General features: G+C 51.8%; 1 long non-coding RNA gene across 1 annotated transcript; it reads left to right on the top strand.

Annotated features, from left to right (window-relative positions):
* The first annotated feature begins 38,746 nt into the window (after positions 1 to 38,746).
* Positions 38,747 to 41,353, top strand: LOC136993071 (uncharacterized). The gene is made up of 2 exons (XR_010885352.1): positions 38,747 to 38,862; positions 40,186 to 41,353. It is a non-coding gene; the product is annotated as an uncharacterized lncRNA (long non-coding RNA).
* The last annotated feature ends 29,564 nt before the right edge of the window (positions 41,354 to 70,917 follow it).

The following is a 70,917-nucleotide window of genomic DNA, read 5'->3' as shown; positions in this document are numbered from 1 at the left end:
TCCAGGTACCAGTGGGAAGTTTCTCTGTTTCCCATGATGAGAGCTGAATACAGCTGTGTCTGAAAGAGAAGATCCTTGTGAAGGATTCATCTGCCCCAGCCTTGCCTCTTGAACAGAGGTGTCTGTATCTGAATCAGTCGCACCAGCTGCCACTCCAGCAAGGCAGGGAAACAGTCAAGTGAAGGCAGGGGGTAACTTGACCCTTTCTAGATGTCTCTGTCCCAATGAGATAGACCCTGCCCTCATGCCAGTTTGCCACCTGCGCCCTTCCTGCAGGCACTGCAGAGGGAATGGGAAGTGACTAGCTCTGATGCACACATGCTGCAGCAGATTATGTCCACACACACACACACACACACACACACACACACGTATGTTTGTATTTTAGATGCCTCCATCTCCCAGTGGGAGCATTCTTTGAGGCGGTGGAAAACTGGCATTTCAGCTGCTCTAAGCATGTGCCCTTGTGCACCCAAAGAGCAAAAAACCCTCTGTGACTTTGTATAGGGTCACGGGACCTGGTCTGTCCATGAGTCTTGCCCCTCACTGCCCTGCACTTGCACCTCACTCAGATGAAGGACAACCACACACACAAATTCCTCTAAGAAAGTAACTAGACTGAGCTGGGAGTGGGGGAGTTCAGTTTCACAGTGAAGATTTCCAAATTCTTCGCTCTCAGCCCCGAGATGGAGAGAGTGATGAAGAGTGTGACAAGGTTTCTGACTCACATGACCAGACCAGGGACTCTCAGATCTTACAGAAATGCTCCAGGGAAGCTGTGCTTTTCCAGAGGGCAGCTTGCAGCTTGACAGCACAGCCCCGAGAAGCAGTCAAGAGTCCTAAAGTTGGACTTTCCTAAAAGGAGAGTCAGCTCATTCCCCAACCTGATGAAATGCATTGCCAGGAGCCTCACAGGTTGGAAGGGGATTGGGGCTTCTCACTGCCAGGAAGGGAACACCATGCAGGACACACAGGGCTGGTGTCTTAACTGCAGCTGAACACCCCCAGAAGTCCTGAGAGAAACCTCAGCAAGTCCCTTCATCCCCACCTCAGCCTACAGACAGCACCACCATCACCTTCTTGGCCTCATGAGGGTTTGCCTGACCTCCTCCATGCAAGCACAGAGATACCCCTGGACAGGGCCCTGCCTGTGGGAGGTTTGTGGAGGGCAGAAACAAGCACACAGAGGGTGGGAGGGGGTCTGTGAGCACCGACCAGGAAAAGACATTGGGACAGAGAAAGAGCTGCCAGCAGGGACAGCTCCAGGCAGTGGAGATGGGCAGGCAGTGAGAGGGAAGTGCCAACAGAAACATTATGGGTGGATGGAGTTGAGCAAGTCATGGTCAGGCCCTGCAGTGCCAACACCTCCCTCAGGGAGCTCAGGTCTCCCCTGCAGAAACCTCCCAGTAGCAGGGCACTGCCCCAGGATATCTCTGTGCTTGAAGGTGCTAAGGAGCAGGTCACATAAACCCTGAGGATGCCAGCAAAGGGGAAGCTGATGCTGTCTATAGACTAAGGGGTGGCTGGAGGGACTTTCAGAAGTTCCTAGCTGACACATTGGCTGCTCCTGGAAACTGTTAATGAGTCTCAGTCTGTTGTCCAAGCCTGACAGCTCCCTTTCCATTTTCCCCTTGCCAGGTGGTAGGAAATGTAAAGCACCATGCCAGGAAGTTGGCTTCTCTTTCAGGAAATCCCTGCCTTCACTTTCCTTTTGAAAAGTCCCCTCGGAAAAGTCCTGTGCATGAGCTAGAGCTATGAGCAGCCCTGACCCATGCAACACCCTCTCAATGGGAGAATGAACCTGCCCTGACAGAGGTCACTCCTCCCACCCAGAGCTTCTCCTAACAGTGCCATGATGAGCTCCCTTGGCAGGCTGAGTGCTGACCCTCGCAGGCGGTCACTTGCAGTCACTTAGACAGGAACACAGCAACCTGGGGCACAGGGACAGTGCTCTGAATTAGTGAGCACAACAGAGGTGTGTCTGCATGGGAGCTCCTTGTCTAAGCTCCTGTTGTAATCACTGGAGATGGAGGGTGGGAGTCAGCTGGTCACACACAAACACCTGGTGACAGCTGAAGAGACAGAGGTGGTCTAAGGCTTGTGCCAGTGTCTGCTTGTTCTGATGGAGCAATTATGACACCCACATCCTTCTAGAGCCTGAGGTGGGGGCCAGGTGGGAAATTCCCTTGGCCATCTGAAATGGACCTAGTGCCTACTGCAACTAGAGCTCCACTCACTATGAAGCTGAGACACAAGCAGATCTGTACAATGCAAACAGCAAATGCAATTCAGTGCAGACTCTAGATTCAGTATCATAAAGATAGGCCATAGGCAGGGCCATGGCCGATGCCTGTGGTGTCCAGCACAACCACAGGTCTCTAGCAAATACAGCATAGGACCTACAGGAAAACCGTGTCCTTTTGGAGTGGTTGCTGGGAAAGCACCTGAAGGCCTCTCAGGTTTCCTACCAGGGCCCAAACAACTGAATCCCACCACTGCCTTCAGGCAAAGTCCATCCCATCTACATCCAACAGTGTTGCATAGATGGGAGGCACATCACACCAAGGTCTCTGCTCTAGTCTCTGCACTCTCAAACACTTCCAGCTATTCTCTCCATGAACAACTTCTCACCCCCAGATCATGTGAACAGGGACTGTGCTAGTGGAGTCCACAAGTTGGTTGGATCCCAGGACATCCAGGCCCAGGGATTTTTTCAGCAGCACTTGTCCTTGCTGGAGATTGGTTCACCTCTGTCACAGGCCCCATGGTGCCTCAAAGTCAGTTCAGGCAGCAAACGCCTCTCCTGCCATTTCTGCCAGCCCAGCACTGTTTCTGCCTGGCCTTGGGCACTGCAGGCTTTCCTCTCTTAGTGGGAAGCTCATTCCACTATTACGTTGCCACCTGCTATCTATGCCAGTGTGTCTCTGCTCTGGAGTAGGGCCACTGCACACACGGTGTCCTTGGCCCTTGGTAATATGTTTCACCATGACCGGTCTGCACTCTGTGCCACAGTTGAGGCTCTGCAACCAAAATATACACAAGTGCATGCAGCCTGGGGCACAGGCATGAGCAGATGGAGATGCAGAAACAGGATAAGGGTGATGCTTTCCTGGATCTGGAAACTGTAAATGAGGAGGAACTGATCAGGGATGGGGTAGTGTCAGCCTTGCCTACAGTGATCATGAGAAAGTAGAGTCCCAAATCCTGAGGGGAGTGAGGAAGGACACTAGCAGAGTACAGACCCTGGACTTGAGAGGAGCAGACTTTGACCTGTTCAAAGGAGTGATGGGCGATCCCACGGGAGGCAGCTGTCAAGGGCCCAGGAACTCAGGAAAGCCAGCAGGACTTTAAAGACAGTACCTGCCAAGCACAAGGATGGTCCATCCCGTTTCTCAGTAAAACTAGCAGATATCTCAGGGGACCCACTTGGCTAAACAGGGACCTCACACCTTAGCTCCAGGGTGATAGGGCAGCATACAGAAGGGGCAAGGAGGGAGAGGCAAAGGAGGCATTTAGAAATATTGTCCAGGGTCATAGGCTTGGTGTTAGGGAAGAAAAAGCTCCCTAGCACTGACACTTGCAGGGGATGTCATGGGCATGAAGATGAGCTGCTACTGCTTCCGTAAGAATCAAAGAATAAAAAAGAAAATGTGGCCTCACTGCTAAATGGGACAGGGAATCTCACAGCAGCAGCTGCAGATAGGTTTGAGCAAATCAACCCCTTACTAGCTTCTGTTGCCACAAGCAAGGTCTCCTGGGCTGTGTGTTGAGTGGGGACTCCAGAGGAGAAAAGCAGCCACCAGTGGACAAGGCTAGTGAGGGATTACTTGTGAGAACTCAAACTATACAAGTCAATGAGGTCGGATGGGCTGCAGCCAAGAATGCTGTGAGAGTTGACTGCTGTCCCTGCAAGGCCACTCGCTCTCATCTTTGAAAGGTTGTGGAGATGGGGTGAAGTCCCAGTGATGGCAGAAAGGCAATTGTTACATCCATCTTCGAAAAAAGGCCACAAAGGCAACCTGGGGAGCTGCAGGCAGTTCAGCCTCCCTTTGGTGAGGAGAGAGTCATGGAATGAATCCTCTCAGATCACATTTGTGGACACATGAAGGAGAAGCAGGTGCCTGGGAACAGTTAGCATGGATTTACCAAGGGTAAATTCTGCCTAACCAACCCAGTTTACCTCTATCATTAAAAAAAATTGTATTTGCAGATGGAGAAGAGTAAATGTCCTTTACCTAGACTTTGCAAGGTGTTAGATACCATCTCCCACAATATTCTTGTATGCACGTCAGAACATTACAGACTAGATGAGCAGACAACTGAATAGGTAAAAAGCTGCTTGAATGACCAGAGGGTGGGAGGGCAGTGGTGAATGGGTAGTACTCTTCCTGGAGGCCAGGGAAAAGTGGAGCACCACAGGGTCTCTCCAGGAACTTGTCCTGTTTATCAACTCTTATTAGTTACACGGAGGATGCAACAATCATCCTCCTTGTAGATGACGCCTAACTGGAGGTGGGGGTGTGGAGGGGGGCAGTCCTATGCTTGAGGGCTGCCATTCAGAGGGACCTAGACAGGCAGGAGGAATGGGCTGTCAGCAACATCGTGGAATTCAACAAGGACAAATGCCAGGGCTTGAACCTGCTATAAACCACTGTGTCACAGGCTGGGGCCTGAGTGCCTGGGCAGCAGCTCTGTGGAAAAGGACGTGAGGGTGCTGGGGGACAGGAGGCAAAACATGAGCCAGCAGCATTCCCTGGCAGCAAAGAAGGCCAGAAGCATCGTGGGCTGTATGAGCAGGAGCACAGGCAGGAGGTGGAGGGAAATGGTGATCGCCTTCTAGTCAGTATTCATTAGACACCATCTAGAACCCTGCATCCAGGTTTGGGTTCCCAGAACAAGACAGAGGTTGATAACTGGGAGCGAGTCTGGCCGAGGGCCCTCACAACAGTCAGGGAGCTGCAGCACTTGCTTTGTGAGGATGCATTGGAACTTGTTGCCCAGACAGCGCTGTGCAGTCTCCTCCTTTGGAGGTTGCCAACACTAGACTGAATGAAGCCCAGAGCAACCTGCTCTGACCCCAGAGTTGACCCTGCTGGGAGCAAGGAGATTGGGCTGGAGAACTCCTGAGGTTCCTTCCACCCTGAAGGAGTCCATGATTCTTCCCACTCTCAATCTTCTCCTGTGGATGTCAGGGAAAGCGCGCAGGTGCCCTGTGACAGTGGAAGCAGGCCAGCTTTCTTGTCCTCCTCCAGTCAGAATTCTTCAGATGCAGGGCTTCTTGGCAGGAATCCCCAAGACAGCCCTGATCACTCCTTGGCTTCACTTTTAGTTTCCTTTTTTTTTTCTTTCCCTGCTCCTAAGTCTGTCTCTTTTACCATTCTGATCCCGTCCCCTACTGCCCACACCACCCCTGCTCACCCTTAGCTCATTGGCCCTGGTTGGTTTGTTTGTTTATTGTTTGTTTTGTTTTATTTTGTTTTATTTTGACACAGAGGAGCTTCAGTCCAGAAGAAACTTGAGAAATTCAGGTGATTTGGACAACAAATAGCTCTTGAAGATTTACAAGAGAAGTGTTAACTCCTGTGCCCAAGTGGGAATTCTCCTGTCCATGAGGAGAGGTTGAGGGACCTGCTTTTCTTTATCCCACTGAAGTGGAGGCAAAGGGCAGTAGAGTAGGAGCCTGATTGCATGAAGGGTGGTTTCAGAGATGATGGAGCTTTCCTTGTTAGGGGGAAAGAGCATGAGAAGGGGAAAGAGCTGCATACTGCATCTTGAGAGGTTCAGAGTGGACTTCAGGTCAAAAGAATGTCACTCGTAGGGCAGTGCTGAGGTGCAACACGTCACCCAGAGGGAGTCTGTGATCAGCCCCTGGCTTTGTGTTTCAAGGAAAAGCAAGTGAGGACAGGAAGACATCAGGAGAGGCAGGGAGATCCCAGGGTGAGAGCAAGGTGGGGAAGCAGCTTGGGTGTGTACATTCTGCAGGGAAACAGGCACAGGTGTGCGAAAGCACAGGACAGCCTGTGGTGGAGACGGTCGAGGGCACTGCCAGGGCTGAAAGCTCCCAGCACAGCTAGGTCGTTGTCCTTTTGGCTATGGCTGGTGTCTCTGACACTGAGGCCCCCGAGAAGATGCCATTCCTTAAAGCACTGTGGCCTTGCTGCCTCCTTGTCCCTTGGGAGACCAGAAAGTGCCATATCATGGTCCTACACCTAGCATTGTGCACCTCCACCCTCAAACTGCCCCCAGGAAGAGCCCTGAGCAATGTGGGATGGAAAGCATCACCCTGCCCAGGGACTGGCTGTCAGTGCCTGGTCTGTTTGATAACACACATCAAGGTTGACTTGGCATCACAGACACCCTCACATTGCCTTTGCCTACCTGCAATCAGGCCTCCAACTTTCAGCTCTAATCAGCCCCAGGGAGCCTTTGTTGATTATGGCCCTTGGTGGGACCCATTATGCTCCAAGAAACTTAGAATTTTCTTCTGACTTTAACTTCTTGAGAAGTTGCTTCAGCCTCCTGTCAGTATCTGAAGTTCATGGGCTCAGCCACAAATACACCGTGGGGTCATTAAAATACAAAAAAAAAACCCTAAGACCTCTTTCCATAACTTTCTTCAGTTTGTCAATTATTGTGTGGTTAACTGGAAAGTTTTCAGGAGTGTATTGAAATTAGGCAGATTTCAATGAGCACGCGAAACGAAAGATGTCTGCTTCTTAAGCTTTTTTCATTCTTCAGTTCTCAGAATAAGTCATACCCACATTCTCCAACTGATATTGATTCGGAGTGTCTCCTAATGAAGTCAGGGCATGTAGGCAAAACAGTATTTTTGACAGGAGACCTGTATGGAGAACCTTCCTCCCCAGCTCCCCAGCCCTGCCATTTCCCTCAGCAGCCACTGGGGACTTCACATCACTCTTGTGAAAACTGAACCTTTTGCCACTCAAGGCTGTAGCTGACTGTTACAGCTCATGTGCACCAATTCCCACCTGCTTTCCTTCGAGAACTAGCTGCAAGCAGACACAGAAGGGTTTGTCTTAACAGCAAACAAGCAAATTATAATTTGGAACAGTTTAATAAAAGATACAAAAAAGCACTCCTCCACATTATGGTAAGTCCACGCTGCCTCCAGTGAGGTCCACTGCCCACAGGGCATAATCTTCCTTGAAATGTTTTCCACAGAAAGATAGGAAAGGATAGACCAGAAACACAGCAAAGGAGCTGGCTAAAGAGACAAGGAGGCTGCTGAAAGATGAGGCAAGCTTCAGACTCCCAGCAGCTCAGAGCAGCAACTGGAGAGTTGAGAGGTACCTGAAAGAATAAAGAGCAAGGGGAAAAGGAAAACTCTGGAAAATGCCTATGACCAGAGAATCTGATGCAAAGATGCCTTTGGAAATGACCAGTTTAATCAGGACATGTGGAAATATGTGAGAGAGCACTGAGATTTCATCCACAGCCTAATAGACAGAGCAGTGGAAACACAAGGTCAAGGGCAGATCGATATTTCTTCTCCCGCCATTAATACCCTTCCTGAAGATTTCCACTCTTTCATCATGTTCATTGAAGTAGACTAAAATAATCACCAATGGGCCTTCTCTAAGCACTGAAGGAAGACTGATTCCAGCATTACAAATTGTCTCTTCAGAGCATGGTTATGTGCAAGAGGTGGAAATGTCCGACTCTGGAAGCCCCGATTCCCATCTCTTATCTTGGCAGGACTCGTAGAACGGGGCAAGAAGGGAGCTCATTGACAACAAGGAGGAGGCTGATCTCACCCCAGGCCAGACCGCATCAGTGCAGATGTCTCTGTCAAATCCAGGTCTCTGCACTTCCCTTTCTCATCCAAAGAGGGGACTAAGTTGTCTCAGCTGAGCTGTTTTGAGATACATTACCTAATGACAAGCTAAGATCCTGCAGGAGCCACCTCCAAAACTTCCAGCACCACATGGCAACACAGCTGCCCCAGGGCATCTCAGGCAGCAATAGCCTCTCTATGTGGTCAGATGAATCAAGCCCCAAAAGGAGATTCTAGTCATAAGTTGAGATCTTCTCAAAAAATAACTCACTGCAACAATTGACAAGAAATGCTCGTTTCCAAAACTTCACACAGTTTTTACCATTGCCAGATATTTTTTTCTTTCTCATTAATTGGCAGCACCATGTTCATGCACTACAGGAATTAGCCTGTCTGTGCGAGTATATATATACATGTGTATGTATGTATATACACACAGTATTCATCAAAATACATTTGCTACCAACAGTCTGAATGGAGAAACTGTGTTTGGAGGAACTGCTTTATTTAAACTGTCATGTTTCAGCTCTCTTCTTCTGCCTCTCTGGCCTTTCCTCTTCCTCACCCTCTTCTCTCTGTAACAGAGATCTCCAGGGAACAGTGCACTGAATCACAGCACTTAGGGTGGACAAGACCTCTGGACGTCACCTAGTCCCAGCCACCCTGGTCAATGCAGAAGGAACTAGATGAGGTTGCCCAGGGGCTCCCCCCACTAATGCATTGTCCACAAGGGTGCTGAGAGTGCGCTCCATCCACTGTGCAGGCCATTCATAAAGATGTTAAGCAGTCCTGCCCCACATGTTGATCACTGAGGGATGCCACTGGTAACCAGCTGCCACTTGGAACTTGTACCACTGATGACAGTGTTTCAGCCTGATGGTCCATCCAGTCTTCCACCTGCCTTATGGTCCATTGATCCAGGGCAGAGCTCAACAATTTGCCTATAAGGAGACTCTGGGCGACTATGTCCAAGGCTTGCTAAAGGGAAGGTTCACAGAATCCCTGCAAAATCCCCCTTGTACATGCAGACATTCATCTTATGGCAGAAGGCAATCAGGTTGGTCAGGCATGCTTTCCATTTCCCCTTGGTCAACACATGCTGCCTCTTCCAGGCCTTCTCCTTCCTATGCTTGGAGATGGTTTCCAGGAGGATTTGCTCCATCACCTTCCCAGGAACTGAGATGAACATGACCAGCATGTCATTCCCCAGATCCTCCCTCTTGCCCTTCTGGAAAGTGGGTGTGATGTCTGCCTTTTCCCAGTCATCAGGAACCTCCCTGATTACCCTGATGTTTCCTAGACAATTGGGAGCAGCACTGCAGTGACTCCAGGCACCTCTCCCTGCACCCTGGGGTGCTTCCCGTCTGCTCCCATGGACTTGTGTGTGCCCAGTGGGCAAAAGTCCTCCCCACCTGCATCATCCTCTACCATGGGTGAGGCTTTGCTAACATGGATGCTGCCAAAGGACTCGGGGACCAGGGAGGCCTGGCAGTAGACAAGACCAGGAAAAGACAAGGTAGAAGAGGCAATGAGCTCCTCAGCCTTTCCCCTCTCTTTGTCACTACATCCCCTGCCCCACTGAGCAGGGAGAACACATTTTCCTTGTGTCACTGCCTTGTGCTGCCAGCATCCTTGCAGAAGCCCTTCAGGTTACCCTCCCCATAACTTCTCCGATCCAGCTCCAGCTCCAGCTGAGCTTTGGCTTGCCTAACTCCATCCCAAACAAGATGAAATCCTCTCTGCTGCAGTCCAGGGTGGTGACTCTGTTATTCCTCCTACCTCTCCACCATCTCACAGTCACTCCAGTGACAGACAACCTCCACATTCACATCCCCATCTTATTTTGTTATTGCTTCAGGCAAGAAACCAAGGGGAGGATGGCACCATCTGCTTAGAGGCACAAACTACAGAGGTACAGAAATCACACCGCAGAAAAGCCTGCATTTCTCCCCTCACCACTGAGGGGACCCAGCCAATGGACTTTCAGGTGGTTAAAGGTGGATGCAAAGAATTTCCATTGTAATGTAGATATTCCTGAGGCAGTGCCTCCCAGGCTGCCCTTACAGTCAACAGGGAGGAGGAGGAGGTGTTCGCCTGCCTTCTTTTAGATGGTCACATAAAGCACAAAGGACTCCTGTCCCAGAGACATTTGCTCTGTCCTTGAAATGGGCCCTGAGATCATAGGCGTTCAGGATAATTCAGGTTGAAGGGACCACAGGAGGCCTGTAGTGCAACGTGCTGCTCAAAGCAGGGTCAGATAGAGGGTCAGAAATCAAAAAAATACTCCTGTCAAAGGATTTTGGGGGTGATAGAGAAGGAAAAGACAGTAGAGGGTTGGCAGGGTGATCTCATGGACAAAATGTTTTTTCCCCTTCTTCCGTGAATGAAATGCTCAGCTCTCCAGAGAGAAGAAACTGGGACATAAACTTTGCCACTGACATGGAGGTGGAGAAGCTCCTGAGTCCCTTACAGACAGAGGCTGGTGCAAAGGACACCACCCCAATGGCACCACACCCCCAGGCATGCCTGCCTTGCTGCTGGGCACCCTCCAGCCCCAGGCAGGAGGTCGGCGGGGAACAGAGTAGGGCCTGCAGCCCTAGCCACCCAGCAGGTGTGGTGGGACCCTGCTCCTCTAGATGACACTGAGCTCTCCTGCATTTCCCCAGTGTGAAGCCTGCGTCCCGTGCAGCTGGGAATACACCCCAGCAGAGAGGGCCAACGTGGGAAACACAGTCCTTGTTCCAGGGTGTGAAGAGAGAGTGGAGGGCAGAGGGGGATCTGCTCATGCCCTGGGCAGTGATTCCCTCCCTGCAGCCAGTACAGCCCTGCTGATGCCCTGTAACCTCTGAGTCCACGAGATGGGACTCTGATCTGCTCTGGCTCTAAAGATTTCTCAGCCCTTAAGACCCAGGATGCAAAGCACCAGTCTGGGGACACCTAAGCAGTCAAAGTGGCTGAATGCCTGGTGTGTTCCTGAGAACATTTCTGCAGTCTCCCGGCACTGCTTTGACTCCTGTTGCCCATGGAGCAGAGACTCCTTTTGAGGATGAACTTGCTCACTGTGTCACTCTGAGCACAGGCTTGACCAGGCAGTCCAAATGCCAGCAAGGCCTCAACCCCACAACAGTGTCCCCTGCCCCTCACTCTGCCTTCCAGCCCCTTCCTCCTAGAGCATTTGGGCTGGGAGGGACTGCTGGAGATCTCCAGGACCACGATCTGCTCTGAGCTGGGCTAACTTCACAGTTAGATCAGGCTGGTAGGTGCTTTCTCCAGGAGAGTTTTTTTAAGATTTCCTGTCCCCTGTCCCAGTGCTACTCAACTACCATGGTTATTTCTTTTTTTCGTTAAACTCCTTTGAAATTTCTCTTACTGCATCTTCTCCTTGTTGTCTCTTGTCCTTTCATCCCCTTCAACCCCAGCCAGGTCATGCCACTGACTATGACTGAGGACAATCACAGCCTCACCTCCAAGCACAGCCTTGCTGGGATCTCCTGGGACCACGCAGGCAGTCTGTGGTGGCCAGTTGCAAGCAGAGCTATGTGCTTCAGGTCCCTACATGGTCTCAGAAGAGAGCATATGGAGACATAACATGACCCAAGGCAGAACCTGTGGGCCGATGCCAGGGCGTGGCCAAGGGCAGCAGGCATGAGAAGAGAAGCCCTCCAGCAGCTCCTTTCCACACCCTCGCAGGGAGTGATGCACCTGACAGTGATTCTGAGAGAGGACGGTGACACAGGACAAGGGGCACTGTGAGCTTCATTGCTGGGCACCAACTATCTGTGCTTGGTCTGGGATTCCTGGCAGGTGGTACTGGTGACTGTAGCCCTTGAGAAACCCTCAACCCTGCTAGCAGCTGTGAGTCCCCTCCATGACTTTTGGGAGCTTCTGAAGTGTCGTGGCTCCCATCAGCACCTCATCCCTCCACTGGCCCAGCCCTGCTGCCTTGCACACAGCCCCACAGCCCCACTGTGCAGGCATCACACAGGACAGGGTGCGTTGTGGGGTGGGGAAACATCCCCCCAGCATGGTCCCCATGACAGCCCTTGGTGCCCCGTCTCCCACAGCCCTCCTGCCTAGCAGCCTCCCACCACCCCCCAGCCCCTGTCCAGCCCTGGTCCTGTCCCCCTAGGGTTAGCAGAAGGCCATGCTCCAGGGACTGCTGAGGTCTGGAGTGCACAGAGAGGCCAGGCAGGGATGGCCATCCCGCCCATACAGGTGCTGAGGCCAGAAGGCAGATGGAGCTGGTCACAATCAAAGATCACCCCTCACCAGAACCGTGGGGAATGGCTAGTGCTGGAAATGACTGATACAAGAGACTGGGTGTGTGAGGAGTTTCCTGGGGCAGTTTCTCCCCTCTGGTCATGCAGCAACAAGCTGGCCTGGATCTGTGTTCTGACAGACCATCTTTGAGGCCCCCCCCATGGGAAGATGATGGTCTACAGGCCCAACATATGGCTCCAGCACCTCATCTGCATGCTCCCTGCCAGCCCTGCAGAGGACCCAGCAGAGGGCTCGTCCTCCCAGGGCTCACAGCTGGACATCCAGTCTTCCAGCTGGGCATGGACCCTTCTCTGGGGGTGACTTTTGGGGTAAGGACCTGTTGGGGCCCTTGCGGTACTTCAGAACAACAATCTATATGAAATATAGATTGTTGGAACTACACTGTTTAGGATTAGTTGCTTAGCACAACTTGCTTAGCATGAGTAGCTAAATTTGCTGAAGCCTTAGGCCTCAGGCTGTAGCCGCTGCTACGTGCTTTGAAGTAGTTTACCAAGGACACTGGTGCAGCTGGGAGTGATACATCCTGAGAAAGTACAGATAAACTAGCAGAAGCCAGTGGGAACCAAGGTTAAGGGTAAGATAGCTTTGCTAAACAAGCAGTAAGGTACAAGGCATGACCGCTGCGTGCGTGATCGGTGCAATGATTGGCTACCTGTGACATAATCTGTATGAACCACAAATCAAGGGCCAGAGCACCGAATACCTGTACTTATAAAATGGGCAAATTGCTGAATAAAGATGGAATTGAACCTGCATTCTGTGAATGCGTATGATTCATTCCCGTCACTCCTGCGGACCGCGACATCTGGTGACCCTGACGTGATACTGCGGAGGAGAAGCTGGCTTTGCTAAGAGTTCGAGTAACGGGAGTGGATACCGCCCGGGAGGCTCGTGCCCGGGGAAAACGAGCCTGGCCGTCTGAAAAAAGACGGGAAAAGAAAAGTCGTAGCTACGCAACTCTTCTGACCGGTGAGTCAGGCGCCCTTGTGAGGCGGCGGGCGGTATGGGAAACGCTGTATCAGCGGTAGAAAAGGCCACGTTAGAAAAATTATTACAAGTGGCAGCACAAACAGAGCGCCAGGTGGAGCGCCAGGCGCTGGTGGACTTGCTGTTGTGGGGAAGGCGGCGCGGTTTGTTACGGGAGTCCAGCCAGGTCTTTAGCGCGGAAGCCTGGAAGAAGGTTGGGAAGGAACTGTGGGAATCCATCCAGAAAGGAGAAAAAGAGGCCAGGCGTCTGGCCAAAACATATCGAGACGTGCGGCTCATGATCGAACAGCTGCACGGGGAGGCACAGGCGACCGCCGCCATACGGAGGGCACTGCGGGCAGAGCCCTCTGCGGCGGCACTTTCGCCGGGGAGTGAGTGCGCGGAAGGAGCGGAGTGCGCGGTGCCCGGAGCGGAGTGCGCGGTGCCCGTCTTTGATACACCATCCTCGGGGGGGCCCTCGGTGATAGATGAACCCTCCCCGCCATGTGCGGCACCTCTCTCTAAGCTAGAGCGGGAGGCTTGGGGGACTGGCACAGGATATGAGGACTTGCCACCGTACAAGAAAGGGGACGTTGCTGATGCCTTTGCCGCCCCCCCTGAGCCGTCCGCTCCCCCCATGGAAGTGGATCCGGCCGCTGTGCCATTACCTGAGGAGGAAAGCGTTGATCTGACTGAATATTCCAAAAAAATGGAGGAACTGTTGGAGGAAATGAGGAGGCTGGATAGGGGGTCGAAAAAGGCGCATGTGAGGGAGGCGTATAAGAAGGTGCATCAGGCCATAGTGGATGGCCTGAAAGCGGTTGAGGAACGGTTCTCCGGGGATCCTGCCGGCGGATCCCAGGAGAACCAAGAGATCGCCCCCAGAGACTGGGTGATTACCAACGTACTCAAAGGGACGTGGTCCCTTGAGCAGGCGGAGCAGCATCTGCAAGCCTGGAAAAAAAAACCCTTTAACACAAAAGGAGTATCGAACGATTTTGGACCGTTTACCGAGAGCACCGGAGAAAGCCCTGCCACCTAGGGACCCTGACTTTGACATGGCAAAAAGGTGGCGCGGGATCATTCAGAATGCTGAACTGGTTGGAGACATGCAGTTTTTCCCTATAGTAGCCCCGGTCGTGACCACGGGTCAGGGACAGACGAGGTGGGAGCCTCTGGATTGGCAAGTGGTAACAAAGCTGCAACAGTTGGTAATGCAGTATGGGATAAACAACCACCAAGTGCAAGCGCAGCTGAGAGCCCTGGTGAAATATCAAAACCTGGTGGTGAGCGACATCCGCGCCCTTGCCGAACTGATTTTGGGGCCCACCTCTTTGCTGGTGTTTTTGAATAAGTGGCAGGAACTACAGAAATTGGTAAAAGAAAGTGGAGTTCAAACTACTCATACTATCACATTCCTAGAAGTGCTTTCTACTACGTATATGATGACTCCCTGTGACTGGAAAGCGTTAATGAAAATGGATTTGACTAACACTCAGTATGCTGTGTGGCTTTCGGACTTTCGAGACAAATGTCCCGTACAGGCGGTTGATAACTTGAATAACGGACAAGGAGTAGGCTATAACCAATTGGCTGGAGAGGGGCTGCATGCGAATCCAGCAACCCAGACGGAATATAATAGAGAAACATATGAGAGGATTGCAAAGTTCGTTTTACAAGCCTTGCGCGGACTGACAGGTACAAACGCTGATTCAAGTTTGTCATTTGCAAAAGTATTACAGGGCCCTACAGAACCGTACCCTGCATTTGTTGATCGGTTATATGCAGCAACTGAGCGGCAGATTGAGAATGAGGAGGCTCAGGCACTGTTGCTGAGGCAGCTCGCTTTTGAGAATGCGAATGCTGACTGTGCGAGAGCCTTGCAGGCGATTAAGAACCGAGCAACTTGCACTATTGCAGAGATGGTGCGGGCTTGTCAAAATGCAGGCTCTAAACACCACAGCACCGAATCCCTTGCCGCTGCGCTGGCGGCTCAGAGGTACGAGCAAGGGGGAACAAAAAAGAAAGAAAAAAAAAAAAAGAGGATGTTCCCGTTGTGGGGCAGCACCGCGCTGGGGGGGGCGCGACGCGGCGGCCGCCCCTCAGCGCCAGCACCAGCACCGAGCTGCTGCCCGGCCTCCCCGCCTCCCCCTCCCGCTCCTCCCCCCCCGCAGTAGCGAGCGAGCGAGATGGCGGCCGCCAGGGCTCGGGCTAAGCACGAGCAGATCCTGGTGCTCGATCCACCCACCGACCTCAAATCCAAAGTAATGCTACAACCTTTTGACTATGACCCTCAGAGATAATGGCTCTAATTCTCTTCCTTCACTTCTTGTTGTAATTGCAGCCAGTCCAACTGCAATTAAACGATATTGTCATGCTTAATGACCTACAAAAAATATTAGGAGCCATTAATTGGCTCTGACCAGTGCTAGGACTTTCCACGGAACTGCTACACCCCCTTTTTGAAAAGCTCAAAGGGGACACCTCCCTAACCTCCACCCGAACTTTGACACCTGAAGCGAGAAAGGCACTCCAGTTATGTGCCCGTGCTCTGGAGGACCGCCAGGGTTGGCGACGTGACTTCTCATTGCCTTTTTATTTAGCTCTGATTGCCAACAGCTTCCAGCCTTTTGCAGTATTATTTTGATGGGATACAAAAAGCACAGATCCCTTGCACATTTTGGAATGGATTTTTCTGTAACATACTCCACCGAAAACCTTATGGACTCTTACAGAAATGTATTCTAAGCTTATCATTAAGGGACGGGAGAGACTGCAAACCATGAATGGCTGTGACCCTGAAGTTATTTATATCCCAGCCACTACAGACAACTTGAACTGGTTAATTTCAGAAGATTGGGGTTTTCAAATCGCCCTTGCTGATTTCACTGGACAACTTTCCATTCATTATCCTCGGCACAGGTTATGGGCAGAGGCTGGCAGCCTACCCCTAGTCACTCGACGCCGCTGTCGCCCTGTCCTGGTTCCTGGTTTAACTGTCTTCACCTTCACCGATGCTTCGGGCAGATCTAAAAGGGCTGCTATCATGTGGCAGGACCCTGTCACGCAACAATGGAGAACAACCATACGTACACAGGAACGAGGGTCGGTACAGGTACTGGAGATGGTGGCCGTCCGTACGGCTTTTGAACTTTGTGCCAATGAACCTGTAAATGTAGTTACTGATTCCTGTTATGCCGCGGGCCTTGTGCAAAGGTTAGAGGCCTCCTTTCTCCGCGAGGTCTCCAATCCATTGCTCTGTGCAGAACTTTATGCTCTTTGGACTCTTATTAATCACAGAAAGCATGACTTTTATGTTTTACATGTACGCTCACATACGGACCTGGCCAGACCCATCGCTGAGGGAAATCGATGCGCTGATGCTGCAGCCATGCCAGCGGTGGTACCCAGCCTTCTGGAACAAGCCAGGCTGTCTCACTCCTTCTTTCATCAAAACACCTGCTCGCTGAAAAGGCAGTTTCAACTACCCATCCAGCAGGCCAGAGACATTATTCTGTCTTGTCCAGACTGTCAGCAGTTCGCCCCAATGCTTTCGAAGGAAGGGGCGAACCCTAGAGGTTTGAAGGCTAATGAATTGTGGCAAACAGATGTTATGCATATTTTGGAATTTGGTCGCCTCAAATATGTACATATCACAGTCGACACCCATTCTCGATTTCTGTGGGCCACCGCCCACACTGGTGAAAAGGCTAGGGATGTGACTCGTTATTGGCTTGCCTGCTTTGCGGTCTTGGGGGTGCCAACAACCATCAAAACGGACAACAGCCCAGCCTATTGCTCAGGCCGTGTACGTCAATTCCTCAATACATGGGGCATCTCTCATGTAACAGGCATACCCCACTCCCCAACCGGCCAAGCCATTGTTGAGCGGTCACACCGCAGCCTGAAAGACATGCTACAAAAAAAAAAAAAAAAAGGGGGGGAGACACTGCTCACCCCACAAGAATGACTACACAAAGCGTTATATGTCCTTAATTTTTTGAATTGTGGTGAAACAGGTCATAATAATTTCGAACGTCAGCAAGCCACAGACATGAGATCAATACAAAAGCCCCAGTTTTGGTCAAAGACTTGGTTTCCGGCCAATGGGTGGGACCAATGGAACTGATAACTTGGGGGAGGGGACATGCTTGTGTTTCTACAGGAACTCGGTTACGATGGGTGCCGTCGCGACGTGTATGACCTTATGCTGCCTCATCCTCGGAGCAACAAGCACGCCCGTCGGACCAGGCACCTGGAAACGTGGCAACATCTGGGGGACTCTTGCGAATGTAACCAATACGGACACCTTGTTTATCAATGACGATGCCATCAGACCCTTTCCACACTTGCTTGATCAGACTTCCTCTTGATATACAGCGCATGGGGTCTCTTTACAATGATACTGTGTTAGCAAATTGTAGTGCGCCAGGTGCACTTCAGCCCAAATGGTGGTGCGATGCAGAATGGAGACACAGGAGTGGAATATTTCCACGTGGTATAACAATATGCACAATGTACACAATTTTCCTGCCTTGCCACTGCAGCCACAAGAACTTGACTTATTGGGAATTACACAGGCTGCAGTCTGCTTTTATCTAAATTATACTGCAAGGGCACCTACCGAAGGGGGTGACGTTGATGTATCTCCCTCAGGCATTTATGCCAATACACCTGTATGGTGTAATCACACCACCTCAGGTCAAATAACACCTGGACCACAACCCATAGGGTTGGCTGCTAAGATATTCTTAATTTGTGGTCAGAGAGCCTGGAAAGGCATACCAGGTAAAGCTGTGGGGGGGACCATGTACCTTTGGACTTTTGACGATATTCCATCCCGAAAAATGGGCAATTGATGGAACGGTCCATCTTTGAGCAAAGCGATCCACCCACAGCTTTACGTTAGGTTGCGATAGCGACGTAGAATTTTGGAATCCAATGGAACGTGTTTTGAGTAGTATTTTCGTAGGAGTAGGAACTGCTCACGCTTTATCACAGCTTAACAAATTAGGATGTTGGCTTGCAAAAGAAGCAAATGCTACTAGTACTGCTTTAAGTGCCTTATTAACAGACGTACATTCCGTTAGACATGCCACTTTACAAAATCAGGCTGCAATTGATTTTCTGCTATTAGCCCAAGGCCATGGCTCTCAAGACTTTGAGGGAATGTGTTGTATGAACCTAAGTGATCATTCTGAGCCAATACATACAAGCATTATGAAGTTGAAGGAGTTAACAAAACAATTGCAAGAAGATGATGGTGAAAACTTGTGGGGACTGTCTGATTGGTTGAATATGCTTGCTATAGGGCCTTGGTTAAAACGCATACTGATTCTAGGACTTGTTATAGGTTTTATGTTTGTTGCAATACTAATCTGTGTACCATGCTTGTTGAGCTGCGTGTGAAGGATGATTGACCAAAGTATGAGACAAGTCATGACCCTGCAGATCCATACAGCCTTAGCTCTTCAATTATTAAAAGAAGGGGGAGGTGTGGAGGGTCATGACAGGGTTAAACTGGTGGAAAGTTGCAGGTAGGAAGCAACAGGAGCCTCAGACAAACGTACCCAAGGACACCGGTGCAGCTGGGAATGATACATCCTGAGAATGTACAGATAAACTAGCGGAAGCCAGTGGGAACCAAGGTTAAGGGCAAGACAGCTTTTCTAAACAAGTAGCAAGGTACAAGGCATGATCGCTGCATGTGTGATCGGTGTAATGATTGGCTACCTGTGACATAATCTGCATGATGATTGGCTTAGCAAAATGTATCTGTAAAACTGCTGAAGCAGCTAACCTTTTAGTATAAATATGCTTAGAAATAAACAATAAAGGTCTCAGGACACAACCTCCTGAGTCCATGCCATCATTCGCTACACCTCTGCACCCAAAGGACAGCATGTTTGGGGGAGCAGCTTGGAAACAAGTGGGGGTGCCATTGCCACCCCACAAATCCCTGCTGACACCAAGCATTTTCCTCTGAGCCATGGGGGGCAGTGATGGTGCGGTCACTTCTGAGTAATTAACTGATTGAATAGCAGCAGAGCGGTGGCTGGAAAGGTGCTTGTGAGGTCACTTCCAGGTGAACAGTTGATGGGGCAGCAGCAGGTCCACAGCTGGGACATGTGCTTTGGAGCTCACTTCTGCCTGAGCAGCTGATAGGTCAGCATTTGGCTCATGGCTGGGGAAGTTATAGTGAGGTAACTGCTTTATCAGGGGGTTGTAGGCCAATGACAGGCACGTGGCTGTGAAGGTGACTGTGAGGTCCTCTTCTTCTGAGTCCCTGATAGGCCAGCAGCAGGCAGATAGGTGTGGACATTGATTGGGAGGTCTCTTTTGCCAGACTACCTGACAGGCCGGCAATAGAAAATGGCTGGGGAAGTTACCTTGAGGAAACTTGTGACTCTGAAGCCCATAGGCCAGCAGCAGGCACATGCTGGGGTAATGCGCTTGTGAGGTCGCTATACCTGAGCAGCTGATAGAGCAGGAGAAGGCACATGGTTTGGATGTTGGTGGTGAGGTCACTTCTGGGTTTGCTGAGTGTGCCCAGAGGAGGGACTGACAGCTGCAAAGCTCTACAGCAATACAGAAATGCAACTAACAAATCAAGCAGAAGTAGATGATAATATTCCACATCATGTGACACAAATGTTATTCCACTCCATCACCATGAGTTTGTAGTGCTACATTTCAAATGAGGCTGATGTTCACTGGTAAACGTAGACATGGAGTTTGACTTTGCACTTCTTACAACCTGCTACGCGTGGCCAGGGAGTCCAGCTTGATTTTTTAGGCTGCTAAATGAATCTAGCACTGGTGTGAGCAGTGAAGTTAGTAATCTCTGATTTCCAGTGTTCATGTGCTGTAGAAGTTCTGCCCCATCCAAACCCCAGGGACTGTGAGATTTTTCAAGGTCTGAACAGCATCTCTGTGCTCTGATTCTTTGACGTGGGAACTGAAGAGGACCTGGGCTGTGCCTGGCTGTTGAGAGGAAGTGCCTGCTGCAAGGCCTTGGAGGACTAGAAGCAACTGGAAGGACTGGAGAGTTGGTCTTGGTGTGTTTTGGGGCCCTTGCAGATCACCTGGCTGCTGTCATGTGTGGTCATGTGCCCTGTGTGTCCCTGCTGCAGATGCCCATGTTGGCTGGCAACCTTCTATGAGGTGTCGGGCAGTGGGTGTGGCATATCCCAGTGGTGGGGTGGCCTGTGGCGGGGACGGGGATCACTCCAGTGTCTTGGTGCTGCAGGCAGGAAGAGGTGTCTGGAGAGAGCAGTGCTGTGCATGGGGAGACCTGCCAGGCTGGGGAGCTGGAAGCACTCAGAGGTGAGAATGTGCCTTGGCTCGCAGGGCCCAGGCTGCCCTGGTGGCATGAGCCAGGGGTGCCAGCAGCCTGCTGCCTTCTGTGCGCTGAAGTTCAGGCCTTGAGTTTCCTCAGCTCTTGCAGGCTCTGCAGGCAGGATCCAGACTAAAGGACAGGGAGTGTTTCTGCTTGCTCTGAGATGAAAACCAAGTCTGCTTTTCCCCTGCTTTCATCTCATTTACTTTTCCTAGTCAGAGCTTTCCTCTGCAGCAGTGTTTGCTGAGGGAGGAGGAGGCTGTGGGGTTTGCTCGTGGCTGGCTGGCTATTAGTGTGCTGGCAGGTCTTTGGAGGAGTGAAGGCCTTCTGGTGAGGTGGTCTTTGGAGACTGGCAGGTATGTTCTTGGGAGATGAGCTAGAAAGGTCTGATGCCTTCCTGTGCACAATCTCCCTAGACAAGGAGTCCGTTTGAGTAGGCAAGGCAAGGCCAGAGTGCCCTGTAAGGGATGCACAGCCCAGGTCTCTCTTCCTTCTTGTTGCAGTTTTGACAAGTTCCTCCACTGTCCCGCTGTAGTGTGACCATCCTGTGATGCAGCAGGGAAATGACAGAGCAGCCCAGGTGTAGGCATGAGTGTGCTAAGTGTGGTGTCGTTAGGTGCTGCCACTGTTGACATGGGCAAAGCGCTATTTTTTGCCTGATCTTTAGGTGGGTATGAGGAGCCCCACTTAGCTCTAGATGCATTGCTGCGAGTAGCTAGTTAAGAGAGTGGTGGTGAGCACAGCCATCCTCCAAGGAGGCTCCTGGCTTTTTGGCAGGCATTTTAGACCCTGTGTGCTTGAAGCACATGACCCTTGGTGTTTTCTACCTGAGCACTTTTAGAGTTTCTGCTGCATTTTTGAGGGGAGATTCCTAGAGCTTTTGCATTGTGACCACTCTTTTTCTCCAACTCGTGCCCCCTGAGGCCCTCATGGCATAGTCTGCCTGCAGCCTTGGAAAATCCAGGTGCTAATGAGAGGAGCATTGGGGGTCATTGCTTGCTAAGAGAGAGCAGTGGTCCTTCCTGCAGCCTGCCCCCTGGTGCTGGTTTAGAGGAGAGCTCCTTGTACCAAAAATGAGGACTAACAAGTTTTGCTCTGCCACACTCCAAGCTCCTTCAGTGGGTGACTTTGGTGGTGCTCTCGGACTCTCCCTGTGCCATGGCATGTGAGACCGTGGAGGCCAAGTCTTCACTGGATTTTCTATGTGTCCCACGTACTGCTGAAGCCTGCTGGCTTGTCTCAACGCTTTGCCTGGGCAGTCCTTGCTGAGAGAGGGGAATGCAAATGCTTGAGAGCAGCAGAAGCCTTGGTCCATTTTCCTTGTTGGAAGCCTGCTTGTGTGGGACTGGTGCCCTGGCCCTGTGCATGCTGGTCAGGGTGTGTGTGTGCTGCCACATGGCCATTTGTGATCCCCCTGAGCAAGAAGCGAGAGAGGGGGAGTGGTGCCGAAATTATTCAGACTCCTCCATTCAACTGCCAAAAGGGAGACCTCATTAGGGAGGCTGGTTGGGTGAGTGCCTTGAGGGCATGTGAGGCAAAAGTGAGAGGCAAGAGCTGGCGTGCTGAGCCCCTGGGAGAGCACTTGCTCTCTGCTTCCTGGAGGTAGAAAGTGAGCCTGAGCAGGGCTGTGCGTGGCTGTTGAGAGGAAGTGCCTGTTGCAAGGCCTTGGAGAACTAGAAGGGATTGGAAGGTCTGGAGAGGTGGTCTCAGTTTGTTTTGGGGCCCCTGGGGGTTCCCTGGGTGCTGCCTTGTCAGGTCCTGTCCCCTGTGTGTCCCCGAAGCACAGCTGCATGTTGGCTGGCAACCCTCTATGAAGTGTGGGACAGGGGTGCAGCGTGTCACAGTGGTGGGGTAGGCTGAGATGGGGACAGACGATGGCCCCAGTATCTTGGAGCTGCACACAGGAAGAGCTGTCTGGAGAGAGCAGCGCTGTGCATGGGGAGTGCTGCCAGGATGGAGAGATTGGGAGCACTGTGAGGTGAGGAGGTGCCTTGGCTTGCAGGGCCCAGGCTGCCCTGGTGGTGTGAGCCAGGGATGCTGGCAGCCTGCTGCCTTCGCTGAGGTTCAGGCCTTGCGTTTCCTCAGCTCTTGCCAGGATCCGCAGCCAGATATCCCACATAGACTGTGAAATACATAGAAACATGCAGCTTAGCGTATTTGGAGCATAGGAGGTCGTCTTTCAGAAAGGGTTCCTTGCTGGAGATTCTTGAAGTTAACACTTCTGGGATCTGTTCAACCACAAGTTTTGCTAGGCTAGACGTGTAGCAGTTGTCCTTTTCTCCTATTAGCAAAGTCTAATGGGGGATCCCACTCGTATACGTAGTTGGTGCAGACAGTCTTGTCTTCTCATGTGCTTCAGTAAAGCTGTGAAGCTGATCGGGCTGCTTTCCTCTATCAGTTGTGAGAGCTCGACACCTCATGGTGCGACTTGCTGTGTGCAAAGAGCAAGGAGTGGCAAGAAAGATTGTGGGCCGGGATTGGTTTGAGGGCACTGGACTTGTTGAAGACACAAAAACATCCTTTTTAATAGTGTAGGCCTTATTCTAGAAGAAATCTTTGGAAACTGACAATAAAAATGAAACAAGAAAGAAATTAAATAAATTATCTAAAGCAAAAAAAAATATTTTGTTACACTTTTCAACATTTGAAACTTCTTTGTGTTCTTACTGCCTTTTTATGTTTGGTTCTTTTTTGATACACTGGTCTTTTGGGGAGTTTTTTTTTTTTTTGAAAGGGAAAGTAAATTTCAGAGCTAGGGTGGGATGCAGTGACAAGGTCATGGATGGCTGGTGACATTGCAGGTGCCCTGGTCCCCTCTGCACAGCGTCCCTCTGCAGCTCCAAGGAGCTCTGGTCTCCCGCAGGTCCCCTGCGAGAGCTGCCAGGCCCAGGCAGGTCCCTCAGAGACACCGCGGCCTCTCCAAGTGCCACTGGGTGCTTGTGGTTGGACCCCTGAGCTCTGCCTGGAAAGGTGAAGAACTGGTTTCAACATTTCAAAAATATGAACACCCTTTCATCAGCTCAAATAATTGGCTGATTTTAGTGTCAATGTTTTCCTATGATGAGAGAGTGGAAAACTTCAGGAAGGGTATTAATCTGGGGAGAAGAAATATCGATCTGCCCTTGACCTTGTGTTTCCCCTGGTCTGTGTATTAGGCTGTGGATGTAGTCTCAGTGATCTCTCACATATTTGCACATGTCCTGATTAAATTGGTCATTTCTAAAGGCATCCTTGCATCAGACTCTCTGGGCATATGCATTTTCCATAGTTTCCCAGGTTTCCTCCTCCCCTTGCTCTTTAACTATTCAGATAATGCTGAACTCTCCAGTGGTTGCTCTGAGCTGCTGGGAGTCTGAAGCTTGCCTCATCTTTCAGCAGTCTCCTTGTCTCTTTAGCCACCTCCTTTGTTGCGTTTTGGTCTATCCTTTCCTATCTATCTGTTGAAAACATTTCAAGGAAGGTTGCGTCTTGTGGGCAGTGGACCTCACTGGAGGCAGCTTGGACTTGACATACAGTTGACAACTGTCTTGTATCTTTTATTAAACTGTTCCAAATTTTATTTTTGTTTGTTTGCTCTTAAGGCAAACCCTTCTGTGTCTGTCTGCAGCTAGTTCTCTAAGGAAAGCAGGTGGGAATTGGTGCACATGAGCTGTACCATTCAGCTACAGCCTTGAGTGGAAAAAGGTTCGATTTTCAAAAGAGTGATGTGAAGTCTCCAGTGGCTGCTGAGGGAAATGGCAGGGCTGGGGAGCTGGGGAGGAAGGTTCTCCATACAGGTCTCCTATCAAAAATACTGCTTTGCCTACATGTCCAGAATTCATTAGGAGTCACTGTGGATCAGTATGAATTGGGGAATGTGGGTGTGACTTATTCTGAAAACTGAAGAATCAAGAAAGCTTAAGAAGCAGACATCTTTCTTTTTCAGGTGCTCATTGACCTCTTTCTCTTCTAAATACACTCCTGCAAACTTTCCAATTAACCACACAAGAATTGAAGAGCTGAAGAAAATTATGGCAAGAGGCATGGCTCCCTAGGGTTTTTTTTGCATTTTAATGACTCCTCGAATGTATTTGGTGCTAGGCCCATGAACCTCAGATGCTGAGAAGAGGCTGAAGCAACCTCTCAAGAAGCAAATCCCAAGTTTCTTGGAAAGATAATGAGTCCCACTGAGGGCCATAATCAAGAAAGGCTCCCCAGGGGCTGATTAGAGCCGAAAGTTGGAGGCCCTGATTGCAGGTAGGCAAAGGCAATGTGAGGGTGGCTCTGATGCCAAGTCAACCTCGATGTGTGTTATCGAGCAGAGTGACCAGGCCCTGACAGCCAGTCCCTGGGAAGGGTGATGCTTTCCATCATGCATTGCTCAGGGCTCTTCTTGTGGGCAGTGTGTGGGTAGGGTGCACGACGCTAAGTGCAGGACCATGATACGGCACCTCCTGGACTCCCAAGGGACAAGGAGGCAGCAAGGCCACAGTGCTTTAAGGAATGGTGTCTTCTTGTGGGCCTCGGTGGCAGAGACACCAGCCATAGCCAAAAGGACAAAGACCTAGCTGTGTTGGGAGCTTTCAGCCCTGGCAGTGCCCTCGGCCATCTCCACCACAGGCTGTCCTATGCTTTCCCACGCCTGTGCCTCTTTCCCTGCACACTGTACACACCCAAGCTGCTTCCCCACCTTGCTCTCACTCTCCTAATGTCTTCCTGTCCTCCCTTGCTTTTCCTTGAAACACAAAGGCAGGGGCTGATCACATACTCCCTCTGGGTGACCTGTTGCAACTCAGCACTGCCCTTCGAGTGACATTCTTTTGACCTGAAGTCCAGTCTGAACCTCTCAAGATGCACTTTGTGGCTCTTTCCCCTTCTCATGCTGTTTCCCTATACTAAGAAAAGCTCCATCATCTCTGAACCCACCCTTCAAGCAGTCACAGGCTCCTCCTATACTGCCCTTTGCCTCCACTTCAGCAGGCTAAAGAAGCCCAGGTCGCTCAATCTCTCCTCATGAATGTGTTTTTTTCCACTTAGGCACAGGACTTGACACTTCTCTTGTAAATCTTCATGAGGTATCTGTTGTCCAAATCAAAAAAAAAACCCAAAAAACAAAAAACAAAAAACCCCCTAACAAACAAAAGAAACCGCACCAGCGCCAATGAGTTCAGGATGAGCAGGGGTGGGGTGGGCTGTATGGGACAGGATCAGGGTGGTAAAAGGGACAGAGTTAGAAGACATGGGAAAAAAAAAACCAAGGAAATTAAAAGTGAAGCCAAGGATTGATCATGTCTGTCTTGGGGATTCCTGCCAAGAAGCCCTGCATCTGAATAATTCTGACTGGAGGAGGACAAGAAGGCTGGCCTGCTTCCACTGGCACAGGCAATCTGCGTGCTTTGCCTGACATCAACAAGCGAAGATTGAGAGTGGGAAGAATCGTGGACACCTTCAGGGTGGAAGGGACCTCAGCAGGTCTCTAGGCCAATCTGCTTCCTCACAGCAGGGTCAGCTCTGGGGTCAAACTAGGGTTGCTCTGGACTTCATCGAGTCTGGTCTTGGCATCCTCCAAGGCAGGAGACTACACAGCCTCTCTGGGCAACCACTTCCAATGCTTTACCATCCTCGTAGTGGAAAAGCTTCTCCTTATCTCCTGCATGAACATCTCTTCTTCCAACTTATGCCCATTGTCTCTTGTCCTCCCACCATGCACCCTGGTGAAGAGCCTGGCTCCACCTCCTTGTAGCCATTGGAAGGGTGCTATGAGATCCCTCCAAAGCCATCTCTTCTCCAAGTGGAACCAGCCCCATTTCCTCACAGAGCAAGTGCTCCAGCTCCTTGACTACTGTGAGGGCCTTCAGCCAGACTCACTCCCACTTATCAACTTCTTTCTTGTTCTGGGAACCCAAACCTGGATGCAGGGTTCTAGATGTGCTCTAATGAATACTGACTAGAAGGCGATCACCATTTCCCTCCACCTCCTGGCTGTGCTCCTGCTCATACAGCTCACGATGCTTCTGGCCTTCTTTGCTGCCAGGGAATGCTGCTGGCTCATGTTTTGCCTCCTGTCCCCCAGCACCCTCACGTCCTTTTCCACAGCTCTGCTCCCCAGGCCCTCAGGCCCCAGCCAGTGACACAGTGGGGTGTTGGTTTATGGCAGGTGCAAGCCCTGTCATTTGTCCTTGTTGAATTCCATGAGGTTGCTGACAGCCCATTCCTCCTGCCTCTCTAGGTCCCTCTCAGTGGCAGCCCTCAAGGATATGGCTGGGCCCCTCTGCAGTGTGGGGTCATCAACAAGCATCTTGAGTGTTGCCTCTTCCATGTCACTAATACAGTTGTTGGGCAGGACAAGTTCCTGGAGAGACCCGTGGTGCTCCACTTCTCCCTGGCCTCCAGGAAGAATACTACCCATTCACCACTGCTCTCTGAGCCTCTGGTCATCCAAGCAGGTTTTTACCCATCCCTCTGTCTACTCTTCTAGACTGTAACATTCTAACGTGCAAGCAAGAATATTGTGGGAGACAGTGTCAAACAGTTTGCTAAAGTCTAGGGAAAGGACACTTACTCTTCTCCATCCACAAATAGAGGGGTTTTTTTAATGATAGAAGGCAATCAGGTTTGTTAGGCAGAATTTACCCTGGGTAAATCCATGCTAACTGTTCCCAGGCACCTTCTTCTCCTTCATGTGCCCAGAAATGTGATCTGAGAGGATTCATTCCATGACTCACTCCTAACCAAAGTGAGGCTGAACTGCCTGCAGCTCCCGAGGTTGTCCTTGTGGCCTTTTCTGAAGATGGATCTAACAGTTGCCTTTCTCCTGCTATCCCATCCCTGATCCATTCCTCCTTCTTTGAAATTTCCAGATACAAGAAAGCATCACCCACATCAGCCCATCTGGCAGCTATGTGAAGAAGTTGTCCTTGATTCTCTCCAGAAACGCCTGGCCTGCTTGCAAGCTGCTGTTTGCCCTTGCAGTTCATGTGAGGGGGATTAATGTCCCCGTGAAAAGAACCAAGGCCTGTGATCCACAGACTTGCTCACGTTGCTTAAAGGAGACTGCATCCACCTGCTCACCCTGATTAGGTGGTCTGTAGCTGCCATCATGATGTCACCCCTACTGTGATGCTCACCCACAAGCACTCACCCAAACCCTTGTCTCTCCCATGGAAGAGCTCCACACATCCGAGCTGACCCTTCCCACAGAAGGCATCCTCCCTCCTCATCTTCTCTGACAGTCTCTCCTGAAGACATTGTACCCTACAAGCACAGCCCTCCAATCATATGAGTGATCCCACCACATATCAATCATTCCAATGATGTTTCAGTCCTGTGACAGCTTGTACATCTCCATCTGCTCCTGTCTCTACCCCAGGCTGCATACATTTGCATATATTAGGGTTGCAGAGCACCAGCTGTGCACAGAGAGCAGATTGGTTGTGCTGCAACCTGTTACCAAGAGACAAAGACACTGTGTGTGCAATGGCCCCACTTCAGAGCAGAGCCATGCTGGCCTAGATAGCAGGTGGCAATGTAATGGTGAAAGGAGGTTCTCAATAAGAGGGCAAAGACCTGCAGTGCCCAAGGCCAGCAAGAACCAGAGTTGGGCTGTGCAGGAATGCCAGGAGAGGGGTTGGCTGCATGAGCTGATTTGTAGCAGCATGGGGCCTGTGACAGAGGTGAAGCGATCTCCAGGCAGGACAAGGTGTCCCTGAAGAAGTCCCTGGGCCTGGGCAGCCTGTGATCCAGGCACCCTGAGGTCATCATTAGCCCAGTCCCTGTTCATATCACCTGGGGGTGAGAAGAGGTTCAAGCAGAGAGGAGCAAGAAGGGTTTGAGAGTGCAGAGACTAGAGCAGAGACCTTGGTGTCATGTGCCTCCCATTTATGCAGCACGCTTGAATGCAGTCGGGATGGACTTGGCCTAAAGGCAGTGGTGGGATTCAGTTGTCTGGGCACAGGTAGAAAGCCTGAGATAACCTGGGTTGTCTGCCCAGCAACCACTCCAAAGGGGTATGGTTTTCCCATAGGTCCCATCCATGCAGTTGTGCTAGAAACCCCAGGCATCTGACATGGCCCTTCCAGCCGATTTCTATGTCATTACATCAAGTGTGTGCACTGAATTACATTAGCAGTTTGCACTGTAGGCATCTCCATGTGTCTCAGCATCATAGTGAGGGGTGCTCTAACAGTAGTGGGCATCTAGTGTCATCTCAGATGGCCAAGGGAATTCTCCACCTGGCCCCCACATCATGCTCTAGAAGGATGTGGGTCTCCCAGTTGCTCCATGAGAACAAGCAGACACTGGCACATACCTGGGACCACCTCTGTCTCTTCCAATCTCACCAGGTGTTTGTGTGTGAGCAACTGACTCCCACCCTCCATCTCAGGTGATTACAAAGGGAGCTTAGACAAGGAGCTCCCATGCAGACATCTGTGTTGTGCACACTTCAGCTTGGGCAAAGGGAATCCCACCTGCTGTGTGTTTGTGGAGTTCACAGGAGTTAGCTGAATCCCACTGCATTCCAGGGGCTTCTAAATGGGCTTGAGATGCCCAGACTGACTCATCTGAATCAGCACCTGAACCAGGTGTCAATCCCTTCTTTTTCCTTTCTACATGTCCTGTCTAGGTAAGAGATGGGCATCGGAGCTTCCAGAGTGGGACATTTCCACCTCCTGCAGACAGCCATCCTCTGATGAAACAATCTGTAATGCTGGAATTGGTCTTCCTTCAGTGCTTAGAGAGGGACCATTGGTGATTATTTTAGTTTATTGGAGTGAACATTTCCCAGGAGGAGGGAACACAAGGGACAGACAAATTCATGAGCTCAGCTGGGCCTCTGCTCCTGAGCGGGGCCAAGCTCTGGGGATGGAGGGAGCTCATGGCAACTGGGCAGCACAGCCCAGAGACAGCTGTGTGCAGGAGCAGCTCCTCTGCAAAGAGCAGTAGGGCTCTGGGCACTGCCTGCTGCTGCTGCCATGAGAGGAGAGAAGGTAGAGAGAAGTGCAAGGCTGTGTGGAGTGGGAGGAGAGAGGAGAGCTGCTTGTGGGAGAAATCTTCACAGCCCCTGACATGGTAAGTCTCTGGCTGCAGGGCAATGCTACTGAAGGGGCTTCCTGGAGAGGTCTTCTGAACCCCTCCCATCCCATAACTGATAGGCTTTTTAAGGATTGCTCTGCTGGCACATCCAGTGCATAGGCAGAGGAGGAGATGCTTCAGAGGAGGGATTCCCTGCCACACCATCAGAGGGACAGGGTGTGCAGCTCCATTCTGCTAGGGGTGCCTGCAGGGTGTGAAGCCAGGGAGCACACACAGGTCTGTGCAGGGCTGTGATTCAGAACAGTGTCCCTGCACCCCAGGGTGCTGTGTGCCCGGGGCAGTGACTGTGCTGTCTGCGAGGATGAGCCCTTAGCCTGCCCATGGAGCTCCCCACAGCACTGTAGGGAGAAACTCTGGGTGAGAGGAGCGACCACTAACAGGGTAGGTTCATTCTCCTCTTGAGAGGGTGCTGTGTGGGTCAGGGCTGCTCACAGCTGTAGCTCATGCACAGGATATGTGCAAGGGGTCTTTTCAAGAGGAGATCAAGAGAAAGGCCACTTGAAAGGGAAGGAGCTTTTCTTCAGGTATCTGCACTTTCAGTTTCCTAATTTTGGCAGGGAGAATGAAGGAACAAGTTTTCTGTTTTGTCAAGGATCTGGGACTCCTAAACCTTCACTCTGAGAGATTAATAGGTCAGTGGGAAAGCTCAGGAAGCCATTTCATCCCCAATTTCGCCAGCAGGCAGCATCAACATCACCTTTGTGGCCTCATAGGAGTTTACGTGACCTGTTCCATAGGATGTGTGTGCACAGAGATGCCCCTAGACGGTGCCCTGATCCAGGAGGTTTCTGCAGGGCAGAGCTGAGCACCAAGCGGGTGGGATGGGGTCTGTGAGCACTGAGTGGGAGAAGATGTTAGAACAGAGAAAGAGCTGGCAGCAGGGACAGCTCCAGGCAGCAGGGATGGGCAGGGAATGAGAGGGAACTGCAGGGCATGAGCCGCCTCCTCTGCAGCCAGACCTCTGGCAGAGGACAGGGGCATCTCTCCTGCTATGAGCCCATTTCATGCAGTCTGACAAAGGGACTGAGAGTGTCTGCCCTGCGGTGTCACTGCCTGTGAGGTGGCACGCCTAGCTGGTAAAGGTGAAGGCTTTCCTGAGTTCCCTTCTGTTTCTCTCTTCTTGCCTCCCTTGGCAGCAGGATCATGGTGCTGCTCCTTGTTTACCCTCCTGTCCATGATGCTCCTGTTCTTGTTCTTGGGCTCTCCGGGGTGGGAAGTGTCAGCTGCAGTTCGGACATGGATGCTACAAGTTGTGCGGCAGAGGGGTCTGCATGGGAATGACATTGCCCCAGCCCCCTTCTAAACTGTGGAGCTCCAGGAAATGCAGTCTGTGGGGCTGGGAAATGAGCGGATTCTCCTGAAAGGAGAGCCCATCTTCAGTCCTAAGGTTCCTTTGACCGTTTCCCTGTGGTGTCCTGCCAGGCTGCATGCTGCCCTCTAGAAAGGCACTGCTGTCTCATAGCACCTCTGTGATATCTGAGAGCCCCATGAGGAAGGTGCAGAGATGCTGAGAGTATGGAGATGGTGGTGGGAGGCTGTATGTGGGCATCTGAAAAGAGCCCTGTGTGTGCTTGGCTAGAAGGGGAGTGTGGAGAGCTCCCTCAGGTGCCCAGAGAAAGGGCGAGAAGTTTGGAGCTGTGCACTTTGAAACTGGGGGCTGTTTTTTTCTAGGGCAACATATATGAGTGTGATCATCCTCCAGCTGAAAGAGTTGCAAGCACCGGCCAGCTGGGAATGAGACTAATAGACAGAGTAGCTGGCCTCGCTCTGCAAGAATGACAGTGGATGCTTTTCTCTCATGACACAGTAGAAATGCCAAGGATTTCTACCTTGGAGGAACACTCCCCAGGGGTGACAACAACATCTGAAAGAAAATAAAAAATCCCTGAAACTGTTCCTCAAACCTCATTCTTTAGAATTCAGAGTGAAGATGCTGAAAAGCCATTTTATGATGAGTGGATTTCACCTGACAGAAATTGTGTGAATGTCAGAGCTGGTCACCCCCATTCCCCTCTGCCTACTGCTTTACAGCAGGACTGACTGCTCCGGAGCCCATGGGCAGAGGACCCTGTTCCTCACAGCACACTCAGCCAGGGGAAAGTGGAGCTCAAGCAAAGGAACTTTCCTCCAAAAGGTCCTCTCAGTAAAGGGAGAGGCAATGTGAGGGCTTGTATGAGAACTACTAACTTCTCAATGTCTTTTCTTCTTTGCACAGTCCCCCATGCCCGGAGATAGCAAAATGTCCAACAGCAGCTCCCTCAATGAGTTCCTCCTCCTGGCATTTGCGGACTCATGGGAGCTGCAGCTCTTGCACTTCTCACTCTTCCTGGGCATCTACCTGGCTGCCCTCCTGGGCAACGGCCTCATCATCACAGCCGTAGCCTGTGACCACCACCTCCACACCCCCATGTACTTCTTCCTCCTCAACCTCTCTGTTCTGGACCTTGGCACCATCTCCACCACTGTCCCCAAATCCATGGCCAATTCCGTGTGGGACACCAGGGCCATTTCCTACTCAGGATGTGCTGCTCAAGTCTTTCTGTTTGTCTTCTTATTTTCAGCAGAATATTATCTCCTCACTGTCATGGCCTATGACCGCTTTGTTGCCATCTGCAAACCCCTGCACTATGGGACCCTCATGAGCAGCAGAGCTTGTGTCAGAATGGCAGCAGCTGCCTGGGGCAGTGGTTTTCTCCATTCTGTGCTGCATACTGCTAACACATTTTCCATACCACTCTGCCAAGGCAACACAGTGGACCAGTTCTTCTGTGAAATCCCACAGATCCTGAAGCTCTCCTGCTCAGACACCTACCTCAGCGAAGTTGGGCTCATTATGGTTGGTGCCTGTGTAGCCTTTGGGTGTTTTGTTTTCATTGTGCTGTCCTACGTACAGATCTTCGCTGTTGTGCTGAGAATCCCTTCTGAGCAGGGTCGTCACAAAGCCTTTTCCATGTGCATCCCTCACCTGGCCGTGTTCTCCTTGTTCGTCAGCACTGACATGTTTGCCTACCTGAAGCCCCCCTCCCTCTCCTCCCCAACTCTGGATCTGGTGCTGGCTGTTATGTACGCGGTGGTGCCTCCAGCAATGAACCCTCTCATCTACAGCATGAGGAACAAGGAGCTGAAAGATGCCCTGAGGAAAGTGATTTCATGGACCTTTTTCAGCAGAGGTAACATTGCCATTGTTCTCCACAAATGACTCCCCCTGTGTCCCGTACCAGGACTGAGCTTTGTTTCTTTGTTTGTTTTTATGACTATTATTACTGTTTTTATTATTATTTGTCACCCTGTTGCTGCACAAATTCTTGGATTCATTCCATCTTTACTGAGACTGCTCTGTCTCAGCTGGTGCCCATATAAAGTTGTGTCCAACACTGGGTCAGAGCTGACTCCATCACAGTATCTCTGTAATAAAGTAGGTTCTTGCAGGTGCAGTGCCTGTACACTGGGCTCTTCCTCCAAAGCTGCTGTCCCTTATGCCATGTCCCCAGCACATTTCCTTCAAACAATCCTGCCTGCACTGTGTGGTGGTCCTTACCCCAAAAGTTCTCCCCCCCAGAGAAGGCTTCTTGCCCAGCTGGAGGACTGGATGTCCAGCTGTGAGCCCTGGGAGGACGAGGCCTCTGCTGGGTCTTCTGCAGGGCTGGCAGGGAGCATGCAGAGGAGGTCCTGGGGCCATCTGCTGGGCATTTAGACCATCCTCCTCCCAAGGGGTCCTCAAGCAGGGTGCCTCAGTGCAAAGATGCAGCCCAGCTTGTTGCTGCATGAACAGAGAAGAGAAACTGCCCCAGGAAACTCCTCACACACCCAGCCCCTCATACCAGTCATTTCCAGCACTGGCCATTCCCTCTGGTCCTGGAGAGGGGTGATCTCTGAGTGTAACCCACTCTATCTGCCTGCTGGCCTCAGCACGTGTGTGGTGGCAGTGGCTGCCCTGCATGGCCTCTCTGTGGGCTCAGACCTCATCAGACCCCAGAGCATGGCCTTCTGCTGATCCCGGTGGAAAGGATCAGGTCTGGGCAGGGTCTGGGGGCTGGTGGGAGGCTGTCAGGCAGGAGAGCTGAGGGAGACAGGGCACCAAGGACTATCATGGGGACTATGTTGGGGGGATGTTTCCCCACCCCAGAACACACCCTGTCCTGTGTGATGCCTGTACAGTGGGGCCATGGGGCCAGATGCAAGGCAGCAGGCCTGGGACAGTGCAGGGATGGGGTGCTGATGGGAGCCATGACACTCCAGAAGCTCCCAACGGTCATGGAGGGGACTTGCTGCTGCTAGCAAGACTGTGGGTTTCTCAAGGGCTACAGCCACCAGCACCACCTGTCAGGACTCGCAGACCCTGCACAGATGGTCTCCCAGCAAAGCAGCTCATGGTGCCCCCTGTCCTTTGTCACCATCCTCTCTTAGGAGCACTGCTGGGTGCATCACTCCCTGCGAGGGTGTGGAGAGGAACTGCTGGAGGTCTTCTCTTCTCATGCCTGCTACCCCAGCTCTGCCCTGGCATTGGCCCCCAGGCTCTGCCCTGGATCATGTTATGTCTCCATACATTCTCATCTAAGACCACATAGGGACCTGCAGTGCATAGCTCTGCTTGGAGATGGCCACCACGGCCTGTTGGCGTGGTCCCAGGAGATCCCAGCAAGGATGTGCATGGTGGTGAGGCTGTGATTCTCCTCAGTCAAAGCAGATGGGATGCTCTGGCTGTGGGCCAAGGGAAGGAAAGGACAAGAGACAACAAGGAGAAGATGCAGTAAGGGAAATTTCAAATGAGTTGAAGGAAAAAATAAAGAAATATCCATGGTAGTTGAGTAGCACTGGGGCAGGGGACAGGAAATCTTTGAAAACTCTTCTGGAGAAAGCACCTACAACCTGATCTAACTGTCAAGTTAGCCCAGCTCAGAGCAGATCGTGGTCCTGGAGATCTCTGGTGGTCCATCCCAACCCAAATCCTCTAGGAGGAAGGGGCTGGAAGGCAGAGTCCTGGGCAGGGGACACTGTTGTGGTTTTGAGGCCTTGCTGGCATCTGTACTGCCTGGTCAAGCCTGTCCTCAGTCACACAGTGAGCGAGTTCATCCTCAAAAGGAGTCTCTGCTCCATGGGCAACAGGAGTCAAAGCAGTGCCAGGAGAATGCAGAAAAGTTCTCAGGAACACACGAGGCATTCAGGCCCTTCAACCGCTGAGGTGTCCCCACACTGGTGCTTTGCATCCAGGGTCTGAAGGGCTGAGAAATCTTTAGAGCCAGAGCAGATCGCAGTCCCATCTCGTGGACTCACAGGTTACGGGGCATCAGCAGAGCTGTACTGGCTTCAGGGAGGGAATCACTGCCCAGGGCATGAGCAGATCCCCCTCTGACCTCCCCTCTCTCTTCACACCCTGGAATAGAGACTGTGTTTCCTGTGTTGGCCCTCTCTGCTGGGCTGTATTCCCAGCTGGAGGGGATGCAGGCTTCACAAAGGGGAAATGCAGGAGAGCCCAGTGTCATCTAGAGGAGCGGGGTCCCACCACACCTGCTGGGTGGCCAGGGCTGCAGGCTGAAGACCATACTCTGTTCCTTGAAGACCTCCTGCCTGTGGCTGCAGGGTGCCCAGCAAGAAGGCAGGCATGCCTGGGGGTCTGGTGCCATTGGGGTGGTGGCCTTTGGACCAGCCTCTGTCTGTAAGGGACTCAGGAGCTTCTCTGCCTCCATGTCAGTGGCAAAGTTCATGTCCCAGCTTCTTCTCTGTGGAGAGCTGAGGATTTGATTCTCTGGAGAAGGGGAAAAAGGAAACCCTTTTGTCCATGGGACTTGTACCACCCTGTCAACCCTCTACTGCCTTCTCCTTCTCTGTCATCCCAGAAGTCCTTTAGCAGGGGCATTCCTTGGTTTCTGACCCTCTACCTGACCTTGCTTTGAGCAGCACATTGCACTACAGGCCTCCTGTGGTCCCTTCAAGTTGAACTATCCTGAAAGCCTATGATCTCAGGCCCCATTTCAGGCACAGGGCATATGTCTCTGGGACAGGAGTCCTTTGTGCTTTATGTGACCATCTAAAGGAAGGAAGGTGAACACCTTCTCCTGCCTGTTGACTGTAAGGGCAGCCTGGGAGGCACTGCCTCAGGCATATCTACATTATGCTGGAAATTCTTTGCATCCACCTTTAACCACTTGAAAATCCATTGCCTGGATCCCCTCAGTGGTGAGGGGAGAAATGCAGGTTTTTCTGCTGTGTGATTTCTGTACCTCTGTAGTTCATGCCTCTAAGTAGATGGTGCCACCCTCCCCTTGGTTTCTTGCCTGAAGCTCAGGCTGGATGGGGATGTGAATGTGGAGGTTGACTGTCACTGCAGTGACCATGAGATGGTGGAGAGGTAAGAAGAATAACAGAATGACCACCCTGGACTGCAGCAGAGAGGATTTCATCTTGTTTGGGATGGAATTAGGCAAGCCAAAGCTCAGCTGGAGCTGGATCTAGCAAGAGATACCCTGAAGGGCTTCTGTAAGGACGCTGGCAGCACAAAGCAGCCATCCAAGGAAAATGTGTTCTCCCTGCTCAGTGGGGCAGGGGACATAGTGACAAACAGAGGGGAAAGGCTGAGGAAGTCATTGCCTCTTTTACCTTGCCTTTTCCTGGTCTTGTCTACTGCCACGCCTCCCTGGCCGCCAAGTCCTTTGGCAGCATCTGTGTTAGCAAAGCTTCACCCATGGTAGAGGACAGTGCAGCTGGGGAGGACTTTTGCCCAGTGGGCACACACAAGTTCCTGGGACCAGACAGGAAGCACCCCAGGATGCAGGAAGAGGTGGCGGGAGTCACTGCAACGCTGCTCCCAATTGTCTATGAAATATGGTAATCAGGGAGGTTCCTGATGACTGGGAAAAGGCACACATCTCAGCAGTTTTGCAGGAGGGCAAGAGGGAGGGTATGGGCAACGACAGGCTGGTTATCTTCATCTCAGTCCCTGGGAAGGGGATGGAGCAAATCCTCCTGGAAACCATCTCCAAGCATAGGAAGGACAAGGCCTGGAAGAGGCAGCATGCGTTGACCAAGGGGAAATGGAAAGCATGCCTGACCAACCTGATTGCCTTCTACCATAAAATGAATGCCTGCGTGCACAAGGGGAAAGCAGGGGATTTTGTGAACCTTCCCTTTAGCCAGGCCTTTTGCACAGTCCCCCAGAGTCTCCTTAGAGGCAAATTGTTGAGCTCTGTCCTGGATCAATGGACCATAAGGCAGGTGGAAGATTAGATGGGCCATCAGGCTGAAACGCTGTCATCAGTGGTACAAGTTCCAAGTGGCAGCTGGTTACTAGTGGCATTCCTCAGTGATCACCATGTGGGGCAGGACTGTTTAAAACCTTTATGAATGGCCTGCACAATGGATGGAGCGCACTCTCAGGACCCTTGTGGACAATGCATAAGTGGGGGGAGCCCCTGGGCAACCTCATCTAGCTCCATCTGCATTGACCAGGGTGGCTGGGACTAGGTGATGTCCAGAGGTCTCGTCCACCCTGAGTGCTGTGATTCAGTGAATCTTTCCCTGGAGTGCTCTGTAAAGAGAGAAGAGGCTGAGGAAGAAGAAAGGAGAGAAAGGCAGGAGAGCTGAAATATGTTGATTTCAATAAAGTAGTTCCTCCGAACAAAGTTTCTCCATTCCGAGTGTTGGTAGCAAATGCTTTTTGATGAATAATGTGTGCCTAAATGCATGTACACTCGCATAGACAGGCTAATTCACAGAATCACTGAATGGTTGAGGTTGGAAGGAACCTCTGGAGATCATCTAGTCCAACCCCCCTGCTCAAGCAGGGTCACCTAGGGCACGTTGCACAGGATCGCGTCCAGGTGGGTTTTGAATATCTCCAGAGAAGGAGACTCCACAACCTCTCTGGGCAACCGGTTCCAGTGCTCTGTCACCCTCACAGTGAAAAAGTTTTTCCTCATGTTCAGATGGAATTGTCTGTGTTTCGATTTGTGCCCATTGCCTCGCGTCCTGTCGCTCGGCACCACTGAAAAGAGTCTGGCCCCATCCTCTCGACACCCTCCCTTCAGATACTTGTACACGTTAATAAGATCCCCTCTCAGCCTTCTCTTCTCCAGGCTAAACAGGCCCAGCTCTCTCAGTCTTTCCTCATAAGAGAGATGCTCCAGTCCCCTCATCATCTTTGTAGCCCTTCGCTGGACTTGCTCCAGTAGTGCCACATCCCTCTTGTACTGGGGAGCCCAGAACTGGACGCAGTACTCCAGATGTGGCCTCAGCAGGGCTGAGTAGAGGGGGAGAATCACCTCCCTCGACCTGCTGGCAACACTCTTCCTGATGCACCCCAGGATACCATTGGCCTTCTTGGCCACAAGGGCACATTGCTGCCTCATGCTTAACTTGGTGTCCACCAGCACTCCCAGGTCCTTCTCCGCAGAGCTGTTCTCCAGCAGGTCAACCCCCAGCCTGTACTGGTGCATGGGGTTATTCCTCCCCAGGTGCAGGACCCTGCACTTGCCTTTGTTGAACTTCATAAGGTTCCTCTCTGCCCTGCTCTCCAGCCTGTCCAGGTCTCTCTGAATGGCAGCACAGCCCTCTGGTGTATTGGCCACTCCTCCCAGTTTTGTATCATTGGCAAACTTGCTGAGGGTGCACTCTATCCCTTCATTGAGGTCATTGATGAAGAAGTTGAACAAGACTGGACCCAGGACTGACCCCTGGGGGACACTGCTAGCTACAGGCCTCCAACTAGACTCTGCGCCACTGATTCCCTCCTGCTTTCCTTAGAAAACTAGCTGCAAGCAGACACAGAAGGGTTTGTCTTAATTGCAAACGAACAAAAATAAAATTTGGAACAGCTTAATAAAAGATACAAGACACTCCTCAACTGTATCCAAGTCCAAGCTGCCTCCAGTGAGGTCCACTCTCCACAATTAATAAAATTCCTTGAAATGTTTTCGACAGATATATTGGAAGGGATAGACCAAAACACAACAAAGGGGGTGGCTAAAGAGACAAGGAGACTGCTGAAAGAAGAGGCAAGCTTTAGACTCCCAGCATCTCAGAGCAGCAAATGTAGAGTTGGGAGGTACCTGAAAGGATAAAGAGCAAGGGGAAAAGGTGTGGAGGAAAAAGGATGAGCAGGGAGGCACTGCGGGGCGGAACATGGGAAGGTTGTAACGGGCGGAGCACTGCTGCCGGAGAAGAAGGCGGGGCTTTACAGCATTATAAAAGAGCAGGACACGCTTCATTAAACGCCATTTTGCCACTCCTCATATTGGTGTCTGTGTGGTGATGGTCCGGGGCCTGGGGAGAAGGCCCCGTGCCTCCTCGGTAAGAACGAGAACGGTAACAAGTGGTGACCCTGACGTGATACCGAGGAGGCGGCTCGGCCGGCGTAGGCACCGGGAGCGTGAGGAAGGGATCCGGATCCGGAACTATGGAGGCCATATGTAAGGTAGTGATGGCCTGCGCCAAGGAATGGCGGGCGCCGCTGAAGGCGGGCGCGATACGAGCGTGTGTAGAGAGGCTCGTAAAGGAGGGAGCGATTACTTCTCCTATGGAGATTCTGCGGGAGGAACTGTGGCTGCAATGCACAGCAGCGCTGGCGGAGTTCCCGATGAACGGGGGATCCGCGAGGGAGTTAAAGGTGTGGGGGCTGATAAGAATGCTCCTGCGGAGCGCGAGGGAGGCCCCGGCAAAAGAACGGGAGAGTGGGGGCGGGGAGGCCCCGGCGAAAGAACGGGAGAGCGGAGGCGGGGAGGTTCCAGTGATCCTACCAGTGGAATCCCAGGAGCCGCCTCCGGTGTATCCCTGGCAAGATCTCGCACAAGACAGAGAGGGATGGGGGGTCGACGGGACCGAACCCGAGGATTGCGTGCCTGGCGCAGTTTTGAGGAAGACGCTTAGTGAGGAAGATAGGACCCTGCTGCCGTGGGCCCCGGCAGAGGAGGGTGCTGTAGGTGGGGAGAGTCAGGCAGTGCAGCGAGGGAGGAAGGGTAACGGCCCATCAGAGCGGAGAGACCAGAGTTCGACCTTGAAAGGAGGGAGGAAGGTTCGGGTGAGATTGCCGGTTGAGGAGGAGAGCGGAGAAGATAGCAGCGACGAGGAAGGCGGGGGCTTGCGAGAAGTTACGCGCAGGCTGCGGGGGTGTGCAATAGGAGAGACACAGCCGAAAGGGAAGCCGAAGGGCGGAGAAGAAGTAACAACATCCCCGGTCGACACCCTATTGCGTGCATTAGAGGAAATAAGGCGGGAGGTCATGGCCACAACAGAGGCTTCGCGGGCCGTGTATGAAGAACTCGGGAAGCTAGTAAAGGTAGAGCCACCCTGGACAAAGATAAAACAGACACACGCAGAGAGCTTCACTGAATTCTGTGACAGGCTCCAGCGGGCCATTGCAGAGTCAGACTTGCCCCCTGAGGCCCAGGGTCCGGTCATGATGGAGTGCCTCTGGCAGCAGAGTGACGCCATGACGCAGGACATCCTGAAAACGATCCCTAAAGGAACACCACTTTCGGTTGTCATCCGCACGGTACTGCAAAAACAGAATCAGGGAACAGCAGCAGCGCAGGCTCTTGTCACGGCGGTGGACCAGATGAGAAAGGGACCACAGCGTTGCTTCTCTTGTGGATATCACAGGGAAGAGGGTATGCTGCGGTAAAACGGGAGGAGCAGATAAGATGGGTTCCAATGAAATGCATAAAACCTGACCTAAATGCACGTACGGGAGGGTCTGGGGTGTAACTAATCATTCTTGGTGAGATTCCATCCTGAACAGGGCGACGCCAGACGGGATGCTGCTGCATGGCTGCATTGATGCTTATCGCCGGCTTCATGATTCCGGGGACCGCAGAGTCATACTGGAGGAGATGAGCACAGGCGCACAGAGCAGCTCACTACTGCATCCCGTTCAACCCCGAGGCGGGGCCGACAGAGACTTTCCTGACGGGGAACAAGTCAACACAGGGGCGTGGATCTTGTCATGGTTTGATTAGAAATGGCTTATAACACTAGGCTTGATAGCACTCACAGTAGTAATAGCGATATGCTGCGGCTTGCTAATTCTGAATTATTGCTTACGGCATGTACGGCTTAACTGCTTGATAGACATGAGCATAGAGTATATCAATTAATAGTACAGGAAAAAGAGGTTCTAGAAAGGGGGGGAGATGTGGTGGATCTTGGGAAACTGCATAGACAAGATATTTGCATGAGAAGCGGTAGACTAGGCGTAGCGGAAGATCACGCGGTGTGACGCGCAGCCTAGGGGTGGAAACGAAGTGCACCTGTATGTAAGCTTGCACGCAGCCCACAATAAACGCCATTAGACGAATGGCTAACTAACCTGGTTGGCAATCTACCACAGTGGCTAACAGGACTGCTCGCTGAAGGCTTGCGCATTTTGCTAATCCTCATAATTATAGGCTTATGCTTGTGTGTAATACTGAGCTGCGTTAAGAAAGCCTTGCTGAAAGTAGCGGGCCAAGTCTGGATCGCTCGAAAACAAGAAGGAGAACTTCTGGAGGAATGGCTGGGCTTTGGGGGGGGGATATAGTCTGTTGGAAATGAGCAATCCCGCCTATGCCTTTAAGGTTTTCGCTGAACCGACGAAGACAAGGACACCGCCTGCGTTAAGAAGCGGAAGAAGGGGAGGCAGCACACAGCTCCGCTCACGAAGCTACTAATGCAAGGAACCACCCGATGGCGGTCCCGTCGAGACACGCCGCACTTCCGCGTGTTTTGTTGCGTCCCGCTCGATATAACGAAACAACGTTGATGGGAGAGGGGGAGATGTGGAGGAAAAAGGATGAGCAGGGAGGCACTGCGGGGCGGAACATGGGAAGGTTGTAACGGGCGGAGCACTGCTGCCGGAGAAGAAGGCGGGGCTTTACAGCATTATAAAAGAGCAGGACACGCTTCATTAAACGCCATTTTGCCACTCCTCATATTGGTGTCTGTGTGGTGATGGTCCGGGGCCTGGGGAGAAGGCCCCGTGCCTCCTCGGTAAGAACGAGAACGGTAACAAAAAGGAAAACTGGGAAACTATGGAAATTGCATATGTCCAGAGAGTCTGATGCAAAGATGCCTTTAGAAATGACCAGTTTAATCAGGACATGTGGAAATATGTGAGAGAGCACTGAGATTTTATCCACAGCCAAATAGAGCAGGGGAAACACAAGGTCAAGGGCAGATCAAGATTTCTTCTCCCCAGATTAATACCCCTCCTGAAGATTTCCACTCTTTCATCATGTTCATTGAAGTAGACTAAAATAATCACCAGTGGGCCTTCTCTAAGCACTGAAGGAAGACTGATTCCAGCATTACAAATTGCCGCATCAGAGGATGGTTATGTGCAAGAGGTGGAAACGTCCGACTCTGGAAGCCCCGATTCCCATCTCTTAACTAGGCAGGACACATAGAACGGAGTAAGAAGGGAGCTCACTGAGAACAAGGAGGAGGCTGATCTCACCCCAGGCCAGACACCCTCAGTGCAGATGTCTCTGTCAAATCCAGTTCTCTGCACTTCCCTTTCTTGTCCAAAGAGGGAACTAAGTTGTCTCAATGGAGTTGTTTTGAGATACCTTTCCTAATGACAAGCTAAGGTCCTGCAGGAGCCACCTCCAAAATTTCCTGCACCACATGGCAACACAGCTACCCCAGGGCATCTCAGGCAGCAATAGCCTCCCTATGTGGTCAAATGAACCAAGCCCCAAAAGGAGATCCTAGTCCTAAGTTGAGATCTTCTCAAAAAATAACTCACTGCAACAATAGACAAGAAATCCTTGTTTCCAAAACTTCACACAGTTTTTACCACTGCCAAATATCTTTTCTTTCTTTTTTATTAATTGGCAGCACCATGTTCATGCACTGCAGGAATTAGCCTGTCTATGCGAGTATATATATATATGTATGTGTGTATGTATATACACACATTATTAATCAAAATACATTTGCTACCAACACTCGGAATGGAGAAACTTTGTTCGGAGGAACTACTTTATTTAAACTGTCATGTTTCAGCTCTCTTCTTCTGCCTCTCTGGCCTTTCTTCTCCCTCGGCCTCTTCTCTCTTTACAGAACGCTCCAGGGAATTATTCACTCAATCCCAGCACTTAGGGTGGATGAGACCTCTGGACGTCACCTAGTCCCAGCCGCCCTGGTCAATGCAGAGGGAACTAGATGAGGTTGCCCAGGGGCTCCCCCCACTTATGCATTGTCCACAAGGGTCCTGAGAGTGCGCTCCATCCACTGTGCAGACCATTCATCAAGATGTTAAGCAGTCCTGCCCCACATGGTGATCACTGAGGGATGCCACTAGTAACCACAAGCCACTTGGAACTTGTACCAGTGATCACAGCGTTTCAGCCTGATGGCCCATCCAGTCTCCCACCTACCTTCTGGTCCATTGATCCAGGGCTGAGCTCAACAATTTGCCTATAACAAGATTCTGGGGGACTGGGTCCAAGGCTTGCTAAAATGAAGGTTCACAAAAGCCCCTGTTTTCCCCTTGTGCACAAAGCCATTCATCTTATGGTAGAAGGCAATCAGGTTGGTCAGGCATGGTTTCCCTTTCCCCTTGGTCAACGCATGCTGCCTCTTCCAGGCCTTGTCCTTCCTATGCTTGGAGATGGTTTCCAGGAGGATTTGCTCCATCACCTTCCCAGGGACTGAGATGAAGAGGACCAGCCTGTCGTTCCCCAGATCCTCCCTCTTGCCCTTCTGCAAAATGGCCGAGATGTGTGCCTTTTCCCAGTCATCAGGAACCTCCCTGATTACCATGACATTTCATAGACAATTGGGAGCAGCACTGCAGTGACTCCAGGCACCTCTCCCTGCACCCTGGGGTGCTTCCCATCTGGTCCCATGGACTTGTGTATTCCCACTGGGCAAAAGTCCTCCCCAGCTGCATCTTCGTCCCCCTTGGGTGAGGCTTTGTTAACACGGATGCTGCCAGAGGACTCGAGGGCCAGGGAGGCCTGGCAGTAGACAAGACCAGGAAAAGACAAGGTGAAAGAGGCAATGAGCTCCTCAGCCTTTCCCCTCTCTTTGCCACTACGTCCCCTGCCCCACTGAGCAGGGACACCACGTTTTCCTTGTGTTGCTGCCTTGTACTGCCAACGTCCTTACAGAAGCCCTTCAGGTTACCCTCCCCATCCTTTCCTAGCTCTAGCTCCAGCTGAGCTTTGGCTTGCCTAACTCCATCCCAAACAAGATGAAATCCTCTCTGCTGAAGTCCAGGTGCTGACTCTATTATTCCTCTTACCTCTCCACCATCTCACGGTCACTGCAGTGACAGTCAACCTCCACATTCACATCCCCATCCAGCCTGAGCTTCAGGCAAGAAACCAAGGGGAGGATGGCACCATCTACTTAGAGGTGCTAACTACAGAGGTACAGAAATCACACCTCAGAAAAGCCTGTTGTTCTCCCCTCACCACTGGGGGGATCCAGGCAATGGATGGTTGAATATAATGCAAAGAATTTCCATTGTAATGTAGATATGCCTGATTCAGTGCCTCCCAGGCTGCCCTTACAGGCAACGGGGAGGAGGTGGTGTTCACCTGCCTTCTTTTAGATGGTCACATAAAGCACAAAGGACTCCTGTCCCAGAGACATATGCCCTGTGCCTGAAATGGGGCCTGAGATCATAGGCTTTCAGGATAGTTCAACTTGAAGGGACCACAGGAGGCCTGTAGTGCAATGTGCTGCTCAAAGCAAGGTCAGGTAGAGGGTCAGAAACCAAGGAATGCCCCTGCTAAAGGACTTCTGGGATGACAGAGAAGGAGAAGGCAGTAGAGGGTTGACAGGGTGGTACAAGTCCCATGGACAAAAGGGTTTCCTTTTTCCCCTTCTCCAGAGAATCAAATCCTCAGCTCTCCACAGAGAAGAAGCTGGGACATGAACTTTGCCACTGACATGGAGGCAGAGAAGCTCCTGAGTCCCTTACAGACAGAGGCTGGTCCAAAGGCCACCACCCCAATGGCACCAGACCCCCAGGCATGCCTGCCTTCTTGCTGGGCACCCTGCAGCCACAGGCAGGAGGTCTTCAAGGAACAGAGTATGGTCTTCAGCCTGCAGCCCTGGCCACCCAGCAGGTGTGGTGGGACCCCGCTCCTCTAGATGACACTGGGCTCTCCTGCATTTCCCCTTTGTGAAGCCTGCATCCCCTCCAGCTGGGAATACAGCCCAGCAGAGAGGGCCAACACAGGAAACACAGTCTCTATTCCAGGGTGTGAAGAGAGAGGGGAGGTCAGAGGGGGATCTGCTCATGCCCTGGGCAGTGATTCCCTCCCTGAAGCCAGTACAGCTCTGCTGATGCCCCGTAACCTGTGAGTCCACGAGATGGGACTGCGATCTGCTCTGGCTCTAAAGATTTCTCAGCCCTTCAGACCCTGGATGCAAAGCACCAGTGTGGGGACACCTCAGCGGTTGAAGGGCCTGAATGCCTCGTGTGTTCCTGAGAACTTTTCTGCATTCTCCTGGCACTGCTTTGACTCCTGTTGCCCATGGAGCAGAGACTCCTTTTGAGGATGAACTCGCTCACTGTGTGACTGAGGACAGGCTTGACCAGGCAGTACAGATGCCAGCAAGGCCTCAAAACCACAACAGTGTCCCCTGCCCAGGACTCTGCCTTCCAGCCCCTTCCTCCTAGAGGATTTGGGTTGGGATGGACCACCAGAGATCTCCAGGACCACGATCTGCTCTGAGCTGGGCTAACTTGACAGTTAGATCAGGTTGTAGGTGCTTTCTCCAGAAGAGTTTTCAAAGATTTCCTGTCCCCTACCCCAGTGCTACTCAACTACCATGGTTATTTCTTTATTTTTTTTTTCGTTAAACTCATTTGAAATTTCCCTTCCTGCATCTTCTCCTTGTTGTCTATTCTCCTTTCCTTCCCTTGGCCCACAGACAGACTATCCCACCAACTTTGACTGAGGACAATCACAGCCTCACCTCTAAGCACAGCCTTCCTGGGATTTCCTGGGACCATGCCGGCAGGCTGTGGAGGCCATCTCCAAGCAGAGCTATGCACTGCAGGTCCCTACATGGTCTGAGAGGAGAGCGTATGGAGACATAACATGACCCAGGCAGAGCCTGTGGGCTGACACCAGGGTTGAGGCAGGATCAGCAGGCATGAGAAGAGAAGACCTCCAGCAGCTCCTCTCCACACCCTCGCAGGGAGTGATGCACCCAGCAGTGCTCCTAAGAGAGGATGGTGACAAAGGACAGGGGGCACCATGAGCTGCTTTGCTGGGAGACCATCTGTGCAGGGTCTGCGAGTCCTGACAGGTGGTGCTGGTGCCTGCAGCCCTTGAGAAACCCCCAACCCTGCTACCAGCAGTGAGTCCCCTCCATGACTGTTGGGAGTTTCTGGAGTGTTTTGGCTCCCATCTGCGCCTCAGCCCTCCACTGGCCCAGCCCTGGTAACCTCCATGTGGCCCCACAGCCCCACTGTGCAGGCACCGCATAGGACAGGCTGCATTTTGGGTTGGGGAAACATCCCCCCACCATGGTCCCCATGACAGCCCTTGCTGCCCCGTCCCCCTCAGCCCTTCTGCCTGGCAGCTTCCCACCAGTCCCCAGATCCTTCCCAGCCCTGATCCTGTCCCCCCGGGGTTATCAGAATGCATGCTCTGGGGTCTGCTGGGATCTGAGCCCAAAGGGAGAGGCCATGCAGGGCTGGCCATTCCCCCCATACAGCTGCTGAGCCCAGCAGGCAGATGGAGCTGGTCACATTCAAAGATCACCCCTCAACAGGACTGTGGGGAATGGCCAGTGCTGGAAATAGCTGGTATGAGGGTCTGGGTGTGTGAGGAGTTTCCTGGGACATCTTCTCCTCTCTGTTCATGCAGCAACAAGCTGGGCTGCATCTTTGCACTGAGGCACCCTGCTTGAGGGCCCCCATGGGAGGAGGATGGTCTACAGGCCCAGCAGACAGCCCCAGGACCTCTTCTGCATGCTCCCTGACAGCCCTGCAGAGGACCCAGCAGAGGGCTCGTCCTCCCAGGGATAACAGCTGGCTGCCCAGTCCTTCAGCTCGGCATGGGGCCTTGTCTGGGGGTGACATTTGGGGTAAGGATCAGAATGCGTGGTGAGCAAGATTGTCTCAAGGAAATGTGCTGGGGACAGGGTGTGAGGGACAGCAGCACACTGATACAGCTCTTGGGTCCTGCTTCCTTCAACACAAGCTCCCACAAGGGGTCCCAGCCTTCCTTTTGGTGCATCCCTTCAGGAGGGACAATGGCACTAGGAGCTGGGAGGGTGGGGAGCATTAATCCTTCTTCAGTCACTTCCCAGGCCATGTGGAGAGCTAGGACAGCAAGGACTTCTGGCTCTGCACCATGAGCTCACTTTAGTGTACCCACACTCTGAACATCATTGTCTTGGATTAAAAGTTGGCATTTCTCTCTCCAAGACAATTTCAAGGCCAGTTCCACTTCCTTCTCATCTCTCCCAATCCCTCCTCTGATCTCGCTGGCCATTTCTGCACTTCCTTCCCTGCTCTCCCCACTGGGCACCAAGCTGACAGTGCTGTTCTGCAGAGCAAGTAGGCTGTGGGGCCACAGGACCACAGGGTGACTCTGCACTGGTCATGCAGGTCAGGGTGGGAGGCAGATCCAACCAAATGGGGATCACGGCCTCTAATCCCTCCTGGGGACTGCAGATGTGGCAGGTGCTTGGAGGGACTATGGAGCATTTCCAAAGCTACTAGGTGTGCCCATGTGTGCCTCTAGATCCTGCCCCTGGTATTTCACAGAGGGTTACACAGAGAGCTCTCTGGTCTCCCTTCCCTGTGCCAGCTGGGTCCCCACTGCCTCTCCGGGCATTGCAGAGTCCTCTTTTGCCTGTGGATATCGGGGTTTAGTGCTTTACCTTTAAGTGACTCCACCTTGGAGGATTTCTCACTTTGTGGGGCTCTACTCACTGCCCACGCCAGGCACACGCTGTCCCAGGAGATGCCCTGTACTCTCCTTGCACCTCCAGATTCCCCTCCAGAAGGATGGACAGCTGACACTGGGCCTTAACATGTTGGACAGCTGTCTGTATGTAAATCCATGACCATTCATCCCGTTCACTATCACTGGACACTGATGAGTCAGTCCTAAATCCAGGCCTTGCTCTCTAAGAAATCATACCAGGATTATGAGTTTTTTGCTCCTGAACCCATGGAGAACCCTGTGCAACAGGCCCTTCTGGAGTGCAGTTCCTTGGGGCTATTCTTGCCACCAGCTTTGGAGGAAGTGCAGCCTTCAGCAACTGCACCAGGAAGAACGTACTTTATTACAGAGATACTGTGAGGGAGCCAGCTCTGACCCACTGTTGGACACAACTTTATGTGGGCACCTGATGAGACAGAGCAGTCCCAGTAAAGGTGGAATGAACCCAAGCATTTGTGCAGCAAAATGATAACAAAAATTACTAATAATAGTAATAATAGTCATAATAAAAATAAAGTGAACAAAGCTCAGTCCTGGTACAGGGTGCAGGGGGAGTCATTTGTGGAGAGCAATGGCAATGTCACCACTGCTGAAAAATGTCCAAGAAATCACTTTCCTCAGGGCATCTTTGAGCTCCTTGTTCCTCATGCTGTAGATGAGAGGGTTCACTGCTGGAGGCACCACTGAGTACAGAACAGCCACCACCAGATTCAGAGCTGGGGAGGAGAGGGAGGGGGGCCTCAGGTAGGCAAAGACGCCAGTGCTGACAAACAGGGAGACCACGGCCAGGTGAGGGAGGCACGTGGAAAAGGCTTTGCGCCGGCCCTGCTCAGAGGGGATCCTCAGCACAGCAGTGAAGATCTGCACATAGGACAGCACAATGAAAATGAAACACCCCAAACAGAGACAGACAGTAACCACAATAAGCCCAACTTCCCTGAAGTAGGTGTCTGAGCAGGAGAGCTTGAGGATCTGGGGGATTTCACAGAAGAATTGGTCCACTGTGTTGCCTTGGCAGAGTGGTATGGAAAATGTGTTAGCAGTGTGAAAGAGAGAATTGAGAAAACCACTGGCCCAGGCAGCTGCTGCCATTTTGACACAAGCTCTGGTGCCCATGAGGGTCCCATAGTGCAGGGGTTTGCAGATGGCAACATAGCGGTCATAGGCCATGACTGTGAGGAGAGAGTATTCTCCTCCTAATAAGAAGATAAACACAAAGACTTGAGCAGCACATCCTGAGTAGGAAATGGCCCTGGTGTCCCTCAGAGAATTGGCCATAGATTTGGGAACAGTGATGGAGATGAAGCCAAGGTCGAGGAGGGAGAGGTTGAGGAGGAAGAAGTACATGGGGGTGTGGAGGCGGTGGTCGCAGGCTACGGCTGTGATGATGAGGCCGTTGCCCAGGAGGGCAGCCAGGTAGACGCCCAGGCAGAGCGAGAAGTGCAAGAGCTGCAGCTCCTGTGTGTCTGCGAATGTCAGGAGCAGGAATTCGTTGAGGGAGCTGCCGTTAGACATTTGCTCCTTTGAGGCACAAGGTGTCTGTCTAAGGAAGAAGAGATATTGACAAGTTAGGGCAGACATCTCTGAGCAAAGCTTTCTCATAACCTCCCCCAAACACACACACATTTCCTCTCTCCATCTCAGCAGCACCATCATTGAGCTCCAAGGCTTGAGCTCCGGATTGTGTTAGCTGAGTTTGCCATGAGGAGCAGAGGCCTCTGCCTGTGGGCTCCAGAGGAGTCAGCCCTGACCTACAGCACTGTGGACATGGCAACAGAGGAGACTAAAATGTTATATTCCCAGTTCCAGTCAAATTTCATCCATTCATAATGTTGAAGGCATTTTCAGCATCCTCACTCCCACTTCTAAATAATGTGGGGTCATTAAGAGTTTTAAGGCTTCTTTTGTTTCCTTTAGCTGACTCTGTCACACCTGAGGAGCATTCCTGCAGGTAGAAATCCTCAGCATTGTTGCTGCACTCAGAGTGAGCAGCTGTGACTCCTCAGAGGCAAAAGGCTTCACTCTGGCTTGAGTGCAGAGGGAGCAGAGCCAGCCTGTCCATCTGCCTTCTTCCCAGCTGCCCTGTGCTCGCACCTCGGAGGTGGAGGACAGTTGCACTCGTGTTACCCCAAAAAGAAACAACACCGCGGAGAGCAGAGGAATGCACTTGCAAAGTGCCCATCAGCACTCTTTCTGAGGGAATGTGAGGCAGGTCTGAGCCCTCCCCTTCTAGTCAGCAGCACATCGGGCTCCTTCCAGCTGCCCACATCCAGACTGCCAGCCGCATGTCCGTGGCCTCAGTATCTAGGTGGCTTCTGCCTGGGTCACCTAGATAACACGCAGCTGCAATGGGAGAGCTGTGTCCTTGTGGAGGGCAGCTTGCAGCCCAGCCAGACACCCCAGGGAAATGGCAGAATGTTTTAAGGATGGGGTGTCCTGAAGGGAGAGTTGGCTCATTCCCTGACTCCCACACTGCATTGCCCAGAGCCCCACAGGTTAGAGGGGCACTTGGGCACCTCACAGTCAAGGACACGTCTGCATGGCAGCACCCGCAGGGTCTCAGTGTCTGAACTGCATCGGAAACCCCCCTGCCCAGAGAGTCCAAGGGGAAGCACAAGGGCAGCATGGACAGGTGGGAAACATGGAGCAATACCATGATATTTGTGGGGAGGGAGGCAGGGCCAGGGAGGGAGAGAGGGGCACTCACGAGTGTCTCTTCTCCTGCATGTCCGGCTGCAAGGAAACGACTCCTGCCCTGGACCCCCCATCCTTGAGAGCAGAGGGCTGTGCTGGCTGGGAGAGGAGAGGAGGCCTTGGAGTTGATAGTTTCCTCTCACACTCTGACCATGACTGTGCTGCCTGGAGCCGTCCCTGTGGGGAGCTGGTTGTCCGTCCCCACGTCTCTCCCCTCTCAGTGCTCACACACCCCATCCCACCCGCTGAGTGCTCAGCTCTGCCCTGCAGAAACCTCCCGGGGGCAGGACACTGCCCAGGGCACCTCTGTGTTTGCAGCTGCTACGGAGCAGATTAGACAAACCTTGGTGAGGCTGGAAGGGTGATGCTGGTTCTGTCCTTAGGCGGAGGGGTGGATGAAGGCATTTGCTGAGTCCCTCCCAGAACTGTTCCTCTCTCAGTGTCACTGTTTTGGAGCCTCCGTCTCCTGTCTAAACCTGACAGATCTATTCCCATTTTACCCCACCCTAAAAGAAAATAACTGAAAGCACAGACTCATGACAGCTCCCTCCCTTCCATGTATCTCCTGCCTTGACCTTCCTTTTGGAACGTTTCCTTCAGAAATGTTCTGGGAGTGAGCTGGAGCTGTGGGCAGCCCTGACCCACGCAGCACCCTCTCAAAGGGAGAATGAACCTGCCCCACCAGGGATCACTCCAACCACCCAGAGTTTCTCCCCACAGCACTGCGTGGAACTCCCTGGGCAGGCTGAGCACTGACCCTCGCAGGCAGCAGAGTCACTGTCCCAGGCTCACAGCACCCTGGGGGGCAGGAACACTGCTCTGAATTACAACCCTGGACAGACCTGTGTGCACCCCCTGGCTGCACACCCCTGCAGCTGTCCCCAAGAAAAAGGAGCAGGATGCCCTGTCCCTTTCATGATGTGGAGGCAAATCCCTGTTCTGAAGCATCTCTGCCTCCTCTGCAAAGGAAAAACCAGGACAGACATCCTTAAAAAACAGATGTTGGATGAGATGCGTAGGGTTTAGGAGACCCCTCCAGGAACATCAGTGGCATTGCCCTGCAGCCAGAGACTTACCATGTCAAGGGCTGTGAAGATTTCCCCCACAAGGAGCTCTCCTCTCTCCTCCCACTCCACACTGCCTTCCACTTCTCTCTGCCTTCTCTCCTCTCATGTCAGCAGCAGCAGGCAGTGCCCGGAGCCCTGCTGCTCTTTGCAGAGGAGCTGCTCCTGCACACAGCTGTCTCTGGGCAGTGCTGCCCACTTGCCATGAGCTCCCTCCATCCCCGTAGCCTGGCCCCACTCAGGAGCAGAGGCCCAGCTGAAGGCATGAATTTCTCTGTCCCTTGTGCTCCCTCCTCCTGGGAAATGTTCACTGCAATAAACTAAAATAGTCAGTTATTTTCCTTTGATAAAGAGTGGAGAGAGACTGATTCCACCATTGCAATTTATCTTATCAGAGAAAGGTTATCTACGAAAAGTGGAAACGTCCCACTCAGGAAGCCCCTAGTCCCATCTCTTAGCTAGGCAGGACACCTAGACAGGGACAAGAAGAGAACTTGTTTTCCCGTTGTTCAGGAATTGGTTCAGATGAGTCAGTTTGGGCTTCTCGGGTGCTTTAGAAGACGCTGGGATGGCATAGGATTCAGATCCTTCCTGTGAGCTCCACAAAAAAACACAAAGGGGGTGGGAGTCCCCTTGCCCAGGCAGAAGTGAGCACAGCAGGGATGTCTGCATGAAAGATCTTGGTCTATGCTCCCATTTTAATCACTGGAGATGGAGGGCGCAATCAGTTGCTCACACACAAACACCTGATGACTCTGGAAGAGACAGAGGTGGTCCAAGGCATGTGCCAGTGTCTGCTTGCTCTGATGGAGCAAGTGTGACACCTACATCCTTCTAGAGCATGAGTTGGGGGCCAGGTAGGAATTGCCTTGGCCACCTGCAATGATATTAGATGCCCACTGCTACCAGAGCTCCACTCACTAGGAAGCTGAGACACATGCAGATCCCAACATTGCAAACAGTTGGTGTCATCCAGTGCTGGCACTTGATTCAGTAACACAGAAATAGGCCTGCAGGGCCATGTTGGATGCCTGTGGGGTCCGGCACAACCACATGTCTCTAGCAGATACACCATGGGACCTCTAGGAATACCATGCCCCCTTGCAGTGGGTGCTGGGCAAGCACACCAGGACATCTCAGGTTTCCTACCTGTTCCCAAACAACTGGATCCCACCACTGCCTTTAGGCCAAGTCCTTCTGATCTACAGCCAAGCATGCTTCATAAATGGGAGAGGCACATCCCACCAAGGTCTCTGCTCTAGTCTCTGTACCCTTAAAACATTCTAGCTTTCCTCCCCCTGAACCTCTTCTCACCCCCAGATGATATGAACAGGCACTGGGTTAATGATGACCTCAAGGTGCCAAATCACATGCTGCCCAGGCCTGGGGATTTCTTCAGTGGCGCCTTGTCCTTCCTGGAGACCAGTTTACCTCTGTCACAGGCCCAGTGGTGCCACAGAGTCAGCTCAGACAGCCAACACCTTTCCTGGCATTCCTGCACAGCCCAGCTCTGTTTCTTGCTGGCCTTGGGCACTGCAGGCTTTGCTCTCTCAGTGGGAACCTCCTTTCACCATTACATTGCCACCTGCTATCTAGGCCAGCATGTTTCTGCTCTGAAGTGGGGCCACTGCACACATGGTGTCCTTGGCTCATGGTAACAGGTTTTGCCATTACAATTCTGTTCCCTGTGCCACAGCTGAAGCCCTGCAACCCAAATATACACAAGTGCATACTGTGTTCAGCTGGGGCTCCCTGTAGAACAATGCTGTTGATCGCATGGAGTGAGTCCAGTGGCAGGACCCCAAGGTGGTTGGGAGATGGAGCACTTACCCTGTGAGGAGAGGCTGAGGGAATGGTTTTGTTCAGTGCAGAGAAAGGAAGGTTTTTGGGGACGACTCATAGCAGATTCCCAACTCAAAGTTGCCACTGAGAATGAACCAGGTTTTTACAGGCAGGAGAATGAGAGGCAAAGGTTATAAGCTGAAACAAGTGCAGTCAAAATTGTATAGAAGGAAGAAAAATCAATGAGGACCATGAAGCATTTAAACTGGGGTCCAGAGGGGTTATGGACTCTCTCTTCTGGGAGGCTTGCAGGACACAACTGGACAAAGGCCTGAGGAACATGTTCTGAATTCAGTGTTGATACCTAAGTGAGCAAGAGGTTGGACGACAGTCCCCCCACGGTCCCTTCCAGCCTGAATGATTTGGTGATTTTGTCCTCTCTGGCGATAGCCACTGCAAATCTTGCAGGCAGCAAATCCTTTGCTGCAAATGGTTTAGCACCTGACATGGCCTCTCCAGAGCCAGCCCCTCCTAGTGGTGTGAGGTTTCCTCTTGGGCCTGAAAGGTTTTCAGTTCAAGGTTTCATTATGAGTGACTGCTTGTCCAGAGTGAACCCCCTCCACAGCCTACAACACCTGTACATTACAACATGATGCCAAATGAGTATGACACAAACAAAAAGTCATGGCATGAGGGTGATTGCACTCTAACATCCATGAGGTCCTTTGCTGATCCAACAATATCCAGAAGGATTGGAAGAGCCTTAAAGCTGCTAGGCACACCTAGGTAGTGTTGTCACTCTGGGAGGTGAGGGAGGTGTGTTTGTTCAGCCTGGAGAAGAGAAGGATTTGGGACACCTAATAGCAGCCTTCCCGTACCCACCAGGACATCACCAAGAAAACGGAGCCAGGCTCTTCACCACTGTGCATGATGGGAGGATGAGGCCAATGGCCATTAGCTGAAACAAGAGATGTCCGGCTGGGTGTAAGGAGGAACTTTTGCCCCATCCAGAGAGTCAAGCACTGGGGCAGGTTGACCAGAGAGGCTGTGCCATCTCCATCCTCAGAGGTTTTCAAGTCCTCAGTGAGTAAAGCCCTGAGAAATCTGGAGCTGATAGCTGACCCTGCAGTGGGAAGGAGGTTGGGCCAGAGACATCCTGAGGTCCCTTCTATCCTGAAAGATTCTGCATTTCCTTTCACATTGTGTCTTCTCTTTTTGACCTTAGGGAAAACCTTCAGCTTCCCTGTGACCTTGGAAGTAGGTTTCCCAAATGTGTGACCAGATCAACTGCATGTTCCTTGTCCTGCTCCAGTCAGAGTCCTTCAGGTTCCAGACTGCTTGGCAGCCACCCTCAAATAGCCTTGATTTTTCTTTTGCTTCACCTTTTACTGCATTTTTCCCTCTTCTCCACCTTCCAAATTCTTCAACATCCTGATACCCTCCCATGAGGTCAGCCAACCCCTCTTTACCCTTTCCCCATTGACCCTGGATTTGCTTTCTTTGTACATTCACTTGGCTTCTCTGAGATGCTTGCCATGGTGATCCCTACTTTTGCCCGCACACACTCCCTTTAAACGACTTCCTCCTTTTATTATGTGTAGTGTCCTGCAGGTCCTCCTGCTGTTATCCTGTCAGAGGCATCACAAGACAAGATGAGTCATCTGCACACACTCATTTACAGCTGACACAAGGGAGCTTTAGTCCAGAGGGGCTTTGAGAAACTTGTGGATTTGGCCAACAGAAACCTCATGCTGTTGTAGAAGGAGAAGTGGCCAGTCCTACATCTGGTGGTAGAAGAGCCCATGCATCAGGAGAGGCTGGCACCTGACCATCAGAGGAGTGACCCTGAGGAGAAGGGCCTGGACATTACGAGGGATGCCATGTGAGCCAGTGGTGCACGCTCACTGCAAATGACGCTAGCTGCATACGAGGCTGCTTCAGGAAGAGTGTGGCCACCCAAACAAGTGGAATTATCATACCCTTTGACTAGGCCTGGTGTGGCTGCATCTGGAATAGCGTGTCCCAGAGTGGACTGCCCAGTGCTGGAGGAATGGGGAGGAATTGGAGAGGGTCCAGATGAATCTTCCAAGATGGGGTTAGTGTCCTGAAGCACATGGCCTGTATGGAGAGTTTGAGGGACCTGGGCTTCTTCAGCCTGGTGAAACAGAGGCAAAGGGCAATACAGCAGCAGCCTCCGAGTGCTTGAAGAGATCATGGATCTCTTCTTGGTAGAGGGAAACAGCATGAGGAGGGGAAACCAGGCTAAAACAGGAACTCACATCTCAACTCCAGGGCAATAAGGCATCATAAAAGCAGCAGAAGGAGGGAGAAGCTGAAAAGGAGGAATTCAAAAATATTGCCCAGTAAAGTTGGGATGGTGTTAGGGAAGCCAAAGCTCTCAGAGGGTACACTCTGGCAGTGGACATCAAAGGCATGAAGAAGAGCTGCTACTGCTTCAGGAATGGTAAAGAATAAAAGGAAAATGTTGGTTCTTTGCTGAAGGGGGCAGAGAATCTAGTAAGAGCAGATGTAGGTAGGTCTGAGGAGCTCAATGCCTTTTTGGCTTCTATCTTCTCCAACAAGGTCTCCCGGGCTGTTGTGCCTAGAGTCAGGGCTCCAGAGGAGAAAAGCAACCAACAGTGCATGAGGGCTGAGTGAGGGATGACTTGCAAGAACTCCACCACTACAAGTCACTGGGATTGGAATGGCTGCACCCAAGGGCACTGAGAGCTGGCTGCTATCATAGAAAGGCTGCCCTCTGTCATCTTCGAAAGGTTGTGGAGATGGGGTGAGGTCCCAATAACTGCAGAAAGGCAAACGTTACATCCACTCTCAAGAAAGGCCCAGAGGGCAATCCAGAGAATGACAGGCCGTTCAGCCTCAACTGGTTGAGTATTATGTCATGGAGTGAGTCCACTCATTTCTGGGCACATGAGGGAGAAGAAGGTGATAGGGAAGAGGCAGCATGGATTTACCCAGGGTAAACTGTGCCTCACCAACCTGATTGCCTTCAAGGATTCCATAGCTCTATTTGTGGTTGGAGAGCAGAAAATGTCTTTCAGCTTGATTTGAGCAAGGGGTTTGACACTGTCTCCCACAATAGCCTTGTGGAATACAATTTAGAAATATACTGCCTAGATGGGTGGACAACCAGATGACTTGATTAGTGACATGGAAGAGGCAATACTCACTATGCTTGTTGAGGATCAAAAAAACTGCAGGGGACCCCAGCCATATGCTTGAGGGCTGCCATTCAGAGAGACCTAGACAGGCAGGAGGAATGGGCTGTCAATACCTGGAGTCCAGGGCATGAGCTGCCTCATCTGCAGCCAGACCTCTGCCAGAGGAGAGAGGGGCATCTCTCCTGCCACAGGCCCACTTCATGCTGCCTGACAAGGGGGCTGAGGGTGACTGCCCTGCCATGTCGTTGTCTGTGAGGTGGCATGCCCATCTGGGTAAGATGAAGGCTTTCCTAAGTCCCCCTCTGTCTCTCTCTCCTTGCCTCCTTTGGCAGCAGCATCATGGTGTTGCTGCTTGTTTCCCCTCCTGTCCATGCTGCTCCTCTTCTTGCTCTTGGGACAACTTCTTCACACTGCTGCCAAATGGGATGAGAAACATGATGCTTTCTTGTATCTGAAAATTTCAAACAAGGAGGAATTGATCAGGGATGGGATAGTGGCAGCCTTGCCTACAGTGACCATGAGGAAGTGGAGTCCCAGATCCTCAGGAGAGTGAGGAAGGACAGTAGCAGAGTACAGAGCCTGGACTTGAGAGGAGCAGACTTTGGCCTCTTCAGGGGACTGGTGGGGGAACCCATGGGAGGCAGCTCCAAAGGGCCCAGGAGCTCAGGAAAGCCAGCAGGAATTTAAGGACAGCACCTGCCAGGCACAAGGATGGTCCATCCCCACACTCAGTAAAACTAGCAGATATCTCTGGGGACCAACTTGGCTAAACAGGGACCTCACACCTTAGCTCCAGGGTGATAGGGCAGCATAGAGAAGGGGCAAGAAGGGAGAGGCAAAGGAGGCCTTTAGAACTATTGTCCAGGGTCATAGGCTTGGTGTTAGGGAAGAAAAAGCTCCCCGAGGACTGACACTTGCAGGGGATGTCAAGGGCGTGAGGATGAGCTGCTACTGCTTCCTAAGAATGAAAGAATAGAAAGGAAAATGTGGCCTCACTGCTAAATGGGACAGGGAATCTTGCAGCAGCAGCTGCAGATAGGTCTGAGCAAGTCAACCCCTTGTTAGCTTCCGTTTCCACAAGCAAGGTCTCCTGGAGTGTTGTGCCTTGAGTCAGGACTCCAGAGGAGAAAAGCAGCCACCAGTGGACAAGGCTAGTGAGGGATTACTTGTGAGAACTCAAACGATACAAGTCAATGAGGTTGGATGGGCTGCAGCCAAGAATGCTGTGAGAGCTGACTGCTGTCCCTGTGAGGCCACTCACTATCATCTTTGAAAGGTTGTGGAGATGGGCTGAAGTCCCAATGACAACAGAAAGGCAATTGTTACATCCATCTTCCAAAAAGGCCACAAGGGCAAGCTGGGGAGCTGCAGGCAGTTCAGCCTCACTTGGGTGAGGAGTGAGTCACAGAATGAATCCTTTCAGATCACATTTCTGGGCACATGAAGGAGAAGAAGGTGCCTGGGAACAGTTAGCATGGATTTACCCAAGGTAAATTCTGCCTAACCAACAGGGTTGACTTCATGATTAAGAAAAAAAAAAAAAACTGTTTGTGGATGCAGAAGAGTAAATGTCCTTTCCCTAGACTTTAGCAAAGTGTTTGACACTGTCTCCCACAATATTCTTGCATGCACATTAGAATGTTACTGTCTAGAAGAGCAGACAACCGGATGGGTAAAAACCTGCTTGGATGACCAGAGGCTCAGAGGGCAGTGGTGAATGGGTAGTACTCTTCCTGGAGGCCAGGGAGAAGTGGAGCACCACAGGGTCTCTCCAGGAACTTGTCCTGTTTATCATCTGTATTAGTTACACGGAGGATCCAACAGTCATCATGCTTGTAGATGACCCCTAACTGGAGGTGCGGGTGTAGGGGGGGTGCTATATGCTTGAGGGCTGCCATTGAGAGAGAGCTAGAGAGGCAGGAGGAATGGGCTGTCAGCAACCTCATGGAATTCAACAAGGACAAATGACAGGGCTTGCACCTGCCATAAACCAACACCCCACTGTGTCACTGGCTGGGGCCTGAGTGCCTGGGGAGCAGCTCTGTGGAAAAGGACGTGAGGGTGCTGGCAGACAGGAGGCAAAACATGAGCGGGCAGCATTCCCAGGCAGCAAAGAAGGCCAGAAGCATCGTGGGCTGTATGAGCAGAAGCACAGCCAGAAGGTTGAGGGAAATGGTGATCGCCTTCTAGTCAGTATTCATTAGACACCATCTAGAACCCTGCATCCAGGTTTGGGTTCCCAGAACAAGAAAGAGGTTGATAACTGGGAGCGAGTCTGGCCGAGGGCCCTCACAGTAGTCAGGGAGCTGGAGCACTTGTTCTGTGAGGAAATGGGGCTGGTTCCACTTGGAGAAGAGATGGCTTTGGAGGGATCTCATAGCAGCCTTCCAATGGCTACAGGGAGGTCATCAAGAAGGTGGAGCTAGGCTCTTCACCAGGGTGCATGGTGGGAGGACAAGAGACAATGGCAATAAGTCCGAAGAAGAGATGTTCATGCAGGAGATAAGGAAAAGCTTTTCCACTACAAGGATAGTCAAGCTTTGGAAATGGTTCCTCAGAGAGGCTGTGCAGTGTCCTGCCTTGGAGGTTTCCAAGACCACACTGGATGAAACCGAGAGCAACCTGCTCTGACCCCAGAGCTGATCCTGCTGGGAGCAAGGAGATTGGCCTACAGACCTCCTGAGGTCCCTTCCACCCTTAAGGTGTCCATGATTCTACCCACTCTCCATCTTCACTTGTTGATGTCAGGTAAAGCACGCAGGTGCCCTGTGACAGTGGAAGCAGGCAGCTTTCTTGTCCTCCTACACTCAGAACTATTCAGATGCAGGGCTTCTTGGCAGGAATCCCCAAGACAGCCCTGATCAATCCTTGGCTTCACTTTGAATTTCCTTGTTTTGTTCTTCCACCCCTCCTAAGTCTGTCTCTTTTACCATTCTGATCCTGTCCCATACAGCCCATCCCACCCCTGCTCACCCTTAACTCAGTGGCGCTGGTTTTTTTGGTTGGTTGGTTGGTTGGTTGGTTTTCTTTTTTTGTTTGTTTTTTTATTTTGACATAGAGGAGCTTCAGTCCCGAAGGAACTAGAGAAATTTGGGTGATTCAGACAACAAATACCTCATGAAGATTTCAAAAAGAAGTGTCAAGTCCTGTGCCTAGGTGGGAATAACCCCATCCATGAGGAGAGGTTGAGGGACCTGGTTTTCTTTATGCTGCTGAAGTGGAGGCAAAGGCCAGTAGAGTAGTAGTCTGATTGCATGAAGGGTGGTTTCAGAGATGATGGAGATTTTCTTAGTAGAGGAAAACAGCATGAGAATGGGAAAGAGCCACAAAGTGCATATTGAGAGGTTCAGACTGGACTTTAGGTCAAAAGAATGTCACTCGTAGGGCAATGCTGAGGTGCAACAGGTCACCCAGAGGGAGTCTGCGATCAGCCCCTGGCTTTGTGTTTCAAGGAAAAGCAAGTGAGGACAGGAAGACATCAGGAGAGTGAGAGAAAGGTGGGGAAGCAGCTTGGGTGCGTACAGTCTGCAGGGAAAGAGGCACAGGCATGGGAAAGCATAGGACAGCCTGTGGTGGAGATGGCCAAGGGCACTGCCAAGGCTGAAAGCTCCCAACACAGCTAGGTCTTTGTCCTTTTGGCTATGGCTGGTGTCTCTGACACTGAGGCCCACAAGAAGACACCATTCCTTAAAGCACTGTGGCCTTGCTGCCTGCTTGTCCCTTGGGAGCCCAGCATGTGCCGTATCATGGTCCTGCACTTAGCCTTGTGCACCCCCACCCTCACACTGCCCCCAGGAAGAGCCCTGAGCAATGTGTGATGGAAAGCATCACCCTCTCCCGGAGCTGGCTGTCAGTGCCTGGTCACTCTGCTTGATAACACACATTGAGGTTGACTTGGCATCACAGCCACCCTCACATTGCCTTTGCCTACCTGCAATCAGGGCCTCCAACTTTCAGCTCTAATCAGCCACCAGGGAGCTTTTGTTGATAATGGCCCTCAGTGGGACTCATTATCTTTCCAAGAAAATTGGGTTTTGCTTCTGGAGAGGTTTCTTCAGTCTCTTCTCAGCATCTGAGGTTCATTGTCTTAGCACCAAATACACCCGAAGGGTCATTAAAATGCAAAAAATCCCTAAGGAGCCATGCCTCTTGCCATAATTTTTTTCAGTTCATCAATTCTTGTGGGGTTAATTCAAAAGTTTGCAGGAGTGTATTGAAATTAGGCAGATTTCAATGAGCACCTGAAAAAGAAAGATGTCTGCTGCTTAAGCTTTCTTCATTCTTCAGTTTTCGAATAAGTCATACCCACAGTCTCCAATTCATACTGACCCACAGTGTCTCCTAATGAAGTCAGGGCATGGAGGCAAAGCAGTATTTTTGATAGGAGACCTGTATGGAGAAACTTCCTCCCCAGCTCTCCAGCCCTGCCATTGCCCTCATCAGCCACTGGGCACTTCACATCACTCTTGTGAAAATCGAACCTTTTGCCACTCAAGGCTGTAGCTGAATGGTACAGCTCATGTGCACCAGTTCCCACCTGCTTTCCCTAGAAAACTAGCTGCAAGCAGACACAGAAGGGTTTTTGTTAATTGCAAACAAACAAATTATAATTTGGAACAGTTTAATAAAAGATACAAAAAAACCCCAACTTGTCGGCTGTACGTCAAGTCCAAGCTGCCTCCAGGGAGGTCCACTGCCCACAAGACGTAACCTTCTTTGAAATGTTTTCCACAGATAGATTGGAAGGGATAGACAAGAAACACAACAAAGGAGCTGGCTAAAGAGACAAGGAGACTGCTGAAAGATGAGGCAAGCTTCAGACTCCCAGCAGCTCAGAGCAGCAACTGGAGAGTTGAGAGGTACCTGAAAGCATAAAGAGCAAGGGGAAAAGGAAAACTGGAAAGTATGGAAAATGCATATGCCCAGATGCAAAGATGCCTTTAGAAATGACCAGTTTATTCAGGAGATGTGGAAATATGTAAGAGATCACTGAGATTACATCCACAGCCTAACAGACAGAGCAGTGGAAACACAAGGTCAAGGGCAGATCGATATTTCTTCTCCCCAGACTAATACCCTTCCTGAAGATTTTCACTATTTCAACATAGGAAAACATTGACAGTAAAATTAGCCAATTGTTTGAGCTGTTGAAAGTGTGCTCCTATTTTTTAAATGGTGAAACCAGTTCTTCACCTTTCCAGGCAGAGCTCAGGGGTCCAACCACAAGCACCCTGGGGCACTTGGAGAGGCCCCGGTGTCTCTGAGGCACCTACCTGGGCCTGGTAGCTCTCGCAGGGGACCTGCGGGAGACTGGAACCCCTTGGAGCTGCAGAGGGAGGCTGGGCAGAGGGGACCAGGGCACCTGCAATGGCACCAGCTGTTCATGACCCTGTGACTGCATCCCACCCCAGCTCTGAAAATGACTTCCCCATAAAAAAAAAAAAAAAAAGGAAAGAAGAAAGAAGAAGAATTTTCCCAAAAGGCCAGTGTATCAAAAAAGAACTAAACAAAAAAAAGAAAAGTACAAGAAGAAAATAAGATCACAGTGATAATAAGAATAATAAAATAAGAACACGAAGAAGTTTCAAATGCTGTAAAGTGTAACAAAACTTTTTTTTTGCTTTAGATAATTTATCTAATTTCTTTCTTCTTTCATTTTTATTGACAGTTTCTAAAGATTTCTTTTATAATAGGGTCCACACTATAAAAATAATATTTTTGTGTCTCACACAAGTCCAGCCCCCTTCAAACCACTCCCTGCCCAGGATTTTCCTTGACATTCCTTGATGTTTGCACACGGCGAGTCACACCATGAGGTGCTGAGCTCTCACAACTGATAGAGGGAAGCAGCCTGATCAGCTTCAATGAAATGTTGTATTTATCAATGGCCGAAATTGCACCAATCTCAACGTACCTCTGTTACACTGACATCTTAAAGGATTCCCCAAACATCTAGCCACAAACCCTTTTCATTCCCTGCATGGTCATGAAGCGCGACTCCATTTTAGGTGACAACAGGGATGGGAATTAACTTGCTTGATGCCAGACCCATTCTGTGCAGATGTCTCTGGCTAACCCAGGTGTCTGCACTTCCCTTTCTAGTCAATGGAAAGAAAAAAGTTGTCCCGCTGAGAGGTCTTGAGATGCTTCTCCTGCTGACCAGCCAATGCTCCAGAAACATTCCCATACTTCCTGGGTCATATTTCCCGGCACCACATGGGAACACAGCTACACAGGGCATCTCAGGCAGCAATGGCCTCTGTATGTGTCTATAAAGGCCTGAATGTAAAGTTTTCGTCATTGGGTGAAATCTATGCAAAAAATAGCTCTATGCAAGAATTGAAAAAAATCTTCGTTTTCAGAACTTCAAACATTCTTTATCAATTCTAAAGAACATTTTCTTTCTCTTTTATTGGCAGCCCCATATGCATGCACTACAGAAATTACTCTGTGTGAGTTTACATGTTTATATAGATGTATATGCTATTCTTCATGAGACGTTTCCTGCCAACACTCTGAATGGAGAAACCTTGTTCTGAGGAACTACTGTATTCAAACTGACATCTCTCCTCTCTCTTCTTCTGCCTCTCTGTGCTCTCTCCCTCTGCCTAGTCTGTCTTTACAGAGGCTTCATGGCCCCTCTGCCCTCCAGGGAAGTTTCCTGTGGGATCCTGCAAAGCAGATCCCGAATGAGCTGAAACCCCTACCAGAATGTCACCCACACTGGTGTGTCCTCTTATCCTTACTACAAGGTCTCAACTGGCTCATCACCTGCTCCAAGGAAAAGGCCTCTGCACTCCAGTCACCCCTTTGTGCAGAGCACACCTGCACCTCCTCACCATCCCAGCCTGCTTTCCCCAGGAGCCCAGTTTCACCCTGCCACGTGAGCTGTCCCACCACGTGTGTGTAATTCCACAGGGATAGGGGAGAGGGAGGTACCAGTAAAGGGACACGACCAGGATATTGAATGTGGGGCCCAGAAGAGAAGACAACTCAGAAGAGAGGCAGGGGAGAAGAAGACAGAAGTGACAAATCTGCAGTGCTGATGGTGAGGTCACCTCTTGTACAGGAACCTCATGGGCTGGGTTCTGATAGGAGCCGTTCTGAGGACAAGAAGAGAATCACACCACCATTCATCCCACCACCAGAGATGATATATGGGCAGGAGGACGGGGAGAGGCAGGCAAAGGGGACATGGCTGCAGTGTTGATTGTGAGGTCACTTCCGCTGCAGCTGCCTGATTGGCCCTCAGCAGATGTGCTGGCCAGCAGGCTTTGGGATGTCACCCAGCGCCTCAGAGAGTCCACCCAGCAGAAATGGCTGTCCTGGGGAGGGGAGGGAGTGACGCAGGTGACAGGGACCCATCTGGGTGCTGATTGCAAGGGCACCTCTGCTGCAGACACCCCACCAGCCTGCAGCTGGCAGGCATGCAGGCACGGCTCATGGCCACCTGCTCAGGACTAGCCCTCTGGAGTTGAGCTGCCACCAAGCAGTGCACAGCTCCTCACCTAGGTCTCCTCCGACCCCAGCGTGCTGCCCCTGTGGCCCAGAGACACCATGGACATTATCTGGAGGCTTCCTTTGTCAGATCAACATTTCTAAAGTGGCACATGATGTATTATTACCAGCCAGAGGGTTTTTTATAGTGTGATACCAAGAAGGAGTCATTCTGCAGGCTTCAATGTACACTTTGATGACGGGTGCGTGAGCTGAACTGTGCAAGGCCTGCTGGGACAACCTTGTACCACACTAGAAGGAACTGACCCTCACTTCCTTTTCTCCACACCTCACTGCCAAGAGGGGACCTTTGTCCACATTAGCCTCAGATCCACACTTGTGATTTCATCTCAGAGGGGCTTCACTTGCAAAGAAGAGTCCACAAGTGAGCTGATGCCCAGGCTGTGCCTGACCTGATCAGGCAGGAGCTTCAGAACCTGCAGGCCTCAACCAGCTCAGGGACACAGTGCAAAAGGTGCTCAGCTGAGTTGGACACCTGAACTGTCAGGTCAGAAATGACTGCCTTAGAGAAGAGAGGAGCATATGGAAAGGTGAGGGACATCATTCTGAGGGGGCTGGCATAAAACAACTTCAGCTTTGCAAGCTGATTCTCAGCTATGACCCGTGAAGTATTTCCTGCTGACTTGCAGGCAAGTGCTGGAGCATCACTACTCACTGTAGTCACTGCACATCTGGGAGAAGTGGTTTCAAAGGCCCATTATTTTCTGAAGAAATACTTTGTCTTTGGAAGTTTCCCTTATTTTGCCCATTTCAAAAGCCAATGACTGTGGCACTGCCACTTGAAAGGGCACCTCTGAGTGCTCCACCTTGGCAAGACTGTTTCCTTGTTAACTTTGTGGGTGGAAAAAGTCCCACATGATCTAAACTGCTCTCTGAGGCCTCCTGCTGGATGTCAGTCCTGGATGTCTTGTGTTAGAGCCCGGGGCAGGGTGCAGGGTGCAGCAGAGAGCCCCGAAGCAGCGAGGCCTTCAGCAGGAAGAGCTCAAGACCCTCTCTAGAATTCACTGGATTGGAGGGGGTTTAACTGGATGGTTAAGTAAGGGCTAATTGGGGGATACTACTGCGTTATAAGCAAAGAGTTTCTAGGGTCCTGCCACATGAGAAGAAAAGAGTGTCTGCACCAATTATGGATACCGGTAGTATCCCCTCTTAGCCTTTGCTAATAGGAGAGGGAGGCAACTGCTATGCCTTTAGCCTAAAAAATGGTTGTGGTTGGATAAATCCCAGAAGTGTGAACTTCAAGAATCTCCAACAGGAACCCTTTCTGAAAGATGACCTCTTCTACTCCAAATACTCTAAGCTACAGCATATGTGGGATACCTAGCTGCAGATCCTGGCAAGAGGTGAGGAAACGCAAGGCCTGAATCTCAGCGCACAGAAGGCAGCAGGCTGTCAGCATCTCTGGCTCACGCCACCAGGGCAGCCTGGGCCCTGCAAGCCAAGTCACCTCCTCACCTCTGAAGGCTTCCAATCTCTCCATCCTGGTACCACTCCCCACGCACAGCACTGCTCTCTCCAGACATCTCCTCCCATTCCGAGCACCAAGACCCTGTGGCCACTGCCCTTCCCCACCACAGTGCACCCCACCACTGGGACATGGTGGTGATGTGTGACTCATGTTTTATTCCCTGACAGACTGAGACACGGGTAAGGAATAAGAACTGGGCTGAAGGGAGATGATTGCTTTCCAGAACATGAGGAGAAATATCTCTGCTCTCTCCCTGGCTGTGTCATCTCCATGGCGCTGACCTACTGAGCCCCCAGATGACATGTGCTGAGGTCACAGTGGGATGTACCGCATCACAGGGAGGTCTCCGTAGTGCCATGGCGGTGCCCTCACTTCCCTTCAAGACCTGGGCGTTGCTGGGCACTGCTCAGATGCTGCACTTCAGAGCTGCTCCATGGCAAGGAATGGGGATGTCAGGCAGCAGGGCCGCACTGGGGCCCCTCGCTGACAGGTAGAGGAGGAGGCACATGCTGGAGAGGAGTTTTGGGTGACAAGGTGGGAAGAGCGTCCTTTTTCCCATGATGGACAGGAGAGCCAAGGTCAAGGGGACAAGCGAGATGGAGGACTGCTGGACCCAGACCATCAGCCTGCACTGCAGTTCCTTGTTCCCAGCGCTCCTGCAGCTCTCCACCAAGGGTAAGGGCTTTGGGAGCCTCTTCCCGAGGGGTCGTACAGAGACAGAGATTCCAAAAACGGCTGTAGGTCCTGGACTGTGGGGGTGGCTGGACAGTGCTGGGGGCTGCCACAAGAGCCCTGCCTGAGGGTCCCACCTGGCTCAGGGGACAATGTGCCAGCCAGGAATTCTGGGTCCTGGGGCTGCGGCTGCCCTGAGCCCCAAGGCTTCTCTGGGGCCAGCTCCATCCCCTCATGGCAGGGGGCAATCCAGGTCCAGGTTTCCCTGGGAGTGGGTCCCCCTTTGGGATCTGGCTCTGGCAGGAAAGGGGTCCTGTGTCCTGGAGGCTAGGGTGTCCTGCAGCTCCTGTGGGGCTCTCCAGAGCCTGCTGGAAAGGCCCATGTTGGAAATGGATCCTTCACCTTGTAACAACCCCAAGGCATCTACTCGTTTGGGAGAACCTCTGCTCCTTCCCTGTGGATCCATTTATGCTTCCCACTTGGCGGAGCATGTTTTGGGCTTAGAGATGTTGTCCTCAGATGGCCGCAGCCCCTGTCTTCCTGCAAACTGAGGTCAGACCTCTGCACCCAAAAGACAGCCCATTTGGGGGAGCAGCTTGGGAACAGGTGGGGGTGCCATTGCCACCCCATAAGTCCCTGCTGCAGAGCCCAGCCCCAGCGGGGCAGCGGCTGTCCCCCAGGATCCCACACTGCCCGGCCATATGGGGCCATGCTGCCCCCAGGCCTCGTAATGCCCTGCGCTGCCCCACGCTGCCACCCACAACATGGCACCCACCACGGGGGAGGAGAGGGGGCTGCCTGCGGGGTCACACAGTGCCACAGCGTTGCCATGGCATTGCCCGCAGTGCTGCCCTCCTATTGGCCGGCCAGGGCAGGAGGGCGGGGCTGCACTGATGGCTGTGAGGCCCCGGGGTGAGGCAGGGAGGCCACTCAGGAGCTGCCTCAGCCTTGGGGCAGGGCAGGGGCAGCTGCAGGTGGCAGCAGCCGTGTGGCCGGGATGTGGGCAGGGAGGTCACAGCTGTCTGTGAGAGCTGTGCCAGGAAATCACCAGGGTCAAATCAGTTCTGTGTCAGCAGCTGACAGGACAGCAGGAGGCACATGGCTCAGCTGGTGAGGATGAGGTCACTTCTGCCCAAGGACCTGATGGGCCAGCAGCAGGAACAAGGCTTGGATGTTGGTTGTGAGGTCACTTCTGACTTGTGAACTGATTGGATAGCAGGAGACCTGTGGCTGGAAAGGTGCTTGTGAGGTCACTTCCAGCTGAGCAGTTGATGGGGCAGTAGAAGGCACATGGCTTGGATGTTGGTGGTGAGGTCACTTCTGGGTTTGCTGAGTGTGCCCAGAGGAGGGACTGAGGCCTGCAGAGCTCTACAGCAATACAGAAATGCAAGTAGTAAATCAAGAAGCAGTAGATGATAGTGATGTTTCACATCATGTGACACAAATGTTATTCCACTCTGTCATCATGAGTTCATAGTGCTACATCTCAAATGAGGATGATGTTCTCTGGTAAATGTAGACATGGAGTTTGACTTTGCACTTCTTGTTAACGGAGGCATACAACCTGCTACGGGTGGCCAGGGAGTCCAGCTCGATTTTTTGGGCTGCTAAATGAATCTAGCACTGGTGTGAGCAGTGAAGTTAGTAATCTCTGATTTGCAGTGTTTGTGTGCTGTAGAAATTCTGCCCCATCAAAACACCAGGGGTTGTGAGATTTTCCTTCAAGGTCTGTGCTTTGATTCCTCGATGTGGGAACTGAAGAGGACCAGGGCTGTGTGTTGCTGTTGAAATGAAGTGCCTGTTGCAAGGCCTTGGAGGACTAGAAGAAAATGGAAGGGCTGGAGAATAGGTCTTTGTGTGATTTGGGGCCCTTGGGGGTGCTATGGCTGCTGCCATGTGTGCCCTGTGTGTCCCTGAGACACAGGCGCGTGTTGGCTGCCAACCCGCTATGAGGCGAGGGGCAGTGGGTGCGGCATGTCACAGTGGTGGAGGGTGGCATGTGGGCGGGATGGGGGTGGCCCCAGTGTCTGTGTGCTGCATGCAGGAAGAGCTGTCTGGAGAGAGCAGTGCTGTGCATGGGGAGCCCTGCCAGGCTGGGGAGCTGGGGAGCACTGTGAGGTGAGGAGGTGCCTTGGCTCACAGGGCCCAGGCTGCCCTGGTGGCGTGAGGCAGGGGTGCTGGCAGCCTGCTGCCTTCTGTGCGCTGAGGTTCAGGCCTTGAGTTTCCTCAGCTCTTGCCAGGATGTGCAGGCAGGATCCAGACTAAAAGCCAGGCAGTCTTTCTGCTTGCTCCGAGATGAAAACCTGGCATGCTTTTTCCCTGCTTTCGTCTCATATACTTTTCCTAATGAGAGCTTTCCTCTGCAGCAGTGTTTGCTTAGGGAGGAAGAGGCTGTGGGGGTTGCTCGTTGACGGCTGGTGTTAGCATGCTGGAAGCTCTTTGGAGGAGTGAAGGCCTTGTGGAGAGGTGGTCTTTGAAAACGGGCAGGTGTGTTCTTGGGAGATGAATTGAAAGGGTCTAATGCCTTCCTGTGCACAATCTCCCTCAACAAGGAGTCCCTTTCAGTAGGCAAGGCAAGGCCAGAGTGCCCTGCAAGAGATGCACGGCCCAGGTCTCTCTTCCTTCCCGTTGCAGCCTCTGCAAGTTCCTCAACTGTCCTGCTGTGGTGTGACCTTGTTGTGCTGCAGCAGGGTAGTGAGAGAGCAGCCCATGTGCACGCATGAGTGTGCTCGGTGTGGTGTCATCAGGTGCTGGCACTGCTGCAACGGGCAAGGAGTGGTTTTTCGGCCTTATCTTTGTGTGGGTGTGAGGAGCCCCACTTCGCTCTAGATGCATTGCTGCGAGTAGCTGGAGCCAAGGGAGTGGTGGTGAGCACAGCCATCCTCCACTGAGGTGCCTGGCTTTTTGGCAGGCATTGCTGACCCTGAGTGCTTGAAGCACTTGACTGTCGGTGTTTTCTGCGTGAGCACTTTTAAAGTCTCCCCTCCTTTTCTGAGGGGAGATTCCTAGAGCTTTTGCATTGTGACCACTCTTTTTCTCCCACTCATGCCCCCTGAGGCCTCGATGGCATAGTCTCCCTGCAGCCCTGAAAAATCCAGGTGCCAATGAGTGGAGCGTTGGGGGTCAATTGCTTGCTAAGGAAAGAGAGAGAAGTGGTCCTTCCTGCAGCCTGCCCCCTGGTGCTGGTTTAGAGGAGAGCTCCTTGTGCCAAAAATGAGGACTAACAAGCTTTGCTCTGCCACACCCCAAGCTCCTTCAGTGGGTGACTTTGCTGGTGCTCTCGGACTCTCCCTGTGCCATGTCATGCGGGACCCTGGAGGCAGAGCCTGATCTGGATTTTCTGTGTGTCCCACGCACTGCTGAAGCCTGCTGGCTTGTCTCATCGCTTTGCCTGGGAGAGAAATGGCAGCCGTTGCTGAGACAGGGGAATGCAAATGCTTGAGAGCAGCGGAAGCCTTGGTCCATTTTCCTCATTAGAAACCTGCTTGTGTGGGACTGGTGCACTGGCCCTGTGCATGCTGGTCAGGGTGTCCATGCGCTGTCATGTTGTCATTTGTGAGCCCCTGGAGCAAATGCAGAGAGAGGGGGAGTGGTGCCAAAGAGACTGCTCCATCTCCATTGAAGCCCCAAAGGAGACCTCAATAGGGAGGCTGGTTGGGTGAGTGCCTTGAGGGCATGTGAGGCAAAAGCGAGAGGCAAGAGCTGGCCTGCTGAGCCCCTGTGAGAGCACTGTGGGTTTGCATCCTGGAGGAGGGAAGTGAGCCTGAGCAGGGCGTTTGTGGCTGTTGAGAGGAAGTGCCTGTTGCAAGGCCTTGGAGGAACAGAAACAAATGGAAGGTCTGGATAGGTGGCCTTGGTGTGTTTTGTGGAAGCTGGGGGGTTGCCTGGCTGCTGCCTTGTCTGGTTCTGTCCCCAGTGTGCCCCCGATGCACAGCTGCATGTTGGCTGGCAACCCTCTATGAGGCGCGGGATGGGGGTGCAGCATGTCACAGTGGTTTGGTAGGCTGAGGTGGGGACAGACGATGGCCCCAGTGTCTTGGTGCTGCGTGCAGGAAGAGCTGTCTGGAGAGAGCAGCGCTGTGCATGGGGAGCACTGCCAGGATGGAGAGATTGGGAGCACTACGAGGTGAGGATGTGCCTTGGCTCGCAGGGCCAGGCTGCCCTGGTGGTGTGAGCCAAGGTTGCTGGCAGCCTGCTGCCTTCTGCCCACTGAGGTTCAGGCCTTAAGTTTCCTCAGCTGTTTGCAGGATCTCCAGCCAGATATCCCACATATGCTGTGAAATACATAGAAATATGCAGCTTAGAGTATTTGGAGTGTAGGAGGTCATCTTTCAGAAAGGGTTCCTTGTTGGAGATTCTTGAAGTTAACACTTCTGGGATCTGTCCAAACACAATTTTTTTTAGGCATAACAGGCAAGTTTTTTTTTTTTTCCTGCAGAGGCATAGCAGCTGCCTCCTTCTCCTATTAGCAAAGGCAAAGAGGTGATATGACCCGTATGCATAATTGGTGCAGACACTCTTTTCTTCCAAAGACCTTGGAAACTCTTTGCTTATAATGCAGTAGCATCCCCCAATTAGCCCTTACTTAACCTTCTGATTAACCCCCCTCCAATCCAGTGAACTCTAGACAAGGTCTTGAGCTCTTCCTGCTGAAGGCCTCGCTGTTCCTGGGCTCCCTTTGCACCCTGCAAACTATGCACTGCTCTGGGCTCTGATACCAAGCATCCAGGGGCTGATATCCAGCAGGAAGCCGCAGAGAGCAGTTTGGATCACCTGGGACTTTTTTCACCCACAAAGTTAACAAGAAAATGGTCTTGCCACAGTGGAGCACTCAGAGGCGCTTTTTCAAGCGGCAGTGCCACAGTCATTAGCTTTTGAAATGGGCAAAATAAGGGAAACTTCCAAAGACAAAGTATTTCTTCAGAAAAGAATGGGCCTTTGAAACCACTTCTCCCAGATGTGCAGTGACTACAGTGAGTAGTGATGCTCCAGCACTTGCCTGCAAGTCAGCAGGAAATACTTCACGGGTCATAGCTGAGAATCAGCTTGCAAAGCTGAAGTTGTTTTATGCCAGCCCCCTCAGAATGATGTCCCTCACCTTTCCACATGCTCCTCTCTTCTCTAAGGCAGTCATGTTTGACCTGACAGTTGAGGTGTCCGACTCAGCCGAGCACCTTTTGCACTGTGTCCCTG

The sequence above is a fragment of the Apteryx mantelli genome, chromosome 11 (genome assembly GCF_036417845.1).
Source record: "Apteryx mantelli isolate bAptMan1 chromosome 11, bAptMan1.hap1, whole genome shotgun sequence".
Lineage (NCBI taxonomy): Eukaryota > Metazoa > Chordata > Aves > Apterygiformes > Apterygidae > Apteryx > Apteryx mantelli.
This window is presented reverse-complemented; position numbering and strand designations above follow the sequence as displayed.